At 39.8% G+C, this 57,496-nt stretch overlaps 1 protein-coding gene across 1 annotated transcript; it reads left to right on the top strand.

The window, feature by feature from the left end:
* Positions 1-4,374: 4,374 nt before the first annotated feature.
* On the top strand, positions 4,375-47,558 carry LOC135480321 (patatin-like phospholipase domain-containing protein 7). The gene is made up of 33 exons (XM_064760139.1): positions 4,375-4,523; positions 6,502-6,583; positions 8,096-8,184; positions 9,074-9,168; positions 10,062-10,208; positions 10,991-11,150; positions 13,962-14,042; positions 15,597-15,658; positions 17,672-17,738; positions 18,519-18,599; positions 19,826-20,021; positions 20,666-20,829; positions 21,933-22,106; positions 22,601-22,678; positions 24,645-24,719; positions 25,488-25,621; positions 26,592-26,723; positions 26,961-27,134; positions 28,833-28,975; positions 29,696-29,821; positions 30,481-30,544; positions 31,624-31,795; positions 32,446-32,628; positions 33,673-33,791; positions 34,276-34,432; positions 35,532-35,595; positions 36,689-36,811; positions 37,455-37,571; positions 39,647-39,795; positions 40,531-40,683; positions 41,325-41,544; positions 43,466-43,578; positions 47,481-47,558. The coding sequence occupies exons 1-33, from the start codon at positions 4,428-4,430 to the stop codon at positions 47,538-47,540; spliced, it is 4,050 nt and encodes a 1,349-aa protein (XP_064616209.1). The 5' UTR covers positions 4,375-4,427; the 3' UTR covers positions 47,541-47,558.
* The last annotated feature ends 9,938 nt before the right edge of the window (positions 47,559-57,496 follow it).

Here is a 57,496-nt window from a genome sequence, read left to right as displayed (position 1 = left end):
ATTAATCAGGCTTCATAAAATAACTGTTCAGTTGCCCTGTAACATGGATAAATAGATCAGAATCAAGTGAATTGTCTCACTTTGTAAATGCTAAACTTCAGGTGACATACAATACTCATTGATGGGGAAACAATGGCTGTCAACTTAAAAAATGTATAAAGTCAGTCCAAGCAATGTACTCTTTTGCTCTTTTCTGTGATGTGTCATAGTTTGTGTTTAGTAAATCATAAAACAAAGAAGTATGCTAACACTGCAGTATCACGTCACAGTATGATGGCGTTTTTACACAGAATGGATCGGCCATTGGAAGTTTAGTGATAATGCGCATAAAGGTTTTGCATTCTCATTTTGTAGTTATTTCTTCTTGATAACGTTTCAGCTTGCTTCACTTTACTTAAGAAAAGAAAGGAATGTTATAATTTGTACTTGCTGTGAAAGCTTGTGTTTAATAAAATTTTAAGGGAAATGCAAGGGCAGTTCTTGAAGTGCATGCACAAGTGCAAACTCATTCAAATGTAACAGAAACCCTGACAAGTTTATAGTATATGGGAAAACTTCACATCAATTCAACAAAAAAAAACTCTGGTCTGCTGTATATGTGTGTGAATTGCATCAATAAAAGATTTTCTCATTATCATCACAGCTCTTTCAGGCTTTCATTGTAATTGTTTGTGTAAATACATGTGGCAAAACTTCTTCTGGCTCACATTTTATGTCTGCCATACTCAAGAACCCAAAGTTTTGCCCGAGCAAAACCATAGAACTTTGGCAGTTTACTGGTGCATTTTGCCACTTATGACATATTGGTGAATTTCGTGTAAAGCCACACAACTAATTCTCGTTGACAACTTGCCCAGCCATCAACGGCTACGGTGGCCTAATGGTGGCCTAACCTTGAAGTCGTGAAACTTGGGATCAAACCTGGGTCAGGTGGTACCAAAGACTTCAAAAATGGCACCTGTTGCTGCCTCGCTTGGCACTCACTGTTAAGGTTACTGTCTGTATAATGTGACGGCGAGGGATGTTATGTCTGATTTAATCACATGATACTGCAGAGGTGACATGGACACGTTGTGCCACAAGAACACACAGTATATGTACGCAAGCTTAATAACCCCTCAATGTCACATGACTGAAAAATTGCTAAGTATGATGTCAGACCCCAAGCATACATACACATTAACGTACGTATCAGAAGAACATGAAGGCTTTAAAGTGATAGATTTTAGAAAAAACACTTTTTCTGATAAGAAATTAACAAACGTCACAAAAAAAACATGTGGCCAAAAAGAAAGAAGAATTAATCAGTATCAAGCAACATGTGTAACTTGAAAAATGTTTAACTACAGGTGAAACAGTAGTTTTGATTCTACCGTCTTCTTTCCCAATGTTTCTAATTACTGGTGACATTTATTGCTCTTGGTCAACTATAGGTGAAACAGTAATTTTGATTCTGCTGTCTTCTTTCTCAGTGTTTCTAATTACTGGAGACATCTATTGCTCTTGTTCAACTATAGGTGAAACAGTAGTTTTGATTCTACCATCTTCTTGCTCAATGTTTCTAATTACTGGTGACATTTATTGCTCTTGGTCATCTGTAGGTGAAACAGTAATTTTGATTCTACCTTCTTCTTTCTTAATGTTTCTAATTACTGGTGACATTTATTGCTCTTGTGCAACTATAGGTGAAACAGTAATTTTGATTCTACCATCTTCTTCCTCAATGATTCTAATTACTGGAGACATTTATTGCTCTTGTTCAACTATAGGTGAAACAGTAATTTTGATTCTACCGTCTTCTTCCTTAATGTTTCTAATTACCGGTGACATTTATTGCTCTTGATTAATCACCAGCGAAATATGAAAAATATAATATAATTAAAGCCATACAACCTATAGAGTAAAACCAGAGCAGTGACGACAGTGTGACAGACGTCCACATAGGGAGTAAAACCAGAGTGGCGACGATTGGGTGATAGACGTACAGCATAGAGAGTAAAACCAGAGCAGCGACGACAGTGTGATAGACGTACAACCTAGAGAGTAAAACCAGAGCAGCAACGGCAGTATGACAGACGTACAACATAAGAGAATAAATCCAGAGCAGCGACGACAGTGTGATAGGTGGCAAATGGTCACACGTAACTGGTGAAATACGGCTACAGCATAGAGAGTAAAACCATAGAAACGACAACAGTGTGATAGATGTACAACATAAGAGAATAAAACCAGAGCAGCGACGACAGTGTGGTGGCTGGCAAATAGTCACCCGTAAGACTTTCATTTCGGGAATATCTGTGAATAAATTAATTGCGAAGACGTTGTGGTGGCTAGATAAATGTACTCATCATATGGACTTAAAACCTTGTTTCAATACCATAATTGAACACAGAATTTGCACACTTCTACTCTTATTGTGGGAGGTAGGTGTGGAGGGGAGATGGGCTTGGTGATCAGAAGAAGTCAACAACACGCATGTGACCAGTTACACAGACTAACTTTTGTATGTATGTGTGCTTGAGGTTTAATGTGTACTGAATAATTTTGCAGCCATGTGACGACAACGGGTCATTAGGTGTGTGTCCAAACACTGTCTCTTCTTGTAGCAAAGCAAGTCCATGCCACCAAAGTGCTACTGCCACTGGAGTATCATGCCAAAGACACCAGACATGACAACTCACCCAGCCATATTATACTGACACCAGGCCAACTAGTCCTGTTTTGCTGCTCTTACCTCTCAGTGCTGAGCGTCAAGCAAGGCAGCAACAAGTACAATTTTTTGTCTTCTGAGGGAGCCTCCATGGCTAGCACAGCGTAATGACCCAGGAGCCTCTCACCAATACAGTCGCTGTGAGTTCAAGTCCAGCTCAAGCTGGCTTCCTCTCGTACATGGGAAGGTCTGGCAACAACCTGCGGATGGTTGTAGGTTTCCCTCAGGCTCTGCCGGGTTTCCTCCCACTCTAATGCTGGCCGCCGTCGTATAAGTGAAATATTCTTGAGCATGCCAGAAAACACCAATCAAATAAATAAATAGACATAAATAAATAAAGCCTTTGTTATAACCCAATCCAGATTTGATCTTGGGGCCTCCTGACTTTCAGGTGGTTGCTGTAACCATTAGGATTTGAAGCAGTCCGTCGCACTTTTTTTGCGGACCACTTGTCTTACACCAGAAAGGTGTGAATGGATGTACATCACATGTTTGAAAGTTCATCAGGCTGGTGGTTCACACCTGGCACTCCAGTTTCCTTCACCCGTAAAAGTGACCGTCTTCTAAGTAAAAACTTAATTCATGGCGTTAGGAAATTGCATCCAGATTGATTGATTAACTGACTGCTCACAATAAAAGTATTTCTTTGATATAAATATGCACTTGCACCTTAATCAAGCAACATTGAAGACAATGTTTTCAGACTCAGACTGAACAATTTCAGGCATTAGTTGATATTAATTGAGAAATTCTTGACTATTTTAAACATCTGTCAAATAAATAAGGACCTGTACATAAAGAAAGAAATTATAATTGTGCTTAGTACAAGTTGCTAGCTTGAAAAAATCAGATATCAATATCACTAAAGTCAAATCTATTAGCCAGACCTTGTATTGATTAGTCCCTAAGTACACAGATATTAAGTCCTGATCTCTGACCATCTGTGGTGTGGTCCAATCAAATTTTTACTTTCTTAGTTTGGAAAGTGAAGCTGGCTCTTTCACTCACACTTACATTGAAACAACTACTGACTCGGGTTTGACAAGTCAGCAGTAACTGGATCTTACTGCTGATATCACATCAGGCACATGCAGTGAGCCAAAAAAATCTAAAAAGTGTAATTGAAGATGCACTTTTAAATAAAAATACCAGTTAGTGAAATAAGGTCTGACATATATTAGGGACAGTCAAATAAAACTTTCTGAACCACACTTACAATTCAGAAGTTATTACAAAAAAAAAATTTTGTCCTATTAACACCTCAATTGAAAAACCCTGTTTACGCATAGTTAACATAAGGAAATGGAACAGCCCTCAAGCCTCTGGTTCTGTGTTTAACGCGGATATCTGAGACCAGTCTTTATCTTGTCCCGTCGTTCTTTAATTTAAATTCAGACAAATATAAAGTAATTTTTCATGTTGAGAGGTTCATTTGTACCTTTCTGTCTCTACCATTTAGCCGAAATGTGACAAAATCTTTTTTTTACGGAAAATCTCCTCAATACTGTGTTAAAATTGTAAAACAAGAGAAGCTCGAGTGCGCCGGGATCATCCAGATTGGTGTGAAGCAGGGACGATAATCCAGCAAGGGGAGATAATGGATTCGCTATACTCTCTTGTGATGAAGGGGAAAAGTGACTGACGAAGCGTCTGGTAGAGAAAATCAAATGTAGAGCGAGAAAATGGTTTGACGTGTGGAACAGATCGATGTTTAATCATGGCACAAACAAATTTACAGGAGAATCTGCTTAATTTCCGAAAGGAGATAAAGCACAGGCTGCCAGAACAACTGTCTGAAGTGGAAATCACTTTGGTAATAATGTACTGGACATCTTTTTATGGTCCATATTTATTTGACCTCCTCCCCCCCCCCTACCCTGCAACCTAAAGCTTACGGTCATTGACACCGGTCTGTTATGTTATGTTTGTTTGTGGAATGCCAATGTGTACAATTGATCTGTTAATCTACATTGTTACTACTTATGGAGAGCAGGTTGTCATCTAATGCCTTGTGATAGCTGTCTTGAAATTCTCTAGAAACCGTGTGATTGTGAAGAACAGCTGATCTTTTGTCCGATCGTCTAAAAATAGATTTGTCGTAGGATGTGACAGTTTATGAAAAAAGAAAGTTTTGCTCTAGAGTTTAACATGTTAGGTTGAGACTTGTCTACGTACCTTCACCTTTGCTTGGATGTTTGGTAATCACTTTCAGGATGAATGTCAGAATTTTAAAATAGCATACTGAGTCCATCTGGATGGTGTAATCTAAATGGACTAATCTAGATGGACTATAGCTTTCAGCTGCTTGGGATATGGGACCATGTCATTTATTTCATTGGTGTATTCCTATTTCCTCACAACGATTTCACTTATTTGAATTGGCAATCAATGCCATTTTATATGTAATATTTGATATGTAAACACCTACAGGAATTTGAATAATAACCTAAAAGTGTGCAATAAAAACATTTATCTTTTATCTCTGTAGTTATTTCATCTCTGGCCGTTTTGCAGATTAATGATAGATTAATATATATATGTTATCATAATTTGTTGACTTCAATCTCATAGGTCCACGGGGGCCTCGGTGGCTCAGGGGGTTAGCACACCAGCGCTGGGTATTGACCTAAGAGCCTCTCACAAATGCGGTCACTGTGAGTTCAAGCCCAGCTCATGCTGGCATCCTCTCCAGCCATACGGTGGAAGATCATCAACTGCGGATGATCGTGGGTTTCCTCTCTGCCCAGTTTCCTCACACCATAATTCTGGCTGCTGCCGTATAAGTGAAATATTCTTGAGTACCACATAAAACACCAATCAAATGAATAAATCAAGCAATAGGCCCACTTACAGAGATGATAGCAGCAATAAATATATACCTTGTAAACTGTAAAAGCTAAACAAAGTGTAAAAATTGGTATATAAAGATGTAACAACGTATGTTACGTTCATATATAAAACTTTACATTAACTAGTGTTATACTGTTATAGGCTGATGCTGGAGTATGAACGAATGATTTAGTAAACTTACACAAATAGAACAAAAACACCATCTGTTGAACGGTATAAATAATGTCATTTTAAGTTTCATATAATTCAACAATGTTAAATGTACTACCGACAAGGTAAATGTCAGAATGGTAAATAAGGAGGGAGATCATTTAGCTCGCTGAATTTGAGTGCCATAATGTACAAATTTTCAAAAATATTTTGACAAAGTTGTTTTGATGTCACCTGAAGGTCAACATAGACCCAGGTACTGAGGATATGACAAATACTGGATCTATATGAATATTGTTTCAAGAACTTTATACTTTGAATTTCCTTTTTTTATTTTATGATATGTTATTTACCCTGTCAACTCATACATACTGGCTATTGATCAATAGTATATCACATAGGGAGGCCTCCGTGGCTCACTTGTTTAGCGTGCTAGCACAGCGTAATGACCCAGGAGCCTTTCACCAATGCGGTCGCTATGAGTTCAAATCCAGCTCATGCTGGCTTCCTCTCCAGCCGTAAGTGGGAATGTCTTCCAGCAACCTGCGGATGGTCATGGGTTACCCCCTGGCTCTTCCCAGTTCTTCCCACCATTATGCCTGCCGCCGTCATGTAAGTGAAATATTCTTGAGTGCAGTGTAAAACACCAATCAAATAAATAAATGTATCACATAGTATACTTAAATACATGTAGAAAGTGCGGCCAGGCCGCATGAAATAGCACGCCCAAATTGCTGTTGGGCGTGGGTGGTACTGTACATGCATTCATGTTTCCTGCTCTTACTTTGTAGGGTGTGTTTGTTGCTGCAGTTGTTGCCGTATCAACCATTCTGATTGTGCTTTTCTTTGGACTGAGAAAATTGAAAGCCAAAGGTAGGTGAATGAGCCAGCTTTCAGGGCAAAGTTATTTTCTAAATATTCACTAACCGATGGATATTTCAACTACCCGGAACATTACACGTACATGCACTCTAAGGACTCCTTCATCGTCATATGACTGAAAAATTGTTAAGTACGACGTTAAACCCTAAGCACTCACTCACTCAACTACCCACATCACGTGGAGTTCAGAAAGTTTAAACTGGAGATTATTATTCATAGACAAGAAATAGTGGCATAAAATTCCAACAGTATGGTAATCATATCGCCAAAGCAAAACATTTGAGAAGTTTTTTTGTTTAAAAGTGTAATTGTTGGCTTTCCAGGGTGAGTGGTGGGGGGGAGGTGCTGGATGTGCTGACAAAGGAATTTAAACTGGCACGTATAGTGTGCGTGGTGAATCTGAGCTCAGAAGCAGGGTCTTAAAGTAGTCACTGACAAACTTATGTTTCTATAATCTAGTTTATACTTATATATATTGACAGTTGATCAAAATTATTGGGTGGCAAACTCTACAACTTATATAACCCTGCCCTTACAAAATTTTAATACCAAAGTTGAAGAAATACACATTTGTATTGTAATAATATTGGCGAAACAAATGAGGCGGGAAGAGTTTACCGGGAAAGAAAAGATGGGTGAGAAAAGCGGGGAACAGAAAAGATAGGTAGTTTGAAGTAATTTTGGATAACTCTGAATGAAAATCAAAATGCACCACTAGTTGAATAAATTGAGTATTAGGTACATATACTATAGATTATTGAATTGGTTGCTGTTTGCAATAAATTTAAGCGCAATAATGTGAAAATCTGCATACTATATTTATTTGCAAAATGTGTTGCGATGAAGACGTTTAAAAGAAGAATGTATGAGTGTGCATATAAATGGCAAAATAGTAAATAATTAGCGACATCTTTGACACGGTGGCAGCTTTCACAGTCGCATTGATCAATCAGATTGCCTCCATTATTATATTTTGTTTTGGGAATCCCATTTATGAATTTTATGCTTATGTATGGCAGGACTCATGAACTTTTGTTGTTAATAAGGAATCGTAAAGTAAACTACATTATAAATTTTTACAAACTTTATTACCATTTCAATGCTATATCAGACTATTAGTATTTCGTCAATTTAGGCCAGACCAAAATACAAAATAAAGAAACATTGATTCAGTTAGGGCTTATTGATTTTTTATCACAAACTGAGGTACATATACATCCTCTTTGAAGTTGTCAGTATATCTCTTTGACGTGTCAGTACCATATATTTTCATATTGTATTGTTAATTGTTGTGGGTTTGGGTGCTATGCCCAGTTTCCTCCCACGGTAATCCTGGCTAGCGTTATATGAGTGAAACATTCTCAGATAAATTAATAAATAAATATTTGTTATATACTTAGTTCCAAAATTAACCAAATATTTGTTATATATCTATACTACTGGTTAAAGTAATGGTTTCCTAGCTAATTTATCAAGTTTTATATCTTTTTTTTTTTGTTTCAGTATTACCCAGTAAAAATGAGTCTTTATCCAAGCCACGGTTCAGGAAGAGGGACAAGGTGTTGTTTTACGGAAGGAAGATGCTCCGAAAGGTAATTCGGTCGGCGTATTAATACTGACACTTGTACGTTTTGAGTGAAAATACGGAGACAACTATTTTCTGTCTTCCTGATGTGACATGACACACAAACAGATGGTATCACCATTGATGATGTGTCGCCATAAATGACACCGTGCTTTCAAACACTCTCGACTTTGTTCTAGCACATTTACTTTTAATACTCATTGTCATATATGCCTGATTTCAATGTCACGTAAAGAGTATTACTGTATTATTATGTCACACCCAGAAAATTTCATAGAAAGCACCGAAAATTGTGTTTTGGGAGACTCTTCACTTATAGGAGGCTGAATAAATGTTATTCAGTATAAATCTCACGGCCCGTGGTGTTAGCTCTGCTCCATAGGATTTCCATCGTGTCATTGTAATATTTCTACCCAGTTTCTCTTTGAACTGAAATAACACATTTGGGGCCTTCATGGCAGTGACTTACCAACAGATTCATTATTAGTGCCATTCACATGGCCTTACATGAAGGTTAACTGACTGATTTTCCACTGATGACTTGTAAGGCATACACAGTGCTGCCACTCATTGGATGATAATTTGTGTGTTTCGCTTGTGGGAAGGTTTGTCAAAGGCCGGTGGTGACCTTGAGCGCGACTATAAAACTAATATCGTTGAATAAAAGTGCACCGGGACCGATTCCAATTTAGGACTTCTGTCAAAATTTTAAAAATTGTCACCATGCTTAATTTTTATTAATGGAAGCTAAAATTTTAACAGATTTACCTTAATATAACATTTAACTTTAATTCCTGGGAACACAGAATAACCTCTATTATCTATTTTTCAAATTTTGACTCTGAAATAGCTTTGTGGAATTGGCCTGTGTAGCTTTGCTGGGTTGTCTGTTCCAGGTGCGGTCATTCACACGGAGCACAATACGAGTGGAGTCAGGGACCGGGAGAGGCAGGATCAAAAAGAGACAGCTTGTCCTGAAACTGGCTAAAAAGTGGGTATAGTATTCTGATTTCCTTAAGAAAAAAAATGTTGGGAATTTGTTGATTTTTTTTTTCTAATGTTAATTTAGATGCCTGTTTGTCAACAAACATATAACTTAGATGTACCTTAATTCAAATTAAGTTTTAAACATTTTTGGGGTTTTTATATTCCCATTAACTTGTAATCCAAGTGACACAAAATCTCCTAATCATTGAGGGAATTTGTAGCTTCCCTCACTTTTACTGCTTGTGGGGCCTTAGTGACAGTGAACTTCTGGCGACACTGGTGTGGCCATGTGCACAGTGTGATGTTCAGTGAAGACCGCTTGTCTTTCACTGATATGGTGTACATATCTGTACAAGTTAGGAAGTTCGTCATTAAATCGAAAAAGGTCAGTGGTTTTGCTCAAGGCACTCTGGCTTCCTACAACCATAGAATTAACTGCCATTGTGGGGGACCTCTGCTCATTTGGTTAGCGCGTTAGCACAGCGTAATGACCCTGGAGCCTCCCACAAATGCGGTCGCTGTAAATTAAATTCAAGTCCAGCTCATGCTGGCTTCCTCTCCAGCCGTACGTGGGAAGGTCTGCCAGAAGCAGTCGGATGGTTGAGGGTTTCCCCGGGCTCTGCCCGGTTTTCTCCCACAGTAATGCTGGTCGTGGTAGTATGAGTGAAATATTCTTGAGTACAGCGTAAAACACCAGCCAGATAAACATGTAAATAAACTGCCATTGTGTGGGTGAAAAATTCTTCAGTATGGCGTTAATCAAGAATCAAATGAACACAGAAATTATGTGTCAGGGTAATTGTGGGAAGCTTGAAGAGTTATGACCCATTTAAGAGTTCACTATACATGGAATGACTCTTCATGGAATGGCTCTTGTTATTTTCTTGTTACGTGCAGACTGCTGCGCATGCAAAAGGAAAGTCAGCCACAGCTGCAGGTGAAGGAGCCACCACAGTCCTTTCTAGAGGCAGATTTACAAGAGCTGCAGGACAGCAGCGACTATCGCCTTCCAGCAGAAGTCCTCTACATGCTGCGCAGCGTCAGGTAATATGTGTACACCTTTCCTAGGTGGAGATTGTCACTGACTCGGACAGTTAAGTCGCAGGCTCACTGCGAATGTCAGGCTCTTGACTCATGAGGTCATGTGTGCAAATCCAGCTGTCCATGTCCATGTCTCGGCTACAGTTTCAGGAGGTTAGTGCCTGGTGAAGGTGTTGGGCCTTCTCTCTGCTTCTGATGCAGCTTTAGGTCAGGAAGTTTGTCAGGCACCTGCCGAAGGTCAATGGTTTTCTCTAGGCTTTCTGGATACCCATAAATCTGATCGCTGTCATATAACATAAACACCGATCAAATATGAATGAATAAAACCCTTTCCTAGCTGAGTTGGAAATGCTAGTTGGAAATATGGAACGCTTTAAAAAAGGAAAGATCTGCTATTCATTTCCGGCTTTGTTTTCACATGTCGTGTGCAAACTGGTAATGTATTACACACACATTACTAGACAGGACGTAATGACCCAGGAGCCTCTCACAAATGCGGTCGCTGTGAGTTTAAGTCCAGCTCATGCTGGCTTCCTCTCTGGCCTCATGTGGGAAGGTCTTCCAGCAACCTGCGGATGGTAGTGGGTTTCTCTGGGCTCTGCATGGTTTCCTCCCACCATAATGCTGTTCGTGTAAGTATGAGTAGGGCGTAAAACACCAATCAAATAAATAAATAAATGCTAGACAGGAGTGTTCAGTTAAGCTTAGAACTGACTTCTGTGCTGTTACGCAGTGAAAGGTACCCATTTTATTGGTAAATATTTCATGTCTCACCTTGCCCACAGAGTGTTTGGTCATTTTGAGAAGCCACTGTTCCTAGAGCTGTGTAAATACATGGAGTCTCGATTTGTTCCCGCGGGATCTTACCTGTTCAAAGTCGGGGAGATTGACGACAGCATCTATGTCATACAGGAGGGCAAGATTGAGGTGTTTGTCACTGAACAGGTGCGTGTATACCTGATGCAGATCTGACCTGTTATTGATCATAACTTCTATCGCGAGGGAATCTGAAAAAAATGTTTCGTAAAAAGTTATTTAAAGTAGACAAATGATGAGGAAAATTGAGCTAGAACTGGAGCCGATTTCAAATAGCTGTTTGTGACTAAGGTCAGAATTTAAAACCTCTTCCCAGTGCTGAGTTTTTTGGTATTTGAAGTTGAAGTTTAGACACATTGTCTTAAGATCACATTGTTAAGGGGCACAAAATTTTCGGAAAGCGAAGAATAAGCTTCAAGATTGCATATTAAATTTCGACTGAAGTCAGAAATGGCTATGTGGAATTGGCCCCTGAATATCTGTGATCTTGAAAAGTGTCTGAAGGAAAGATTTGCCATTTGTGCTTCTGGAACATAGTAAGATAAGTGATCAGTATGGTTGCCTAACATTCACAAGTCACATGATACTGTGGGACTTAAGTGACAAAAGAGTTTGATCTCGATACCCCCTTATTGTTTTAGGATTGGTAGTAGAATCAGGTTGTATAAAGCAAACAAGGGTGTCCAGAACAGAATTATAGTTTTTTGGGTTTTCATTCAATATTACCATATTTGCCAGCTTTCCTATGATAAGAGGTGCTTAAAATAGGAATTCTACCAGTTTTTCAATTAGTCCATTGAAGGGTCTCCAAAAAGTTTTTTTTTGTCAGCTCTTCGTGTTTAGTTGAATCTTATATCTAAAATGACTGCTTTACTAAGTGAGGCCTTTGGTGGCCAGGGTAGTTAGCATGCCAGGGTGGCACAGTAACCGAAGAGCCTCTCACCAGTGCAGTTATTGTGAGTTCGTGTCCAGCTCATGCTGGCTTCCTCCCTGACCGCGTGTGGGAAGGTTTTGCAGCAACCTGTGGATGGTCATGAGATTCCCCCAGGCTCTTCTCGGTTTCCCCCTACCATAATGTTGGTCACCGTCATATAAGTGAAATAATCTTGATAATAATGTCATAAAACAGCAATAAAATAATAAATAAATAAATAAATCTTTGCCAGGTTCTATGTAAACCATGGTGTTTAGGCCTCAGCAGTGTCTCCAAAAGTTTCATTGTTGACAGAATTTCACATTCAGTGGAATTTTATGTCCTAAGTTACCATTTTGTCAGCTTCTCTGTTACCATTTTGTCAGCTTCTCTGTTACCATTTTGTCAGCTTCGCTGTAATAAGAAAATTTACAAATATTAATACAGTGCAAGAAAATTTCTACAATAATGGTCCCTAATGATATAGATAAATCCATATCTACGTGTATGAGTTCACAGTGATAAGTCCTTTGTGTGAAACCCAAATTAATATACCATTTTTGATAATGCATTTGTGATGTGAATTCATATTAAAAGAAGAAATATCAATTAATTAAAACTTAGTTATTTTGAAAGAGGGATGGTCAGAGGGATTTTGGTCTGACATATGTGAAAACTTCATAAATCAGTTTTTAATCTGGAACTCTTATGACGCCTTGGGACGTGCCATTAAAGAGACACAATATTGTGTCACTTGTACCCAACACTTATATGGCTAAAAGACAAAACTGGGTTTGGTTGACATCAGCAGAAGCAGCTGCCTATCAGGTTATATACAAGTCATGCTTGACTGGTTAAAATTGGTATCATGGCAGTGCTTTTGATTTTCTCAATGTGCATCATTTTGCTTACGATCAAACGCTTGTTTTACTTTATGTGATATAATTTATCCATGCATTTATTCATTAAGTCTAGTGTGTTTTCTGTTAGAGAATCATAGTAGTCGGTTTGTAGTAATGAGTCCATATTAATGAGTTTGTAGTAATGAGTTCACAGTAATGAGTTTGTAATAATGAGTTTGTAGCAATGAGTCCACAGTAATGAGTTTGTAGTAATGAGTCCGTATTAATGAGTTTGTATTAATGAATCCATATTAATGAGTTTGTAGTAATGAGTCTGTATTAATGTGTTTGGAGTAACAAGTCCATAGTAATGAGTTTGTAGTAATGAGTCCATAGTAATGAGTTTGTAGTAATGAGTATATATTAATGAGTTTGTAGCAATGAGTCCACAGTAATGAGTTTGTAGTAATGAGTCCGTATTAATGAGTTTGTAGTAATGAATCCATATTAATGAGTTTGTAGTAATGAGTCCGTATTAATGCGTTTGGAGTAATGAGTCCATAATAATGAGTTTGTAGTAATGAGTCCATAGTAATGAGTTTGTAGTAATGAGTCTGTATTAATGAGTTTGTAGCAATGAGTCCACAGTAATGAGTTTGTAGTAATGAGTCCGTAATGAGTTTGTAGTAATGAATCCATATTAATGAGTTTGTAGTAATGAGTCTGTATTAATGAATTTGTAGTAATGAGTCCATAGTAATGAGTTTGTTGTAATGAGTCCATATTAGCAAGTTTGTAGAAATGAGTCCACAGTATTGAGTTTATTGTAATGAGTCCATATTAAAGAGTTTGTAGAAATGAGTCCACAGTATTGAGTTTATTGTAATGAGTCCATATTAAAGAGTTTGTAGTACTGAGTCCATAGTAATGATTTTGTTATAATGAGTTCATATTAATACATGTAAGTTCTTTATCAAAAGTGTATAGTGATAAGTCAGACGCATGATCATTCCCCTCCCCGGAATCTAAACTACTGTTAAAAATAAAAAATTGTTTTAAAACTTACCCATTTACCACTTTGAAATAACAGAATATGTCTGTGTACTTGTAGCTCAGATAGTCAGCTTTATCTGGTCGTTGGCGAGAAAGTGAAATGAGAGGTTTTTTTTGGTTTTTCTTTTTCAGGACGGGACAAATTACCTGATGAAGGAGGTTTCGACAGGTGACAGTGTACACAGTTTGCTCAGCATACTCGATGTGCTCACGGTAAGGTGATCGTGAGGATTTAATACAGGAAGGAACAATTGGGTTCACGGGTTTGGACCGCTTTGTTAGAGGCGAGAAAGAGTTTTACGATTTCCTGATTTTGGAGATCCAGGGTGACACTAATTCAGTAGGTAAATCCATGAGAAGGTCAGGCAGCGACCTGCAGATAGGCATGGGTTTCCACAAGACACTGCCCGGTTTTCTCCCACCATCGTGCTAGCCACCGCCTTACATGTTCAGGTGTTCTTAAGTACCCTAATTCCTCTACCTTTTTGCATATCGAAGAGCAACTTTCAGTGCTATTTATGCACATTTATGATTTGTTTTTGTTATTTATTTATTTGATTGGTGTTTTACGGCATACTCAAGAATATTTCACTTATATCACGGCGGGTAGCATGATGGTGGGAGGAAACTGAGTAAAGCCTGGGGGAAACCCACGACCATCCGCAGGTTGCTGGCAGACCTTCCCACGTACAGCCAGAGAGGAAGCCAGTCTGAGCTGGACTTGAACTCAGAGCAACCGCATTGGTGAGAGGCTCCTGGGTCACTATGATGTGCTAGCACGCTGACCAACTGAGCCACAGAGGCCCCAGTGATTTGTTTTTGGTCACAAAACTACATGGGTTGGGTTGGTCAGTTTCAGGGCTTCACAAAAAGTATAATTTTATCAGTGTACAAAGAATAATACATTCAGAATATTCTTGAAACAACACCTTGCAAACATGTGAAAAGGTTGAAGAATTACAGTATGGCGTAAAACACCAATCAGATAAATAAATAAATGAGAAAATATATCTTATATGTTACTTGCTATTGTGACAACAGTATAGGTGAAGACAGTTGTAATTGCAATGCTTTGGGGGCCTTCGTGGCTTAGTTGGTTAGTGCGCTTGCACAGCGTAATGACCCAGGAGCCTCTCACCAATCTCACCGGTTGCTGTGAATTCAAGTCCAGCTCAGACTGGCTTCCTCTCCAGCTGTCTGTGGGAAGGTCTGTCAGCCACCTGTGGATGGTTGTGGGTTTTCACCGGGCTCTGCCCGGTTTCCTCCAACCATAATGCTGGTCACCGTCTGTTAAGTGAAATATTCTTGAGTACGGCTTAAAACACCAATCAAATCAATAAACAAATATAATGCTTTGTTTGTTTTGTAATATTCCAGACAACCCAGGAGCTATGAATATAGCTGAGTGTAGAGAATTTAGTTTGTTGTTCTAGAAAATACATTTTATCGCTTGTGTGGTTTGATATCAAAGACATGATGAAACAGACGATCGGCCTGAATCATTGAACCATTTACTTAGATTTATACATTACAGTTTTGTACTCGCTAAGCTGAAACATAATGTGCTCAGTATCCACCATGATACTGGTCACCGAAAAATACTGGTCGCATAAAACACCAATGAAATAAATTAAATTAATCAAACATAATGCATTATTTTTACAACCTCTAGAATTCCCTTGTCGCATGAAACTTTTCAGTCTTAAGGTCAGTTTCTATTTTCTGGAAACGCTGTTGAACATTGACTGTTGTCGTTTTTACCCACAGGGTCACCCGTCTCCATACAAGACTGTATCGGCCACAGCGGCTGTGGATACAACTGTGCTCAGGTAGGACTGGAATTCCACACATTTTATTCTGTTCTTACGTAGTTTCAGTTGTACTGAATATCACCTAAGGTTTAGTATGTAATAATTCACTTTCAGAAGCACCTGCAGACGTTAAGGTGATACTTTTGATGCCAGCACTTAGGTTTTGTTCTGAAAAGAAATTAATTAATCAAACTTGACACACACAAAACCCCATTAGGTGTATAAATCAGTCTGAATCAAACAAAATGTGTCTCTTGAAAAGTTGTGTTAAAACTTGTGCAGAGACTTAGCATTTAGAATTTGGGTTATTATAGTGATGAGCAGGTAGTTTTATAGATATGTGTAACAGACTTTCAACCTATATTACAAAGTACATGTAACATGACTTATGTGTGAGTTACAAGCCTGTTATTAAATCAGTTATCTGGTTTCGTCATGCTGATATTTCAGTGAGACAGCATTATGAATATTTATTTATTTGATTGGTGTTTTACACCGTACTCAAGAATTTTTCACTTATATGACGGTGGCCAGCATTATGGTAGGAGATATTATGAATAAGATCTGCTTTTAATAATTGTCTGGGTATTTTAGTTATGGGTAGACTTCATATTGTCATCATCACTGTCTTTGAATAAATGGGTAGGAGTATTTGCTGTCATGAACAAAGCCTTAAGTCAGTTGAGAAACATTTAAACATCTTGTTTGCCTTTATTAAAGGTAGTATTATTTGTTTGTCCATACATTTATATGCACATCCTTAAACATTTTGGTGTTGTCACTATATCTCAAGAACTGCTGAAGGCCACACCAATTTAAAGTTTTGTTTTATGGGCAGAATTATTGAAGGAGGGCATAGAAGTGCATGTAAAATTTAAAATGAAAAATCATCTAAATTGTGTAAAATCTGGACTTGTCTCAGCAATTGGAGGTGGTAAAGACATATTTATTTGCTCATAAAACCTAGAGAAAGAGGAAAATCGTCTAAATTGTGGGAAATCTGGACTTATCCCAGCAATTGGTGGTGGTAAAGACATATTTATTTGCTCATAAAGCCTGATAAAGCCAAGAGAAAGTGGAAAATCATCTTATTTGTGGGAAATCTGGACTGTTCTAGCAATTGGTGGTGTTAAAGACGTATTTATTTGCTCCTAAGGCCTCATAAAGCCCAGAGAAAGAGGAAAATCATCAAAGATTATGTGTGGGAAATCTGGACTGTCCCAGCAATTGGTGATGTTAAAGACATTTATTTGCTCATAAAACCTCATAAAGCCCAGAGAAATTGGAAAATAATCTAAGTTGTGGGAAATCTGGACTGTCCCGGCAATTGGTGGTGGTAAAGACATATTTATTTGCTCATAAAGCCTAGAGAAAGAGGAAAATCATCTTAGAACTTTAAAATCGGATAAACTAGAAAGGTGAATTTTCAGTTTAATTTTTATTCCATCTTTGGAGGTTTTAGTGACAGTTCACCTGTAAAACACAAATAAAATTTGTGTGGGCTCACCTAAAGACACATTTATTTGCTCATAAAGCCTAGAGAAAGAGGAAAATCATCTTAGAACTTTAAAATCGGATAAACTAGAAAGGTGAATTTTCAGTTTAATTTTTATTCCATTTTTGGAGGTTTTAGTGACAGTTCACCTGTAAAACACAAATGAAATTTGTGTTAGCTCACCTGCATCTAGAATTAAAATAGTTACCCACTTTTGGTCTCCACCACCAGAGTGAAGACTTACTGACAACGAGTCACGTTGCTTTTAAACTTATAGGTTTAAACCCCCTTGTGATGTACTGGCTTTTTGTGTCAACATTTTATTTGAAGAACTGTGTCACTTAAGAGTTTGAAATAGGACAATCCTGCATATTTTGATCATCAATACCAAGCCTGATAGCATTGCCTGTTATTCATTCTGCACCAACAATGCTGTTGTTCAGCAAAATGCAAATATACCTGTGTCAAAATGTTTTTGTTTTGGACATGAATACTGAAAGTATGGATTGGTTTCAAATCTAGCTTTGTATTTACAGATTGCCTGCAGAAGCCTTTCAAAAGATGTTCACCAAATACCCAGAGTCCCTTGTTAGAGTTGTACAGGTGAGAGTTATGTTAAGTAACTGACCAGTAAACAGCAGAGTGTTCAACAAGCACAACCACAGGAGAGTTACTCACAACAGTAACAAAATAAAGTTCCAGGTTTTGATTGATTTATTTATTTATTTGATTGGTGTTTTATGCCATACTCAAGACTATTTCACTTATATGACAGCGGTCAGCATTATGGTGGGTGGAAACCGGGCAGAGCCCGGGGGCAACCCACGACCATCCGCAGGTTGCTGGCAGACCTTCCCACTTACAGCCGGAGAAGAAGCCAGCATGAGCTGGACTTGAACTCACAATGACCGCATTGGTGAGAGATTCCTGGGTCATTACGCTGCGCTAGTGCGCTAACCAACTGAGCCACGGAGGCCCCCTCTTCAGGTTTTGCCACACTCTTATACCCTAGGGTGGGTACTTTGCCACTATTGACCCACATGAGTTTGGTTAATTACGTAGGTTTACTTACACAAATGCTTATGGTCAGAAAAGGAATGATTGAAATTGATTTTGGTCACTCTATAAAGATATCAAGTTTGACTGCTGTCAGCGATCTTTCCTGTTGGTCACACCTATCTCTTTAATTAGATGTCAACACGTACTAAAGATGGCATTTTGTCTCACAGTAACACACTGGCGTGGGACCTGTCAGCTGCTGAACTGTCTTCTGGCTATGAACATGCCATGTATATGTTTGAAGTCTGCCACAGGTAGAATATGGCATCGCTTGGAAGTCTTCATCGCTTAAGGTGTGCGTTAACTGGCTTTGTCATGTTTCAGATAATAATGGTCCGCCTCCAGAGGGTGACATTTATGGCTTTACACAACTACCTGGGATTGAGTAGTGAACTCATTAATAAGGTACGCTTACCTTATTTATGTTACCTTAATTCCTTAATCTTTTCACGTATGAAAGGGCAACTTTCTCTGAAAGTTAAGTGAAGTATACTTGAGTACGGTGTAAAACATCAATCATTTAAATCAATAAGTAAATCATAGCAGTATAAAAATAAATGCATACAACATTTTCAGTGCAGAAAGGGTAATGTGTTCTTGTATTACCTACATGTACCTAAGGACCATATAATTTGTATATATTCATGTACATTAACATACAATCTGATATGTACATGTACATGTTCACCATGGTATGTAAACCAAGCTTGGACAGGAAATTTTGTATGATTTCTGTCTCCACAGTTCTCAGCGAAGGTGCCTTCCTGTAAACAGAGGTCATTAAGGTCTTTTATGTGGTCTGACATGAAGTTCATTAGAAATCATGTACCTTTGTGCTCTTTGTGCATGTGAAAACATCTGTGTTATGTATACTTTGAAAAGGTTAATGATGCCACCTCAACCAACTCAGTGGTGTCAATCCTCAGTGTTATCAAAATAGTCCTCTCCTGCCGTACATGCAAAGTTCTTCCAGCAACCTGTGAATGGCTTCCCTCTGGCTCTGTCCAGTTTCCTCCCACCGTAATGCTGGCCACCGTCCCATAAATGAAATAGTCTTGAGTACGGCTTAAACACCAATCAAATAAATACGTAAATCAATAAATCGATCAGAAAAGCCCTGGTTGCTTGCCTGGTATTCATGCATGAAGTCTTCAGTGAGCATTGATTTTTGGGTCTTTCCTGTCATCTTACACAAAGTTAACAGCAAATCACTTAACCTACACATTGAACTCATTTTGCAGGAGAAAATCTGTGTGTTACGTAGAAATTTAGAAAAGGCCAGGGTCGCTATCTTGGCAGATTCAGTAGGGTTAGCCCTGAGTATTATCAGCATAGCATTTAGTATTTCTGGAGGTTTTTTCATCAACAGTGATTGTTGGGTATTTTGTGTGGTGTTGCCAGAAGTCCACTGGAAATGACTTACCTTACACATTGGGCTCTCTGTGCAGGGGAAAATCGGTGTGTGATGTGTAGATTCCTGAAAATGTTAGGGCAGCCATCTCTTCAAAGTCAATAGGTGGGTCAGTGCTTTCTTTATGATGAAATTATGTTGCTGATGTCAGTGCTTTTCAAAATCTTAGGGTTGCTACTCAGTCCTTTTTTTAGATTGAGAATCTAATTGGGTTTTTCAGCAAACATTGAGTGACCGCAAGCTGTCCATCCACAGTCTGTCCCCTCGCCCCAGCCCTCAGAAGACAGCCCTACCCAAACTGATGTCCAGTCTGTCTGCCCCTGCCTCCACCACAGATGACGGGGAGGTGACCAGTGACCCCGGGAGACCCCCAGCACACAGCAAACCCACGGACAGCACAGCCAGCTCTGCAAGCGGTTAGTACACAGAATGTGAAGGTTTAAATTCCCTCTTTGGAAAAAAAATCCATTTTTTGGAGACAAATAAATGTTACAAAATATTCATTTTGGTCCTGGACCCTACACTTTTCCAGTAGGATATCATCCTGCCTTTTAATCCAACCTCAAGATATACCTTTGTATGAAAAAGCTATCAGAAAACTCTCAGAATCTGGCAAAATGAATGACATGGTCATGGGTGGAATTTTAAGTGATTTACCATAATCTTGTGACCAAAATATCTGAAAAATTGATTAAGTTAAACTGTTCACATATGGAATCCACTTTCTTACGACTGTTGTCAAGACCTGGTTAATTTCTTAAGAAAATTGATGTATATTTTTTTTTGGTATACATATTGAGGGGAGATGTGCCTGTATGTGTGTTTTGTTTTATAAGAAGTATACACTGTTTAGCGCAGCCTCTTGTTTTCAGGGGTTTCTTTCATAATGCTTGATGGTGAATAACATATCCAGCAGACAAATTGAACACCCTTGCAACCTCTCTATTCAGGGGCAATTGTCTTTGACAATTTTTTTGGCTCTCATGAAGAACTGATATCAATATATTACTCCATTCATTTAGCTGTCAGTCTTTTGAATTTGCACTTGAATTTATGACAGCCAAGCCACGTCACAGCTCCACCCAATCAGAGCGGGAGTACAGAGGCGGTATCGTGGACAAAGGTCAGGAGTTCATGGCCGCCATCTCTGATTTTGACGTGGCCTGTATCCGGGCGCGAGTTTCTAGTGAAGAATCCCAACCCTCTACCTCTTCTAAGAGTAAGGTAGGAAAGCTAGAGCTGAGCCCTCTACCTCTTCTGACAGAAAGGTAAGAAAGCTAGAGCTGAGCCCTCTAACTCTTCTGACAGAAAGAAAAGAAAGCTATTACGGAGACCTCTGCCTCTTCTAAGATTAAGTTGAGAAACGTAAGGCTGATTTCTATACTTCTTTTAACAGCAAGGTAGTGAAGGTATGACTGGGCTCATTACTTCTTCTAACGGTAAGGTGGGAAAGGTAGGGCTGAGCTCTCTACCTCTTCAAACAGTGAGGTGAAAAAGGTAGAGAAGAGCTCTCTATTTCAAATGATAGAAGAGGCAACTGTTACAATGAACCACCAAAGGATTGGCTAGGCAGCTAATGTGATGAAACACCACGATTGGCTGAACAACTGTTGTGATGAAATATGATTGGCCAGGCAACTTGTGTGATGAAACACTTCACATAATTGGACAGTCAACCAGTGTGATGAAACACTACACATGATTGGCCAGACAGCTAGTGTGATAAAACAACACATGATTGGCTGGACAACTGTTGTGTTGCAACATTGTACATTGTACATACATTGGCCTGGCAACTAGTATGACGAAACACTTCATCATTTGGGACACGTGCATATTAAAAGAAAAGAAAGTAACTAATTTAACCAGGTTGGTTTATTTGGATGTGGGTAGAAACAAATTTTAATGGTCACAGCCATTTCTTTTGTGGTAACTCTATAAATCAGCTTTTACTCCGGACTTTTAATAGGCCATGGGATACACCATACACCAACAGGAAACAGCATGTTGCATCACTTGTACCCTTAGATCATTCAGTGTGTATAGTGAAAAAGCACAACAGCAGTCAAGTTAGATCTCCTTGGAAACGGGGGCTTTCTCAGACTATGGAAAAAACTTGCGCCTGAATCGTTAAAATAATAACTTGCGGTGCTTTTGATTTTCTTGATGCACATGATTTTATTTTATACTTTCCACAGAAATATCTGAAAAATACAAAAAATGTACACTTATAAAATGCTCTTTTGATACATTTGTGTATGTATGCATTTGGTGTAGTGTTGTCTTTTCTTTCAACTGTCCTAACACAGATTTTTGATCGGTTGCAGCCATTAGATGGGAGTGACCCGCTAGTCGCTGGAGGACGTGTGCGGGCTAAGCGCTCTGCTGGGGGAGCTTCAGGGGTGAGCACAGAACAGGGTGACTCTGAGGTGTTTGTCAAGGATGAGAAACAGATTCTGGAATTAGCAAAACAAGATCTCATCACCCTGCTCAAACTAGAGGTAAGGTGAAACAAAAGTGAGGGTCATGATCTAGTGGTTGGAGGTGCTTGCGTTTCAGTAGCTAAGATACCTGAGGTGTAAGTTCAAACCTAGTTCATCAAGTTGGACTCAGTGTGCTGCTTTAAGATTCATCACAACCTCTGAAGGAAATCTACATGTGGGAAGTTTAGTCAGTAACTTGCCAGATGTCAGTGGTTTATGACAGGCCCTCTATTCAATCCACCCATATAACCGACTGCCATCACATACATGGAAGTGTAAAATTCCTGAATATAAATTTTTTTACAAAGTAAATAAATAAGCATTGTGTAGGGCCACATGTCTGCCTTAGTGGAGTTGCTCTCTAAATGTTAATGCCCTGTGGGATATTTTTGTGTGTTAGGAACAACTATGTCAATTTCAAACTAATAATTCTGTTCTGTTGTATATATGTGTATATTCTATTTCTGTTTTTCTATTTGCTGTATATTTCTGTTTTGTTTTTATTTTAACAGAACAAGTCTCTACTGGGGGATAAAGTTCACCTGAGTTTTGTCAGAGCAGGAACACAGCTTACTAACCAGGGAGACCAGGTACTTCATGGCTTAGCTTGCCAATCAGGGAGACCAAACACTTCATGGCTTAACCTGCCATTCAGGGAGACCAGGTGTAAAATAGCATAGCTTACCAATCAGGGAGACCAGGTATAAAAAGGGCTTAGCTAACCAATCAGGGAGACCAGGTATAAAATGGTTTAGCTTACCAGTCAGTATGAGAGAGACCAGGTATAAAATGGCTTCACTTACTGATCAATATCAGAGGGACCAGGTATAAAATGGCTTAGCTTACCAATCAGGGAGACCAGTTATAAAATGGTTTAGCTTACCAATCAATATCAGAGAGACCAGGTATAAAATGGCTTCACTTACTAATCATTATCAGAGAGACCAGGTATAAAATGGCTTCACTTACTAATCATTATCAGAGGGACCAGATATAAAATGGCTTAGCTTACCAATCAGGGAGACCACATATAAAATGGCTTAACTTGCCCACCATGGAGACCAGATGTAAAATGGCTTACCTTACCTATCATCAGGTATAAAATGGCTTACCTTACCAATGCAGGAGACCAGGTATAAAATGGCTTAGCTTATCAATCATTATCAGAGGGACCAGGTATAAAACGGCTTGACTTGCCAATCTGAGAGATCAGGTGTAAAATGGCTTAGCTTACCAATGCAGGAGACCAGGTATAAAATGGCTTACCTTACCAATGCAGGAGACCAGGTATAAAATGGCCTGACTTACCAATCATTATCAGAGGGACCAGGTATAAAACAGCTTGACTTGCCAATCTGAGAGATCAGGTGTAAAATGGCTTAGCTTACCAATTGTTATCAGAGAGATCAGGCATAAAATGGATTAGCTTACCAATCATATTCAGAGAGACCAGGTATTGTAGGTAAAATTTGAAGTACAGTTTTAAACCTTATTTTGTGGTTTTGGAAATTGAAATTTTGTCCGCCTCATTAATGTCATCTTAAGATAAATGTTTCCAAATTTCAACTTTCAGCAACACAAAAAAAAAGGAGTTTTAAAATTTTGACTTAAGTGTGAAATGGCTTTGTGGAATCAGTTCCAGGTACTCAGCGGCTTTATGACTTATCATTCATGGATCCCAGAGCCTGATTGTTCAAAACTGGTTTAAAACTTAATACCAAATTTAACTTTATGCAAAGTCTTCAGTTTTGTACTTAGCTTAAAAAAAATTGTGTAACATATTAATTATGAACTAAAACTGCTGCTTATGTACTTTGGGGAACCAGGCTGCAGAATTGGGCTAAAAACTTCAATGCAAAATATGACTTAATACCAGTATTAGCTAATACACTTTTGAACTACTGGGCCCAGCAATACAGTGGTTATGTAACTTAAGATAATATGGTAATAAAAACAAAATGAATTGTTTATCCCACATTTCTGTGACAAGCAATTGTCCTTGAAGTAGTGTGAATAAGCTTTGAAATCATGATGTTTCTCTCTGGTCAAGCGGTTTGATGGGTTCTTTCTGGAGACCACTACCACTTGTCTGTGATGCCATCTTTATAAAATCTGTCTGATACCTGTGTTTTAGAGTAAACCTGAGAACTGTTGCATGTATTTGCTGGAACCTCTATGGCCTGGAGGTTAGCATACGAACACAGCATAATGATCCAGGTGCCTCTTACCCATGTGATCGTCGTGAGTTCAGATCATGGTGGCTTCCTCTCTGTTCACATGTGGAAAGACCTGCCAGCAAGTTGGGGATCGTTTTGGGTTCAAATCATGGTGGCTTCCTCTCTGTTCACATGTGGAAAGACCTGCCAGCAAGTTGGGGATGGTTTTGGGTTTCCCCAGGGATGGTTTTGGGTTTCCCCAGGGCTCTGCTCGGTTTCCTCCCACCATAATGCTGGCTGACATAAGTGCAATATTCTTTAGTATAGTGTAAAACTCAAGTCAAAGAAACAAAAAAATGTAAACGAACCCTGATATATGTCATTGTACGTCTTCCCGCAGGACTGTAACCTGATATTTGTGGTGACTGGGTGTCTGCAGATGTTACAGCAGGTCGTGGGACATTCCGAGCAAGAGGTAAACATAGCCAATACCATGTACTCAATGTGGTAGGTTAATTAAGACAGTATTACTTTAACAGATCCTTTTATTAAATAGCGGGAGATCCGTTTGACGTTGTACTTCCTACTCTGTGTAATATAAAAAGGCTGTCATGACTTTGTGACAAGACCAACAAATAATACAGGGCTAGAGAGTGTTCTATCATCAGGCAGTACCATTCTTATGTTATGTTTTACTGGTGAGCAGGCGCAGAAAAGTCCAAAAATGCAATCAGAATTAAAATTGAAAATGCACCTTTTTATTTTTCGCGATTTTTTTTTTTTTTTTTTTTTTCTGGTTTTCAAGGCTTTCGATCATATATGTAAATATGTCCTCAAGAGGAAAAATGACCAAGATAGTCTAGATTTTCCAAAAATTAGATAATTTTCAAGTTTAACTTTTATTTTCACTTGAAATTTGGAACATCTTACAACACGTTGATTCTTTAAGTCACTATGAGACTGTGTTAATGTGTGAATTACACCCCCACCCCGCTTCCACACACTCTTACTGTTTGTTGGGCCTTGGTGAAGATGCATGTAAGCAGTGTATGACACTTGTGTGAATGTTCATTGAAACCACTTGTCCTCCACCAGTATAGTGTGCACAGCCATCCCAAGTTCATCAGTAACTTGCCGGAGGTCAGGGGTTTACTCTTGATACTGATCGACATCATAGAAGGGGAAAATTTTTAGTATGGCATGAAACAACAATGAATTAAATACATGTACATTCTTTCCTCAGCTGGTGTTGTTTCAAGGTTTCCCTGGAGATATGGTGGGAACGCTAGGTGTCCTCACCGGTGAGCCATCCTTCTTTACCATCAGATCCAAGACAGACTCCATCGTTGCCATCATTTCAAAGTCAGACTTTTACAGGTGAGTGATTGACAGTCAGAGCCAAAACAGATTCCAGTGTTGCCATCATTTCAAATTCAGACATCTGCAGGTTAGTGATTGAGGATTGGAATCATATCCTCAATCACTCAGTCAGATTTTTTCTAATGTAAATTCGTAAATAGTAGCAAATTAAACACCCCTATCACTATGGCTTTAGATGAATTAGGTATAAAATATGCGGTGATGTTAGTAGCAATTTTGGGGGACATCACTGGTGTAGAATTACTCAAACTGAAGTGTGGCCCCAATAGCACAGTTGGTAGAGTGTCCGCTTCGGGAGGAGGTAGATCCCACGTCATTCCTGGGTCGGGTCACACCTAAGACCTTAAAAGAGGAAGTTGTAACTTCCTGGCTTGGCGTTCAGCATGAAGGGTATAGTGCAACGACTTCTTGACCCGTATCAGTGTAATGGCTCGGGCAGGGCGAGGCAGCTTACTTGCATCAGTGAAGCAGCTCTAGATAAAAGGTCATCCTGCAACAAGGAAGAACATTACATGCACTCTAAGGACTCCTTTGTCGTCATATGACTGAAAAATTGTTAAGTACCAACGTTAAACTCCAAGCACGCACTCAATCAAACTGCTGTTTTGTCATCAGGGTCATATAAAATTGATACAAAGGTATCAGTACGTGTGGATGCTTTATGGTCCACCAGCAAAGTCATCAGCAGGTCACATGTATTAAAACATTTTCTTTTAGTAACTTTTACCACCAATATCTGTCCACTTGCGAACCAAGGAAGAGAGAAAAGTGTTAAAATTAAATACAAGAAACATAAATTTTGTTTTGTGTGATTGTATTATTTATTTACTTATTTTTCAGGTCAAATTGATTGAAGTATTAGAATAAGTACAGGAGACTTTCAATTAATACAATATTTGAGTAATCATTGTTAAGTGAGTCATAAATATTTGAAGCTATACGTGTAGATGTTTGACTTTTATTGTAGCATCATGAAGGAACAGCCGTCTGTGGTCCTTAATGTTGCTCACTCAGCTTTACTACGCATGTCGCCATTTGTACGACAGATTGACTTTGCCCTCGACTGGATGAGCATTGAGTCAGGCAGAGCTCTCTTCAGGTGAGGTCGTGTTTGTATCATGGTAACGTCAAAATGTAAATAAGTAATAGAATAATGCACATTGAATATTCACTACCATGAAGGTGTTTCTCATGAAAATATTGACGGTTTTCAGCCTGCACAGTGCAGTATCCTGTATATAATGACACTGTATTTACCTGGTTGTCCTTGTGTTTCTGAATACTTCCTTAAATACCTTAATTAATTAAGTTAATTAAGTGTTAATTTTCTGTTCAGACAAGGTGACAATTCAGACTCTCTGTACATCATCTTGACCGGACGTCTGAGGTCAGTGATATCCACTTGGGGTGGGAAAAAAGAGCTGGTGGGAGAGTATGGCCGCGGAGAACTGGTGGGAATTGTGGAGGTGCTAACGCAGACAGAGAGAGCTACCACTGTCATGGCTGTAAGGTGAGTAAAATGAAAGCAAATTACTCCCCCCACCCACCAAGCTGCCCCAAACAGTCCAGAAAATAACTAGCTGCTGTGTTCACAAGTAATATTTCTTGCATTATATTCAAGAAGTTTTCACTTATACGATAGCCGTCAGTTTCATGGGTGGAGGAAACTGGGGTGAACGCGTTACTGACAAACTTTCTCACATGTGACGTACAGATATGTATGCCATCTTGGTGGAAGAAAGTGGACTTTAGGCTGCACAAAAGCGTGGTTGACCACTTATTGTCGTCAGGGGAGAACAGGGGAAATCTACAAATTCCCTGTCCATTGTTGGATTTGAACCTGTACTTCGCTTGTCCTGACAACTCAAAGGCAAGCCCTGTAACATATAAACCACGGCCCACTCACTAACACAACCTATAAATATCTGAAACCAAAAATTGGGTTTGCTTCCATAGTGCTGTGTTTTGTATTACACTTATCTAGTCTAAACAGGTATGTAACTGCAGCCTTCAACACCTGACCACAGAGGTAGGGCACGTTGAGTTATATGTAGCAGATTTGTCTGGTACCAGGGCAAGGTGCTCCAATTCCCTCCAGTTCCATGGGAACCATAAGCCAAACCCATAAACCAAACCCATAAGCCAAACCCATAAGCCAAACCCATAAACCAAAACCATAGGCCAAACCCATAGGCCAAACCCAGAGGCCAAACCCATAAGCCAAACCCAAAAGCCAAGCCCACAAGCCAAACCCATAGGCCAAACCCATAAGCCAAACCCTTTAGCCAAACCCATTAGCCAAACCCATTAGCCAAACCCATAAGCCAAACCCATAAGCCAAACCCAAAAGCCAAGCCCACAAGCCAAACCCATAAGCCAAACCCATAGGCCAAACCCAAAAGCCAAACCCATAAGCCAAACCCATAAGCCAAACCCACAAGCCAAACCCATAAGCCAAACCCATAGGCCAAACCCAAAAGCCAAACCCATAAGCCAAACCCATAAGCCAAACCCATAAGCCATTGTATAAGTTAAAAATTCCTGAGTATGGCATCGAAAGAAGAACAACAGTCAATTTCCAGTGATAAATTTTGCTAGATTTTGATTGGTTCATCCGTCTTACAGGGCTGGTTAAGAGTTTTATTGTAAAGGTTGATTAATTAAGTGTTAATTTGCATGAAAAGTATTTATGTTTAGGCCTTTATTGTGCTTCTTAAAATGTATTTTTACTGGCTAAACTTCAGGTGAAATTCAGTATATCACAGCAACTGTGAACCAATGTGGGTGCGGCACATTGTGTTTTGTCAGGTGCCAGGGCAAGGTCGTCACTTTTACTCCAGTTACTCCAGTTTCCTCCAGCCGTAAACAAAACCCATTAGTTGAACCCATGCAACGTTGTATGAGTTAAAAATTCCTCAGTATTGGCATTCAGATAGAAACTATCAAATAAACATACACAGTATTTTACCAGAATTTTCGCTTTAGGTGACACATTTTTTTTTTATTATGATTGATTCATCCACTTTATACAGCCATTTAAGAGGGATTTTATATTTTCAGTGAAGTTTGATAATTTCTTTTGGGAAAAACTTAAGTGTTAGCATAAACAGTATCATTTTGAGGCCTGCAGGTGCTTCTGATAGTGCACTTTTACATACCAGACTTTACAGACTAAATAATGTTACGCCTGGCATGTTTCAATTCCCAGAGACACGGAGCTTGCTAAGGTGCCATCTGAACTCCTGAATCTCATCAAGAAAAAGTTCCCTCAGGTCGTCACCCGTCTCATCCACCTGCTGGGCAAGAGGATTCTGGGAAGTCTGCACAGTCGCACAACGGCAGCATTGTCAGGTCGGTCAGTGTTTTGGGCTCCGATAACAACAGTGCTCTGGGTCTACTGTCACATGAGTTAGCTACAGGATCGGCTTTTCATTCCTCATCCCACACGTTCAGTATTGAATGTTCCTGCATGTACTGTGAAATGAAATTTCTTATGGTCTAATGGTGTGGGGAAAAATCAGTCGTGCACCTTACTGAACCTCTTGACTGCTGAAAAAGCTCATGTTATATATTCTCTTTGCGGGGCCTGCTGTGGCTCAGTTGGTTAGCCCGCTAATGCAGCAAAATGACCCAGAAGCCTCTCACCAATGCGGTCGCTGTGAGTTCAAGTCCAGTTCATGCTGGCTTCGTCTTCGGCTGTAAGTGGGAAGGTCAGCCTGCAGCCTGCAGATGGTCACGGGTCTCCCTTTGGCTCTGCCTCGCTCCTCCTACCATAATGCTGGCCGCTGTTCTATAAGTGCAATATTCTTGAGTACGGTGTAAAACACCAATCAAATAAATAAATAAAACAAGTATCCTCTTTGCAAACAGTCGACTTCTGACCAATGAGTCACAGGTTCAAGCTCTGTTCTTTCTTGTTTATCTGCATCTTTATAAGTCTGGAAGAACACAAAACCATGTCTGACTGAAGTCAAACTTTAAAACCACCTGGTTACTGGAAGCTGAAATTTTCCCACATTTGTTTAAAGTTAACATTGACTTCTCAGTTATAAAGTTGTGTGGACTTTGCAGAGCACCCTAACATGGAGAATCGATCAGTTGTAGCTAACTTGGCTACAGTGGCAGTGCTGGCCATCTCTGATGATGTCCCCCTCACAAACTTCACGCTGGAGCTACAGCACGCGCTCAAGGCTATAGGTTAGTAACGGTATTAGTGCTGATGTAACTGAGGCATGGCAAGTGGAATCGTTCCACACATACATTAACAGGCTGAGCTGAAACAGGAGGGATATGCCCGAGCCTTGAAGGGGTGGTTCTTGTTAGGCTTAACTTGTGATAGAATGTACTAAGACAAAAAAAAAAAAACAAGCAACACATATTCATTTTGGCACAGGTAGAAGTTTATTGGAAGATATATTAACAAATAATAATAATGTATAATTTTTTTCCAACATTGTAAGGCAGAAATTAATTATAGCCCTCCTTTGAATATTCATTTTTTCTCTGTTAGAACGAAGTATCTGTCTAAAGTTAAGGTGATTCTGTTAGAGGTTTGGGCTAATGGTAAAGGTAAAGATAAACACAATAAAAAAAGACAACAATAAAGAGAATGATGACAGTGTGATGGTTGTCAAATGGTCACATGTAGCTGGTCAAATCCAGCGTCTTTTTCAATTCAACTCAGGCTTTTATTTTAACTGTTCATGTAAGCTTTAATGCTTTAATACTAGTAGTAGCCACTTCAATGACCCCTAGCACCACAGCTTAAATAGAATTAGGTAAAAAAAATGCATTTTAAGTCATTGTGATTTGAGTAAAGGGTCAACACTTTTTTGATTAGCTTTGTGTACCTGCAGGCTCCACCCTTAGGCTGACCAGCGATATTGTGAAGAACAGATTAGGTGTAGCCGCACTAGACAGGTGAGTAAAGTGGGGCTTATGCCCCCAGTTTGTCTTATTCATATATAAATAAAGGCTTTAAATTTCGGTCTAATGAGTCAGGCTGATGTCAGCATTGATTTACCGGCATGGTGTGCATGCAAGGATAGTGAAGTAGTGTACAAATTCCTCTGTGCTGCCTTGTAAATGATGCTGTTTAGCCGTGTGAATGTTTTTATGTTGCCATGAAGATCTTTCTGTGTTGTGGTGTGAATGTTGCCATGCAGATTTTTCTGCGTTGTGGTGTGAATGATGATTCCATGTTGGCATGCAGATCTTTTTGCGTTGTGGCATGAATGTTTCTTAGTCCAAGGATCAAGGTTTCAGTTCATGTTTCTGTGCTGCAGTGTATATGTTTTATTTCAGAGTGTAAAGTGTTTTTATTTCAATTTGAAAGTTTATTGTCAGCAGGGTTTAATGCTTCTATCTTGCCATGTGAATGTTAGTGAAATGAAGGCTTCTGTGTTGCCATTTGAGTGTTGCTGTGTCACTGTGAATGTATCTGTTGCAGTGTGAACGACTTCCGGCTGTTTAATTGGCTGGGGCAGCAGGAGGACATTCACCACGTGGTCCTGTACCAGAGCGAATGTTTCTGTATCACTGTGAATGTATCTGTTGCAGTGTGAACGACTTCCGGCTGTTCAACTGGCTGGGGCAGCAGGAGGACATTCACCACATGGTCCTGTACCAGTGTGAATGTTTCTGTGTCATTGTGAATGTATCTGTTGCAGTGTGAACGACTTCCGGCTGTTCAACTGGCTGGGGCAGCAGGAGGACATTCACCACATGGTCCTGTACCAGAGTGAATGTTTCTGTGTCACTGTGAATATATCTGTTGCAGTGTGAACGACTTCCAGCTGTTTAACTGGCTGGGGCAGCAGGAGGACATTCACCACATGGTCCTGTACCAGAGTGAATGTTTCTGTATCACTGTGAATGTATCTGTTGCAGTGTGAACGACTTCCGGCTGTTTAACTGGCTGGGGCAGCAGGAGGACATTCACCACATGGTCCTGTACCAGAGTGAATGTTTCTGTGTCACTGTGAATGTATCTGTTGCAGTGTGAACGACTTTCGGCTGTTCAACTGGCTGGGGCAGCAGGAGGATATTCACCGCATGGTCCTGTACCAATGTGATTCCCGAGTGTCAAAATGGACCAGAAGCTGTATCCGACAGGCTGACTGTATCCTCATTGTGGGAATCGCCGACAAGGACCCAAATGTCTTGGGAGAGGTTAGTTCACAGTGTTGTATAAATGTGTCAAAGATTCTTTTTGAACATCCAATTATTGCTTAACACCACACCAGTAGTATTTCAGCCATACCATGTCAGCTTAACATAAAACTACTGTCAGTTATGAAACGTCTGCATGTATGTGCCATGTTTGTAGAAAGATGTGAACTCCTATAAAAGGGATACATAGGGTCTGGGTGGGGGTCGGGGTAGAATTGCATTGTGGTATTTTAACATACATATACAACAACCCAAAGACGTCACAAATTTTGACACCAACTGTATTAGCAGCCATTTTATTGAAAAGGTTTATGATACTTATTTGTGTGTCTCTAGGCCTTGTTTTGCTGTTATTGTCAATATTTTTCAAATATGCAATTTGTTTTACAAGACTCGACTTTCTGCAGACTCATGCAGCAATATTGCATTCGTTATTATTCGATTTATAGGTGATGATGCCACACTCTGTGTGGCGTGGCGTCAAACTGTGACAGTATTTCAACTCAGTGAGTTCAGAGCTCGGGCGTGCATGTGATTTGCATACAATAACGATCATTTGTTGGGTCTGGCCAAATATACGAAGAACTCCGATTGTTTTAAAATATAATAATAATATTTATGGTGACAGAGTTTAATATATCTGTGCACAGATAGAGAAGCAGCTGGAGAGTCTGGCAGTGAGAGCTCAGAAGGAGTTAATCCTGCTGCACCGGGAGGATGCGGAGACACCTCGCAACACTGCTGAGTGGCTCAACGCCCGTGGCTGGTGTTCCTCACATCACCACATCCGCTGCCCCAAGAGAGTCTTCAGCAGGAAGTCTCTCTCCAAGACGGTAGGTCATCAATCTTGCTCAGTCATTAGTCCCCTCTCAGCCATCGATCCCTTCTCAGTCATCAGTCCTTGTTCAATCACCAGTCCCTGAACAGTCATCTGACCCTGCGCAGTCATTAATCCCAGCTCACCAGTCCTTGTTCAGTCATAAATCCCTGTACAGTCATGAATCTCTGCTCAGTCATCATTTCCTGCTCAATCATCAATCCCGGGATTGGTCATCAGTCCACGTCCAATCACCTGTCCCTGCTCATTCACCAATCCCTGTTCAATCACCTGTCCCTGCTCATTCACCAAGCCCTGTTCAATCATCTGTCCCTGCTCAGTCATCAATCCCTGCTCAGTCATCAATCCCTGCTCAGTCATCAGTATCTGCTCAGTCATCAGTATCTGCTCAGTCATCAGTATCTGATCAGTCGTAAATTCCTCCTAAGCCACCAACCCGCCTCAGTCATTTATTCTTGCTCAGTCATTTATTCCTGCTCAGTCATCAGCCTCTGCTTACTCACAATCCGTGCACATTCATCAGTCCCTTGTGACCCACCATGTTAACAGTGTCAAGGTATAAGCCCTTTCAGTGCCGTGCCTTGACTGAAACCCAGTGTGAAGAGGTCAGATATGAATCACCTCCCCAGCAATGCTGTCCTGGGTAAATTTGTACTTACATGTTATCAGTGGCAGTCTTTCTCTTGTCATGAGGCCTGAATTTCATTCCCACCCTGTGATCATTGTTTACTGTTATTTCACCTTGACCTTTTTGTTCTCATGTTTGAATGTGACCTTTAATTTGATCGGATGTGGCTGTTATTACTATTTGTGAGCAATCTGTCTCATGGATCTTGAAATCACTTGTCCCTTTTGCCACAAATCTAACTGGTTGGATGGCAGCCTTAAGGCAGAAGGTTTGTCAGATACCTGAAAAATAGTGGTATATTACTATGGTTTCCTCCATCCATAATCCTGATTAAAAGCCATCTTAATGTGAACAGTTCTGGGTGTGACGGTCAAATAAATAAATAAATGAATTCTATTGTTCTGTTAACAGATGGAATCCTATGACAAACTGTTTACAATGGAACCAGATAGAATGTCAGACTTCTCTCGATTGGCCAGATTTCTCACAGGAACATCCATTGGCTTAGTGCTTGGAGGGGGAGGAGCTAGGTACAGTGTGACTGGCAGCTGCTTTTAGTCACCCTTACCTTCAGGTGTTAAAGAGAAAACTTGACATGTAACAAATGCAAAACCTCATCTAACATTTTGCTTCATTCTGAGAGTTCTATTGATCTTAGAAAAGTGTTTTACGGTTACCTTAATAGATTTAACCAGTGGGGCGTCTCAGTGTTTTTGAGACATCTTATTCTGATGAAATTAACACAAGAGAGGGAAAATTGGAGATCAGATGGCCCGATTTCAAATTGTGGCTAAATGTACAGTGTATGGTTAGCTTTATAAGGTACGATGATGTCCCACTGGAAAAATGTAAGTTTCAACACCTTAAGTATTATTTTATTATTTACATTTTTGAGTTTTTAAATTTTTTGGTGAAGTTTCTACCAAATCCAATGAGATTGTGAATCTAGATTTCCTGAATATTTAAATGTCTTCGATATACAATGGTTCAGACTTATGTGTCATATGTATACAGAGGCTGTTCACACATCGGAGTGATTAAGGCTATGATGGACTCCGGTATCCCTATTGACATGGTCGGAGGTACGAGCATGGGGGCCTTTATCGGAGCTCTCTGGTGCGAGGAGAGACGAATAGCCCAGTTCGCTCAGAGAGCAAGGGAATGGTGTTTCGTATGTATTTCTTCCAGTTTGATTTCTATATACATACTGTACAAAGAAAATGTGTTTCATGTCATTTGTATTGTTGCATGTACATATATGCCTGTCCAGATAACAGTTTGGAATATCTTGAGAGTCTAAATATATTCCAAAACTGCCCTCCACCAATCCAGTAAAAAAGGAAACAACACTTTTTGTTTGGCCGTATGATATGATTTGTGGTACGTTGTATACATGTACATGTAGTTACATTATCTGAGTACAGACATGCTACATCATCCCCAATGGCTCAGCTGGTAGAGTTTGTTCCCTGTACATCCAAGGTCAATCCTGGGTCAAGTCACACCTAAAGACCTTAAAAGAAAAAGTTGTAGTTTCCTTGCTTTGTGTTCAGTATTAATGGAATAGTGCAACGACTGGTTGATCTGTATCTGTATAATGGCTCGGGCGTGGCGGCTTACTTGCCTGGAGTGGGTCGTCTCAGTGAAGCAGCACTAGATAAATGAACAGTGGAGATCTGTCCTGCAACAAGGAGGCTTATTACATGCACTCTATGGATTCCTTCATCGTCATATAAGTGAAAAATTGTAAAGTATGACGTTAAACCTTAAGCACTCACTCACTCACTCACTCACTCATAAACATGCTACATAATTTACCGTAGAAGTACAGACATACATGTAGTGGAAACTTCACCTTAATTACTATAGTATAGTAAAGATATTTTGTAAAGTTTGCCTTACCATGCCACAGAGGTGCTGTAATACGTTACATGTATTTGTAGTTCAGACATGTGGGTGGATATTGCTCAGTCAGTGTATACATCTCCACTAAATGATTAGAGGATGTGTAAAATATTCAAGAGTTTATTCTTTATGGTAAATTTTTGGGCGTTCTGAGTGGTGAAACCTTACTTGTCTAAAGAAACTTGGGCCTAAGTTGTGTAGTCATTCCTGCCTTTGCAGTGATGATGTGTGGACAAACTGTAGTACCCAGGTATTGCAAGTGAACAATGGTCAACTCATCTTGGAACAGAGTTGTCATGGCACTGGAAAAAGTACCGTATTGATATTAGAAGTAATAGGGAACATTTCCCACCTGGTTGTTGTAGGAGATGGGTTCTCTGTGGAAGAAGATCCTTGACCTGACTTACCCAGCCACCTCCATGTTCACAGGTGAGAAGCCGGGGATAAACCACTGCAATTTGATAAGTTACTAATGGACTTTCTCGCGTGTGACATATATGTATTTGTAGAAGACAAGTGATCTTAGACTGCACAACGCGACTGTTGTCAGCCACTTGATATTGTCATGAAGGACAGGTAAATCTTGCCTAAGCGGTTAACGTGCTTGTCTTTCAAACACGAGGATTTACAGAATGTTGGTTCAATTCCAACCTTGGACACAGAAACTTATGAGATTCTCTCAGCTTCACTGTGGGATCTTTAAAACATTTGTCAAAGCTCACAGGAATATTCAGGTAGTCATGCATAAAGGTCATTAGAAATTGTTTCCCTTCAGCTGTGTATTGTCAAACACCTTAAGCTTACTCTGTTGTTGAAAAGTCTTTGTCACCTGTGGAAAAGTGCATCAGTCACTTGCCTTAGGACCAGTGTTTTTACTCTTTAGGCACACTGATTTCTGCCACCCATAAAACTGACTGATGTGGTATAAATGAAATATTCTTAAGTAAGATGTAAAAACTATAATGAAATAAATCGTTGAATATATCAGCGGCTGTGGTGAGATCATTCAGGCAGTCCTATATAAGGAGATTACTTGCCCTTCGCTGATACGGCATGCACTGTGCGCTCACTCTGGAGGTGTCACCTGGCGGAAAGTTTGTCATTTATTTGCCAAAGGCCAGTGATTTACATCCATAAAACTGACCAACATCATATTGAAGTGTAATATTCTTGCTTGCAGTGTTCATCCCCAGTCAAACAAATTTTAAATAAATTGTGATCAACTTCATGTCATCATTTGATTGATACTTGAATACGTCAACCTTTTCAACCACCTGTGCAACGTTTAACCCCAAGCACTCACTCACCACCTCTGGAGCCAGTACTAGTATTTTGATGAAACTTGCATCTTTAATGACACTAAGAAATCAGATTTGGCATAATTTTTGTAATAATTGTATGCATAAATTCCAACTGAAAAAAAGGTGCTTCAGTGGTTGAAAGGATTGAAGATTGACAGTATTTAAAATAGAACTATCCCCATAAACACATGATAATGTACGGCCATCTTTTCTGTCCACAGGAGCTGCCTTTAACCGGAGCATTGAAAACGTGTTCAAGGAGCGTCAGATAGAGGACTTGTGGATCCCGTACTTCTGTATCACCACTGACATCACAGCATCCAAGATGAGGATCCACACCAGTGGTGAGCTGCTGCAGCAAACCTTTTTACTCTCTAAGACAAAATCTCGTAAATCAGTTTTATTTTTTTCTTGTAAATCAACTTGTCCTAAGGTGCTATAACTTAGACCACAATGTTTACTGTTACGTTAATTTGCATGAAATTTGACTTCATGAGGTTTTGTGAACAGCCTCTTCTGACTTGTGTACAAAAGTGGTTTTGGATAGAAGTAGCAATAGATTTCATGATAACCTATTCTTAAGATTATGTTATTCATAAAATGGCTGAGATGTTAAGGTGCTTGCCTTTCACCAGGACACATTAAGTGTGGGTTCAAACCCAGTTTTGGACAGGAATTTTTTAGATCCCCTTGCTGTGTTTGTTGTGGCTTGGTGACAGAAGATGGTTGATGACACTTTGGGATTGTGCAGTTCATTGAAGCCCACATGTCTCCCACCTACATGTAAAAAGTGTCTTTATTGGTACAGCGTTTAATACATCAAACCTAAAAGCAATCGACAGCCGGCCAAGGCAGGTGGCTACAGTACGCTGGCCACTCTAGTTTCCTCCACCTTTAAAACTGACTGCCATTGTACAGGTGAAAAAATTCTTTGATGTGGTGGTAATAAGCATTAGTCAAAACTCAAAATTCTTCATCATTATACAGGCTCACTGTGGCGTTATGTCCGCTCCAGCATGTCCCTGTCAGGCTACTTACCTCCATTGTGTGACCCCAAAGATGGGCATCTTCTGCTGGATGGAGGATACGTCAATAACCTGCCAGGTGAGTACATATTTAATAATAATTATTATAACTTTTAATAATTTTAATAATTATTTAATAATTTTAATAATTTATAATTTAGTGAGGGCTGTTTGGTCAAATAAATACAATTCGCTCTATCCACATGTCTTTGTGTCCTTCAAACAATGAAACATATTAACCATAATGAATATATTGATAATTTATTTGCAGATAAAATATGAAGTATAAATATAGCGTAAATTGACTAAAACAATAACTGCGGTAGATGACCTAAAGTTTCGCCCTGGGACTTGCAAAGTGTATCCAAGGATTCACTGCGTTGATTGTGGTTCTTACTGACTGGGTGCTGCGGGAGAGCATCGGCGGTGGTGATCAGGGGATTATACAGTATGGACAGTCCCCCAGTATAATAAACACACTCACCCTTAACTGAGCCCTCAGTCTGCTCCTGCCACCAACAATTTATGTTTTCCTCAGCTTTAATCATAACGAAGTTAGTACATAAAGCTTTACTTCACAAAAGGTGCACCTTGATTGTTTTATGATTGCCATTTTATGATGAAAGGCAATTCAGGAGAAAACTCTGTGGAGATTAGAGCGGGTGACCACCCAGTACCTTTGCACATGTGGACTGGCATGTCAGATATCTGTTTACATACATGCAGAGCTCTTTATGCAAAAGGCTATAATAAAACTTAGCCCGCTGCAAATCCTTACTGGCCAATTACCAGCAGATGATCACCCAAACTGCATTTAAAGCTACAACTTACAATGACAGGGCTCGAAATCTCCACATGTCTGTTATACTGTTGATGGTGTGACTTTTGCCGATGAAAGGCAAAAAAATAATCTTACCTGTCGCTGGGAACACCTGAGCATGTTTGCATGGTAATCATGAAACATGATTTTATTTTGATGTATAGCCAGTTAGTGTTGTGTGAACTTTTAATATGTCAACAACACAGACTAATCCTGTCTAACTCCCGATGTGCCGGACTTGAACACAGTGCTACCGAAAAGGGGTTAATTGTGGTGTTTTCGGAAAATGTGATTTCTGTGGGGTTCCCGATTTCAAAATGCAAAGGTAACTCTTCTGCAATACAACGGCAGTTGCGATTGTAACAAAACAAAACATGAGTGTAGACTGACATACTAAATTGGAATTACACGGACACAGGAAGGTGATGACAGATATTTCTCAGTGAAATTCGTTTTTAGCTCAGATACACTTGCACTCACATTCCTGTCATAATGAGGGCTCTCAGCAGTCAATCATTCACCAGATAGCAGTGTGAGGTGACTTCCACAAGGGCCCTACGTGATAATCAGTTGGTCTGCAGTGTATATTGTGCATTTTGTTTGGCATGGTCATGCTTTGAGACAGTGTCTGGAATTTAAAGGTTTGTATTAATAGACACCACCTGTCTTAATAGTTTCTTTGATTTCGTTCATCGGTATAATTAGAGGTGAACATGTAGGTCTACTAGTTGGGAGACCATCACACCCCACTGTCATTGACTTGAAGTGGCGAGGATTAGCAAGCAGAGCTATTAAGTGCCAGACAAGGTAATGAAACGGACTGAGGGGCTAATCGCCCTCTTCTGTCATCTTGCTGCGAAAGGAAATGACAGTAACTCACATGCGAAACTTTAGGTCATTTACCTTATATAATGTGTAAAACTAACAAATTCCATGCGTGGGAGGGTCTACCAGCAACTTGCGGATGGTCATGGGTTTCCCCACGGGCTCTGCTCGGTTTTCTCCCACCATAATGCTGGCTGCCATTGTATAAGTGAAATTTTCTTGAGTACGTTGTTGAACACCAATCAAATAAATAATTTAATGAATTAGCAAATTAATTTACCGTGGGAAACCACATGCAAAACATGCACAGATTTTTAATCGTTTTTCCTTTAACCTGGCAACCTCAGACACCACATGTCCATGTTGTTATGTACATTGGCTCTTGGCTTCTGTACAAAAAAAAAAGAAAACCCCAAAAAAAACTCGTTATATTTTTTGGCACATTTTTCATGGGGAATATGAATTCTCTGTATTAACTTGTTTCATTTTACTTTTTTCCTTTCTTTCAGCTGACATTCTGCGCTTTAACGGAGCTCAGAAGATCTTTGCAATTGATGTTGGAAGTCAAGATGATGGGGAACTGACTAACTACGGAGATGAGCTGTCAGGCTGGTGGTTGCTATGGAAACGATGGAATCCATGGGCCTCACCTGTCAGGGTATGTGATGAAATGTATGACAAATTAATTTCATGAGAAAGGAATTTATTTCATTATTAACCAGGGCAGAGGTATCCCCGGGGATACCTCTGCGGATACCCGGGGATACCTCTGCCCTGGTTAATAATGAAATAAATTCCTTTCTCATGAAATTAATTTGTCATACATTTCCAAGAACATACCCAAGAACATTGTTGACAAACCTTCTGATGAACTACTGGCCCCCGGTTCACAAAGCAATCTTCAACTTAAGTCAAAACTTCAGTGTCGTTAAATTTTGTATGTTCCTTTCTGTTATTTTAGATGAAATTTGTTTTTACAATAACTTAGCCAGAATTTATGTTGTCAAGCAAACTTTTGACCTTGTAATATAAGAAACAACAATTTTAATGTGATTTGTAATTTTGACTTAAGTCTAAGATGGGTTCATGACCCCGGGGCCTGAAGAAGAAGCCAGCATGAGCTGGACTTAAACTCACAATGATCACAATTGGTGAGAGGCTTCTCCATCATTGTGCTAACCATTTGGCTGTGATTTTTGAAGAGTACTAAAATCGTGAGGTCCAACAGGTTATTTCTTACTGAACCCATAATGTAGTGAATTGTGACAGATTGTTCACTGTGGTACGTCCAGGTATCATCTACCCATAATCCTGACCCCCAAATTCTTGAGCATGGAATTAAAACTAATCGAACAAATAAATAAGTCAGTGTGGCTTGTTGTTGTTGTTGTAGGTACCTGACATGACAGAAATCCAGTCCCGACTGGCCTACGTCTCGTGTGTCCGGCAGCTGGAGATCGTGAAGAACAGCGATTACTGTGAATACATCAGACCTCCGATCGATCGATACGGAACCCTGCAGTTCCACAGCTGTGACGACATCGCCGTAAGTCTCCTGAAATCCATACAGCACTTTAACATTACCACTCTTGGTTACTCATTTGACAAATACTTGGTTTATGAGGAAGTGGTCGCTTTTTGAAGTTGAGCGGGGACTGTGGCATGCAGCTTTGTGAAGGCCACATTTCAAACAGGGTTCCAAACTCACAAAGGCCATATTTGAAACATATCTCTTTCTAAAGTTGAGAGGAGGCTACCACATGAAGGCCACATTTCAAACAGGTTATCTTTCTGATGTTGGGTGGGGGGTGGGAGGGGGAGTGGAGTTTAGATGTCTCTGACACAAAGGTTATATTTGAAACATAGTTGCTTTCTGAAGTTAAGGGGAGGCTGTTACTATCATGGGAAGGCCATCTTTGACACATTAACACATGTAGTTGACAGGCATAGCATATTTGACCGGCTGTTGGTGTATATGTTACCAGGAAGTTGGGTACAACCATGGGAAGGCCATCTTTGACACATTAACACATGTAGTTGACAGGCATAGCATATTTGACTGGCTATTGGTGTGTATGTTTACCAGGAAGTGGGGTACAACCATGGGAAGGCCATCTTTGACACATTAACACATATAGTTGACAGGCATAGCATAGTTAGCTGACTGTTGGTGTATATGTTTACCAGGAAGTGGGGTACAACCATGGGAAGGCCATCTTTGACGCCTGGAATAAGAGCGGTTTGCTGAAGGAGTTGTTCAGGGAGAAGTCCCGTGAAGACACCAAAGAGAAGAAGTCATTGCAGCATCACATCCCGGTCATGGCCTCCTTCACAGATCTCGCCGAGCTCGTTTCCAAGATTGATGAGCCCCGCATCTCCAGCATAACCGAGGCCGACGGAGAGTACTGTAAGTTTGTCCTCTATGGCTCTGTCAGTGTTCCAACAAAAAAGTTTTGACTGAAGTCAAAATTTATTTACATGCCCTAAATAACCATGAATTTTGTCCATGACTAACTTGACCATTTTTCCAGATTCTGAGAGTTCTGTTTGTTATAGAAAGGTGTTTTGATCGAGGTTTGCTTGGAACATGGAATGATATTCTACTTCAGCACCAAAAATAATATTTTTCATGACATTTATTTAAGATGTGTTTTTGTAGGCCAAATTTTAGGTCATTTATGGTATATACATGAATGGTGTTGAACAGAGTGTGTAATAATTTGTCACTTATGTGACAGCGGTTAGGTTTATGGACGGAGGATGATACCAGAGTGCTCGTAGTAAACCACCCATCTTATGTAACAGGGCGCAGCGGAATGACCCAGGAGCCTCTCATCAGTGCGGTCGTTGTGAGTTCAAGTTCAGTTTATGTTGGCTTCCTCTCCAGCTGTACATGGGAAGGTCTGCCCGCAAACTGTGGATGGTCATGGGTTTCCAGAGCCCGGTTTCCTTCACCATAAAGCTGGCCGCCGTCGCATAAGTGAAATATTCTTGAGTACAGCGTAAAACACCAATCAGATAAATAAGTAAATAAATGTATAACAGGTATCAGACCAACCTACTTACTAAAAGCTGCATCCGAAGCAGGCAGAGCTGGATTTGAACACCCAACCTCATAAGTCAAAATTGAAAACCTGTATGTAACAGAGAGTTATTATATGGCCCAAGAAGCTCAAATTTGGATTCCTTTGTCGTAAAACAACACTTGTTAATGGGGAATTCGTAAAACTCCTTCCGGCTGTATCAAGAAGGTCCAAAGCTGTGAAATCATTTGTTCTTTCCTGTATTACGCTCATACATGTATGCTCATAAAGTACACATGCATTGCATAAAGTACACAACGTTACAGAAGAAAACGATGCATTCTACCGTCATTTGGACCTTCTTTGTAGCTCGCCCTTGAATTTCCCATTGTTAATAATTTAAAGTACTGACTAATTAATAACGTCTTATGCCATATTTCTAATATAAAAACATTATTTTTCACTGAGTTAGAGTTTCTTGCATATTTCCCAAATATTTACTGGCTGAGACCCCATAAATGATTTGAAGCAGTTAATTAGGAATGGAGTGAGGACCAGAGGGAGTTATACGTGGGTAGTATGCAGAAAACACGTGCACAGGGAGAGAGTTTGGTTAGCAGAACTGCATCTACCTTGTTACGTCACGTTTCAATTTGATTTATTTATTTATTTATTTCATAGTTGTTTTGTGCCGTACTGAAGAATATTTCAGTTATACAACGGCGGCTAGCATTGTGGTGGGAGGAAACCGGGCAAGGCCCGGGGAAACCCCACGATCATCTGTAGGCAGTTACAACGTTAAAGAACAATGTGTAACACTGTTGATAAATTACATGTATACGAAAAAAAAATGCGAGTAATATGACTGAACTTTACCTAACAAGGCTGCACTGTACAATCGCCATAGCTTATGCCGAGAAGGTCTATTAAAATGTTTCAGTGAATAAATGTTCCCGTAGAATACTTTGGTCATTATGTCAAGCTCATTTCATACTATTTATTTGATTTTATTTCATTGATGTTCTATGCCGTACTCAAGAATATTTCACTTATGTGATGGCCGCCAGCATTGTGGTGGGAGGAAACCTAGAGAACCCCTTGATCATCCGCTGGAACGCCTTCCCACGTATAGCTAGAGAGGAAGCCAGCATGAGCTGGACTTGAACTCCCAACGACTGCATTGGGTGAAGGCTCCTGGATCATTGCGCCATGCCATTTTATACTACTTTGTAGTAGTATACACTGCAGCTGTATGCAATTCAACAACAGTCAAATAAAGTGTGTGTGTGTTTGTTTTTCTTTCAGCGGGATCCGAAGAAGAAGATGAAGAGTTGATTACAATAGAGTCTAACCCCATCTTCTCCACAAACACATCATCAAGTGAGTCTGCGGACGCCACGCCTACTGCAGATGCAGGGGTAAGTCTAACAAGGAAGAGTTGATTACAGTAGAGTCTAACCCCATCTTCTCCATAAATACCTCCCCTAGTGAGTCTGCAGACGCCACACCTACTACAGATGCAAGGGTAAGTCTAACAAGGAAGAGTTGATTACTATAGAGTGTAACCCTATGTTCTCCATAAATACCTCCTCTAGTGAGTCTGCAGACGCCACACCTACCACAGATGCAAGGGTAAGTCTAACAAGGAAGAGTTGATTACCATAGAGTCTAACCCCATGTTCTCCATAAATACCTCCTCTAGTGAGTCTGCAGACGCCACACCTACCACAGACGCAAGGGTTAGTCTAACAAGGAAGAGTTGATTACCATAGAGTCTAACCCCATCATCTCAAGTGAGTCTGCAGACGTCACGCCTACCACAGACGCAAGGGTTAGTCTAACAAGGAAGAGTTGATTACCATAGAGTCTAACCCCATCATCTTAAGTGAGTCTGCAGACGTCACGCCTATCACAGACGCAAGGGTTAGTCTAACAAGGAAGAGTTGATTACCATAGAGTCTAACCCCATCATCTTAAGTGAGTCTGCAGACGTCAGGCCTATCACAGACGCAAGGGTAAGTCTAACAAGGAAGAGTTGATTACCATAGAGTCTAACCCCATCTTCTCAAGTGAGTCTGCAGACATCACGCTTACCACAGACACAAGGGTAAGTCTAACAAGGAAGAGTTGATTACCATAGAGTCTAACCCCATCATCTCAAGTGAGTCTGTAGACGTCACGCTTACCACAGATACAAGGGTAAGTCTAACAAGGAAGAGTTGATTACCATAGAGTCTAACCCCATCATTTCAAGTGAGTCTGTAGACGTCACGCTTACCACAGACACAAGGGTAAGTCTAACAAGGAAGAGTTGATTACCATAGAGTCTAACCCCATCATTTCAAGTGAGTCTGTAGACGTCACACTTACCACAGACACAAGGGTAAGTCTAACAAGGAAGAGTTGATTACCATAGAGTCTAACCCCATCATCTCAAGTGAGTCTGTAGGCGTCACGCCTACTACAGACGCAAGGGTTAGTCTAACAAGGAAGAGTTGATTACCATAGAGTCTAACCCCATCATCTCAAGTGAGTCTGTAGACGTCACGCTTACCACAGACACAAGGGTAAGTTTAACAAGGAAGAGTTGATTACCATAGAGTCTAACCCCATCATCTCAAGTGAGTCTGTAGACGTCACGCTTACCACAGACACAAGGGTAAGTCTAACAAGGAAGAGTTGATTACCATAGAGTCTAACCCCATCATCTCAAGTGAGTCTGTAGACGTCACGCCTACTACAGACGCAAGGGTAAGTCTAACAAGGAAGAGTTGATTACTATAGAGTGTAACCCTATGTTCTCCATAAATACCTCCTCTAGTGAGTCTGCAGACGCCACACCTACCACAGATGCAAGGGTAAGTCTAACAAGGAAGAGTTGATTACCATAGAGTCTAACCCCATGTTCTCCATAAATACCTCCTCTAGTGAGTCTGCAGACGCCACACCTACCACAGACGCAAGGGTTAGTCTAACAAGGAAGAGTTGATTACCATAGAGTCTAACCCCATCATCTCAAGTGAGTCTGCAGACGTCACGCCTACCACAGACGCAAGGGTTAGTCTAACAAGGAAGAGTTGATTACCATAGAGTCTAACCCCATCATCTTAAGTGAGTCTGCAGACGTCACGCCTATCACAGACGCAAGGGTTAGTCTAACAAGGAAGAGTTGATTACCATAGAGTCTAACCCCATCATCTTAAGTGAGTCTGCAGACGTCAGGCCTATCACAGACGCAAGGGTAAGTCTAACAAGGAAGAGTTGATTACCATAGAGTCTAACCCCATCTTCTCAAGTGAGTCTGCAGACGTCACGCTTACCACAGACACAAGGGTAAGTCTAACAAGGAAGAGTTGATTACCATAGAGTCTAACCCCATCATCTCAAGTGAGTCTGTAGACGTCACGCTTACCACAGACACAAGGGTAAGTCTAACAAGGAAGAGTTGATTACCATAGAGTCTAACCCCATCATTTCAAGTGAGTCTGTAGACGTCACGCTTACCACAGACACAAGAGTAAGTCTAACAAGGAAGAGTTGATTACCATAGAGTCTAACCCCATCATTTCAAGTGAGTCTGTAGACGTCACGCTTACCACAGACACAAGGGTAAGTCTAACAAGGAAGAGTTGATTACCATAGAGTCTAACCCCATCATCTCAAGTGAGTCTGTAGACGTCACGCCTACTACAGACGCAAGGGTTAGTCTAACAAGGAAGAGTTGATTACCATAGAGTCTAACCCCATCATCTCAAGTGAGTCTGTAGATGTCACGCTTACCACAGACACAAGGGTAAGTTTAACAAGGAAGAGTTGATTACCATAGAGTCTAACCCCATCATCTCAAGTGAGTCTGTAGACGTCACGCTTACCACAGACACAAGGGTAAGTCTAACAAGGAAGAGTTGATTACCATAGAGTCTAACCCCATCATCTCAAGTGAGTCTGTAGACGTCACGCCTACTACAGACGCAAGGGTAAGTCTAACAAGGAAGAGTTGATTACCATAGAGTCTAACCCCATCTTTTCCACAAATACCTCCTCTTGTGAGTCTGCAGACGCCACACCTACCAGAGTTGGTAGGGTAAGTCTAACAAGGAAGAGTTGATTACCATAGAGTCTAACCCCATCTTCTCAAGTGAGTCTGCAGACGTCACGCCTACCACAGTACTAAGGTAAGTCTAACAAGGAAGAGTTGATTACCATAGAGTCTAACCCCATCATCTCAAGTGAGTCTGTAGACGTCACGCTTACCACAGACACAAGGGTAAGTCTAACAAGGAAGAGTTGATTACCATAGAGTCTAACCCCATCATCTCAAGTGAGTTTGTAGACGTCACGCCTACTACAGACGCAAGGGTAAGTCTAACAAGGAAGAGTTGATTACCATAGAGTCTAACCCCATCTTTTCCACAAATACCTCCTCTTGTGAGTCTGCAGACGCCACACCTACCAGAGTTGGTAGGGTAAGTCTAACAAGGAAGAGTTGATTACCATAGAGTCTAACCCCATCTTCTCAAGTGAGTCTGCAGACGTCACGCCTACCACAGTACTAAGGTAAGTCTAACAAGGAAGAGTTGATTACCATAGAGTCTAACCCCATCATCTCAAGTGAGTCTGTAGACGTCACGCTTACCACAGACACAAGGGTAAGTCTAACAAGGAAGAGTTGATTACCATAGAGTCTAACCCCATCATCTCAAGTGAGTCTGTAGACGTCACGCCGACTACAGACGCAAGGGTAAGTCTAACAAGGAAGAGTTGATTACCATAGAGTCTAACCCCATCATCTCAAGTGAGTCTGTAGACGTCACGCCTACTACAGACGCAAGCGTAAGTCTAACAAGGAAGAGTTGATTACCATAGAGTCTAACCCCATCATCTCAAGTGAGTCTGTAGACGTCACGCTTACCACAGACACAAGGGTAAGTCTAACAAGGAAGAGTTGATTACCATAGAGTCTAACCCCATGTTTTACACAAAGACCTGCTCTAGTGAATCCGCAGATGCCACAGATGAAAGGGGGTAAGCCTTTAATACACGGAAGAGTTGATCACAGTAGTCTAACTCCATCTTCACCACAAATGTCTCCTCTAGTAAGTCTGCAGACACTAGACACACTGATTCCACCACAAACACCGGGGTAAGTCTCAGAGGGAAAGTGTGGGGCAGCTTTTACCAAATTTCATAAAATCAATTTTACTACAATTTGTACAACAGAATAGAGGTACTTTGCAGCTGTCAGTGTGATGTTGTAAAACACCCTGAAAATTTACTGTGCTGTGTAACTTCTGATAATGATTGTGTTTTATGTTTTTAGGTGTCAGAGGGGAATCCAAGGAGACGGAAGCCAGCCAACCAGTCGGCCAGCACTGTCTGATTGAGTGGGGCAGGAGGGATAGGTTATAGAAAAATCATTAGGAATGCCAAGTTTGGCTTGATGTCATTTTTGTGCCCTCTCCAAACACGCAGTTTTACAGGCCCCTTCATCAAACTCCTGTGAGCTACGGTGTTGAAAATATTGCTTTATGCTGACTTCAGTCAGAGTTGTGTTGAGTCATGTTGATATTCAATCATGTTGACTGCAATCTGAGTCACATAGAAGGTATTGAATCATAATGGCTACAATGTAACTGATGTTGATGACATTCTATCATAATGACTGCAGTGTAACTGATATTGATGACATTCAATCATAATGACTGCATTGTAACTTATGTTGAAGACATTCAGTCATAATTACTAAGGATTCATGTTGATGACATTCTATCATAATGACTGCAATGTAACTGATGTTGATGACATTCAATCATAATGACTGCAATGTAACTGATGTTGATGACATTCAATCACATTGACTACAATGTAACTGATGTTGATGACATTCCATCATAATGACTGTATTGTAACTCATGTTGATGACATTCAATCATAATGACTACAATGTAACTCATGTTGATGAGAATCAATCATATTGTCTACAATATGAGTTACGTTCCAGACGTTCTATCACAATGACTGCAATCCCAGTCTTGCTGCAGAAATGGCACTCCTCTGACTAAAGTCTGAGTCATGCCATTTTACTGACTAAAGTTAAGTCATGTTGAAAGCATGACATAGTGCTGTCCTTAATGTCATGTTATCTGATTGTGCTAAATTTGACTTCAGTGTAAGTTGATGAAGTAGTCTTAACATTTGAGTAGGACCTTGGATGAACATGTATGTGTAAAATCTGGCTAACAATGAAAAGATTGTACCAAGAAGGATCTGTTAATATGTGTAAAATCTGGCTAACATTGACAAGATTGTACCAAGAATGATCTGTTAATATGTGTAAAATCTGGCTAACGTTGACAAGATTGTACCAAGAAGGATCTGTTAATATGTGTAAAATCTGGCTAACGTTGACAAGATTGTACCAAGAAGGATCTGTTAATATGTGTAAAATCTGGCTAACAATGACAAGATTGTACCAAGAAGGATCATTAAATATGTGTAAAATCTGGCCGACAATGACAAGATTGTCCCAAGAAGGATCATTAAATATGTGTACAATCTGGTTAACAATGACAAGATTGTACCAAGAAGGATCATTAAATATGTGTACAATCTGGTTAACAATGACAAGATTGTACCAAGAAGGATCAGTAAATATGTGTACAATCTGGCTAACAGTGACAAGATTGTCCTCAAAAGGATCAGTAAATATGTGTACAATTTGCCTAACAGTGACAAGATTGTCCCCAGAAGGATCAGTAAATATGTGTAAAATCTGGCTAACAATGACAAGATTGTACCAAGAAGGACCAGTAAATATGTGTAAAATCTGGCTAACAGTGACAAGATTGTACCAAGAAGGATCAGTAAATATGTGTATAATCTGGCTAACAATGACAAGATTGTCCCCAGAAAGATCAGTAAATATGTGTAAAATCTGGCTAACAATGACAAGATTGTCCCAAGAAGGATCAGTAAATATGACGCATTATTATTTTTAGGGTTTTATGTCCATTATGTGGTTCTCTTCCTTATGTGCTGAAAACAATGCAATTTTATGTCAAATTCAGATAATTTATACCATTCCTCTCTGTAGTGGGATCTAAATTTGTTGTGGACCACCATCATCATCACAACTTATACCCTTCATTGGATTTTTGTCAGAAAAGTTTGCCAGGTACGTGTATGTGGAGTGTTGCCATTTATTTGAACTAAGGTAGAGTATCAGCAAAGTGAGGAACACTGGGTTGATACCTTAATTCTTCAACCTTTTCAACCACCTCTGCGAACAATAATTTGAAACGTTCTCAGACAACTATGAGGTGTAGAGACATAATTTGCACACAGTTTTATGAAGCTTACATCTTCAATGACACAAACATCTCAGTTTTTATCGTCATTTTGCCTTTTAAAAAATTTCCGCTGAGAAAAAGGGCTTTAGTTGTTGGAAAAGGTTGAAGATTTACAGTAAATGAATTAATACATGTGCCCTTAATAATGGTTGCCTTAGTGACGTTTTGTGACGATTCATTATTGTAGTGCTACCCACATGTAGCTTTCACTTAAATATAGTTGTGTATATATGATGTAAATAGAAGCATTTTGTATCTCTTCTGAGTCATTTTACCTGTCACTAACAAGACTTATTTGTATATGTTCAACCAGAAAAAAAAATACACAATAAGATATATGTCTGTGCATCTACACTTTAAACTAAATATAAAATAAATTTTATACTTAACTTGCGTGTAACAATGATATTGACTGTATTAAGGAGTTATGTGATGTGAAGAATGGACAAAGCGGAATGGATGTGTTAATGACGATGATCTTGTATCCTGCATCCGTTACTGTTCATGAGCTTTTGTGCTGGGTTCAGGGGTTGGAACAGAATTTATTTTTTTGTGTATAGCTTTATAAATCTTGTGTCCTGTGCCACTATTAAAGAAAAATATGTAATTCTTCTAATTTTTGGGACAGATATGAGTAGCGCTGAAAGCAGAATATTGTATTTCTTTCCCAAATTTTTTGAAAAGTAAAGATATGAGTATGTTCATTAGATGGTCTAACCATGTGAGAAAAACGAAAATAAATATTCCTGCGAGAATTACATGTATATTGACTAAAAATAGCCGACCAGGTGTCCCAAAAATTAGAAGAAATAGGATAGGTCTCTCAGGTGCTGATAATTATAACTCTGATATCTGTCACCTTGTGCTGCTGGTGTAAAACTGAACGCATTTTTGCTGGATTTTCTTGCCTTTATGAACAGCTTATCACTTTGTGCTTCAGAATTGTCTTCGGCCAGTCCATATTCCATGTCTCATTCTTCAAGAGATTACTTTTTGTGTAGGAAGTCATGAATATGGTTACTTTACATATGTATACGGGAACTATGTGAAACTATTTGATTTTGATTTACAATGTATGTAAGAACATCCTTAAAAAATTCTTTGTTTTGTGTAACCCAAACATGCCAGAAAAAGTCAGATTGGTAGTTACATTTTTTTTTTTTTTTCGATTTATTGGAAAAGATAAGGATTTTAAAGAAATTTACATTGGCAGAAATACATGTACTAAAAACGATCCTCTATGGAAATCCCGGTAAAAACCAGGGTTGGGCCCTGGTCAGTCGGTTTACGCCAAACAAGCATATTTTTAATGATAGTCTAAACATTCCTGTGATATTGGAGAGCTGTGTAACTATTGTGTGCAGTGTAATAAGAATAGATCTGAATGTTTGTTTTTTCTGATAAGCATCATTTTAGCATTTGTAGAAGTTGCTACCTCTTTCTGTATGATTATGGCTGGAACACACACTCCACATTACTACCCAAACAAAATAAATTTTCATCTACCATGTGCATGTACTATGTAAATCGGAATATATTTGTTCAGGCATATATGTTGAGTACTCTGTGTAAGGTGACATGTAGTGTATTTCTTGATGTAAGTTTCAAGTGAATTTGGCAAGAAAAAGTATTGAAGTGTAGTATTGTTTATACAGTTATTGAAATCATATTCATCAGTAGCATTTCCTTATTTCATTATCAAACCACATTATGTAGTTGTGCTGAGTAGAAGAAAATTTTGTTTTAGCTTTGCATTTCTGTGCCAGATATCATTATAGGCGGCCTTGAAAATTAGCGAGTGAGGTTGCATTTGCATTTCTGTTTGCAGCATACATTTGCATTTCTGTGTGCAGCATGCATTTGCATTTCTGTATGCAGCATGCATTTGCATTTCTGTATGCAGGATACATTTGCCTTTCTGTATGCAGCATGCATTTGCATTTCTGTGTGCAGCATGCATTTGCATTTCTGTGTGCAGCATACATTTGCATTTCTGTATGCAGCATACATTTGCATTTCTGTATGCAGCATACATTTGACTTTCTGTGTGCAGCATGCATTTGCATTTCTGTATGCAGGATACATTGCCTTTCTGTATGCAGCACGCATTTGCATTTCTGTATGCAAGATACCTTTGCCTTTCTGTATGCAGCATGCATTTGCATTTCTGTATGCAGGACACATTTGCCTTTCTGTATGCAGCATTCATTTGCATTTCTGTATGCAGGATACATTTGCATTTCTGTATGCAGCAATCATTTGCATTTCTGTATACAGCATGCATTTGCATTTCTGTATGCAGGATACATTTGCATTTTTGCGTACAGCATGCATTTGCATTTCTGTGTGCAGCATGCATTTGCATATCTGTATGCAGTTGGTGTTTTTCAAGTTGATGGACTTTGACAAATATGTGATTTAGTTGCTCATGATTCGTGTGATGGACCAGGAAGGGCAGTGAATTAGCATATATGCAAGTCATGTAAAAGTTTTTTTGTTTTGTTTTTTGTTTTTTTGTCAATGGTTTCCTCTTCCTCAACACCCCCCCCCCCCCCATCCTCCCACCCCTTGTCTCTAGTGTATCACTTCAAAACAGTCTAAATTGGTGAAATTATATCATGCCTTATCCATTATCAAAGCATTTTCATCACGCAACAGTTATTGCAGACAAGCTCTACATGTAGATGAAAGTAAATCATGCAGGATACTTTTCAGGTGTGTTTTGCGTGTGCACCAGTTGTGCACCAGTTGCAAGCCCCTTGTGGCATTAATCCATTACAGTGCATTTGAGGGATACAGAATTGGTTCTGATTTGCTCATGTGAGAGATTGTCAAGTTCAGGCTATGCTCTGTCCAAGCTGAGTTTGAGGTTCGACAGATTTATGCAAGCATGCCCAAAGCTGTAGGGTTTAACCAAGGAAACTCTACCTCAGGTGTCAGCCAATCTGAGTGTGAATTTGTATCCCTTTAAGAAAACGTTCTTCCTGAGAACTGAAAACTGCTGTGGAATTCTAAGATAGAGCCTTGTCCAACCACTAATCCTCAAACATTTTGAGGACACCAGACTATAAGGTTTTGTTTCATTTTGCACAAAGTAGACCTTCACTTTTTCATGGCTTTTGTTTCAACAGAAGACCTTACATCATAATATAAATTTTTTTTTCTAGATTCGATTGAAAATTTATAATTTTTTTAACTTGCCACATGTGTTAAAGACAGTAAAAGTAATCAACACTAAAACTTACAGAACTAAGTAGAGCAAGTCTAAGCCTTTGGTATAGATTTTGTTTAGGGGCTTATATGATACAGTGGCACCATATTATCATTGTGCTAGCCACAGATAAGTGCAAACGCCTACAGCATGCACAGCTACTGTATTATTTGAAAATATATACAAATCAAGATATATGGAGAGATTCTCCGGTGTACACCTAGTCTCTTTAAGGACAGAAAAGAATTTGGGCTTAGACCTTAAAGCCATTTCTGTCTTCCCAAAACACTCAGTTTTTAGTTCTGAAAATGTCAATTTGGACACATTTGGCTTCAGATAACACTGATGAGGTGGACAAAATTTTACTTTATAAAACGGGAAAATAAGCTTTAAGAACGTATTTCAAATTTTGACTCAAGTAAGAAATGTCTTTGTGGAATCTGTTCCAGAAGATTGGGTGTAATAGGTACTTTTTCCACGAACGACCAGTGTAATCTCAACAGTCCTTCGGAGATGGAAGGCTCCGGGCCTCTTCATAAGCAGGTAGTAATAGTAAGGTATATGGTATAGTTTTTTTCTTGGGAAGACGTCTTACGCCTATGTAGCTTGACAGTGTTGATACATGAAGGTGTCATTTGCTCCCGGATGTATCATCCCATGCGTTTCCCGGGGGAAATATATTTGCCACTGACGTATCATTCCATTCTGGCTTCACAATGGCCACCGAGTGTGACCGAGTCAGTAGTGTCAGTGACCTGTTAAATCGTGTTGGTTCACGCGACCTGATGTAACCGGTGGAACAATGCGACGTCATGCGTTGTCCTCTGGATCTCCCATCAAAGGCGGTCAGATCGACAGATGGAACACAGTTGCACACCCTTTGTGAACTCACTGCTGATTATAAAAGTACAGCAAAAATGCTCAAAGGCTTTTATAGATATAGATGCAGTTGAAGCCTTTTGTGTTATTTGAAGGCGACACACAAATAGAGTATGCTTGGCACTGTTTGCAACAGCTTATAAACTTGATTATATTTGATGTGATATATTTGATAAAAGTTTTAAGATATGGTTTGCTTTTTAGGGGCCTAAAAGTATCTTTTTTGTTAAGTTGCTCAGAAATTTGGTTTCTTGGAGTGAGGGAAGCAATAAGGCTTTAAAATATTACGTAGATTTCGATTACAAAATGAGTATAATAATGAGCACCATTTTTTTTCTACAAATGTTTCAGTTTTGTGTTCTCCGGCTTCTTTGTTTGATATATCAAGTCATTTATACTGTGATCATTAATAAAATAATGTGATTCTTAACATCTTTATTTGTCATTTTTGATTGATTCGTTTGCTAATGATGTTGCACACAGAATCGTCGCTGATTGGTTTGCCAGATAAGCCAAGGTGAGTGTTGGGTACTGTGCTCTGTTTGTACTGTTCCCTGAGGACTGGGTCGGGGGCCAGTTGTTAAGGCGCTTGCCTTTCTATCGCTAGGTTACATCATGAGACCTCAATTACCAATCAGGGACAGGTCATTTTCAAGATTCCCCTGTTTCAAATGTTCCTGAGCCTAGGTGACAATAAGCCGTTGAATATAGCCTTATGTGAAATTTGTAGATCACAACTTGCCTCCCACCATGCTATGCGACATGTCCCTGGAAAAGTTTCCCTTTAGTATACCTTAGCGAAGGTCGGTGGCTTACTCCGGGCAATCTTGTAGTCTTACATCAAGTTTACAGGAGACCACTACTTGCCTTCCACCATGCTATGCGACGTATCTCCCTGGAAAAGTTTCCCTCCAGTATACCTTAGCGAAGGTCGGTGGCTTACTCCGGGCAATCTTGTAGTCTTACATCAAGTTTACAGGAGACCACCACTTGCCTCCAGCATGCAATGTGACGTATGTTGCTGGAAATGTTTCCCTCCAGCATACCTTAGCGAAGGTCGGTTACTTACTCCGGGCAATCCTGTAGTCTTACATCAAGTTTACAGGAGACCACCACTTGCCTTCCAGCATGCAATGTGACGTATGTCGCTGGAAAGGTTTCCCTCCAGTATACCTTAGCGAAGGTCGGTGGCTTACTCCGGGCAATCCTGTAGTCTTACATCAAGTTTACAGGAGACCACCGCTTGCCTTCCACCATGCAATGTCACGTATGTCCCTGGAAAAGTTTCCATCCAGTATGCCTTAGCGAAGGTCCTGTAGTCTTAAATGAAGTTTGCAGGTGACCACCACTTGTCTTCCGCCAATTAATATGACGTATGTGACTCGTGGAAAAGTTCGCCAGTATCCCTTGCCAAAGCTCGGTGGTTTACTTCATACAATCCGATTTGACTGCCACCCAGTCGACGTCGATTATGTATCCCGTGAAGTTTACACATAGTATTCCATAAATTGGCACACCTTAATAGGCACGGTGATATACTTGTTATGAATGTAGCTTAATTATACAGAAACGGCGTTTAATCCACCAAAGAACTAAAACAGTAAGAAATTTATTCATTCCTGCAAAGAGAAGTATATCTTCAATGATGTTGGAAAGACGCAAGGAAATGTTCTCTAGGCTCCTAAGTGAAATCATTATTCAAATCGTGTACCATGTTCGTATATATAAGTTGATAATCTAATTAGGCCCATGTATCTCTATTGTGCAATTGACTTCTGTTGTGCATAATGCATATCAATACACAGCCGCTGTTCATGCAGTGTAAACTGCCAATACTAGTATCTAGGTAGCGTAGTTTCACATGAATAGCATGTACTTGCCTAGTTTTCCACGAAAAAAACCCTCCGTCGACCTTTTGCTGTTCATCGGAAATTTTATTATAATCTAACTTGGCATTAAGAAATATCTATCTTAACCCCAGATTCTCTACCCAGTTTCCTCCCACCATGTTGCAGGCAGCCGTCGTATTATTAATACAAAAGTTTGGGTCAACTGATTCAAAAGTCTGAGTTATACAATTGAGCTAATTCCTCAGAAAACATGACCAGCCATATGACCAGATCAGCCAAGCCATGAAACTCGTCTGGTTATAGTGTTGACTCCCTTGGTTAGTTGAAAAACTCTCCGCTTCGGGAACGGCAGATCCAGGATTAATCCTGGGTCGAGTCATACCTAAGACTTTAAAAGAGGAAGTTGTGACTTCCTCGCTTGGCGTTCAGCATGAAGGGGATAGTGCAACGACTGCTTGATCCATATCAGTATAATGGCGCAGGCGGGACGGCGTGCTTGCCTTCGGTAAGGTGTCTCGGTGAAGCAGCACTAGATAAAAGAGCGGTGGAAATCCGTCCTGCAACAAGGGAGCACATTACATGCACTCTAAGGATTCCTTCGTCGTTATATAAGTGAAAAATTGTTAAGTACGACGTTAAAGTCCAAGCACTCACTCTCTCACTCACTGGATAGGAGTCCTTCTTGACAGCAGATCTAGTCATATGACTCATATATGCATGATTTGACATAATCGTTTCGGTGGTCTGATGGTTAGAACATCCGCTCGAAGTCGGTAGACTCGGTATCAAACCCTGGTTGGGTCATATCAAAGCCTTTAAAAATGACACTAGTTGCTGAATCTCAACACTGCTTGTTGCTCAACACTGAGAGGTTAGGGCAGAAAAACAGGACTGAATGGTCCTGTGTCAGTATAATATGACTGTGTGGGGTGTCTTATCTGGTGTCTTCGGCATGATACTTCAGTGGCGGCAGCAATTTGGCGGCATGGACTCGCCCTGCCACAAGAAGACATGATGTATGTACACACACCTAATGACCCTTTGTCGTCATATCACTTAAAAATTGTTCAGTACGACGTTAAACCCCAATCACCCATTCATTCATTGTTTCAGATATACCAATAGTTGAACCATATGTGGTTCACATCACAGAAAAAAACAGAATAACAGCACAGAAAAAAACATAACTCGGTTTACGTCTTACCAATGATTGACATTTGTCGCAGACACGTAGATTGCATCTTCCTGCATGTCTGACTAAAGCCGTTTCGACTATGGACCAAAAGTCAACTTACCGCCTCATTTTTAACCCACTCATATCAATTATCACTGATTCAGTAACACTGACACACTGATACATCATAAAAAACACATGCTCCATTAAAATGATATTGTTGGACCCCAATATACTTCAAATTTAACAGAAAGTCTGAGTGATGCGTTACGAATGTATTCTGTTATTGTACAAGATTATTCTGCTAGATATAGTTCACATATTCTATTGATTCAACATAAAGATTACATTCAGTGAACAAATAATTCCATATACATGTAGGATGATACAACAAATAACGCACTGGGCTGCAGGTAATGCATGTATAACGTTGTATGCTTGTATATGCATGTCGCTCGCAAATGTCACATGGCCCGCATGATCATCAAAAATTTCATGATTTTGCCTTGGCCTTCAAACCAAATATTTCATGTTTTTAGCTAGACATACATGTATCCATGAAGCCATCTTGTCCACACAGAAAAGTGGAAGGATTCTGTGTGCATGTCATATCGCTGGTCAAGTCGAATAAGGCGTCACTCTCGATCCCTTCAGGTGACAGGCCCTTGGCCAATGAGGTTGTGAGATCATCTCCAACTTTAGCTGAATGGTTATAGTCCGAAGCTTTGAGGCATGTTTGCAATTTGTCCCGCCCCCAGTAAGCTTGACTGCCGTCGTATATTGAAAACTGAGAATGGAGAATAACCTTTATTTAACAGATAATACATTTATACATGTAGATACTCTTAAAACTGAAACTGAAAGCTGAATATT

Source organism: Liolophura sinensis, chromosome 13 (genome assembly GCF_032854445.1).
Source record: "Liolophura sinensis isolate JHLJ2023 chromosome 13, CUHK_Ljap_v2, whole genome shotgun sequence".
NCBI classification, from domain to species: domain Eukaryota; kingdom Metazoa; phylum Mollusca; class Polyplacophora; order Chitonida; family Chitonidae; genus Liolophura; species Liolophura sinensis.
This window is presented reverse-complemented; position numbering and strand designations above follow the sequence as displayed.

Coding starts and splice junctions, on each gene's coding strand:
- LOC135480321 (XM_064760139.1), top strand. CDS start 4,428: ATGGCACAAACAAATTTACAGGAGAATCTGCTTAATTTCCGAAAGGAG. Junction 6,584..8,095: donor GAGAAAATTGAAAGCCAAAG/GTAGGTGAATGA, acceptor TTTTTGTTTCAG/TATTACCCAGTAAAAATGAG. Junction 18,600..19,825: donor GTAGTGAACTCATTAATAAG/GTACGCTTACCT, acceptor TGGGTTTTTCAG/CAAACATTGAGTGACCGCAA.